The 70,700-nt window shown below is 48.8% G+C and overlaps 5 protein-coding genes and 1 long non-coding RNA gene across 6 annotated transcripts in view; 1 reads left to right on the top strand and 5 right to left on the bottom strand.

The window, feature by feature from the left end:
- LOC136492131 (uncharacterized) overlaps window positions 1-5,686 on the bottom strand; it is a 5,696-nt gene extending 10 nt beyond the window's left edge. Inside the window, exons 1-3 of the mRNA XM_066488253.1 lie at window positions 5,666-5,686; window positions 4,573-4,911; window positions 1-425 (exon numbers count right to left, since the gene is read on the bottom strand). The exon at window positions 1-425 is cut by the window's left edge and continues 10 nt beyond it. Of these exons, the coding sequence (XP_066344350.1) occupies window positions 1-425; window positions 4,573-4,911; window positions 5,666-5,686 (785 nt within the window). The remainder of the gene's footprint in view (window positions 426-4,572; window positions 4,912-5,665) is intronic.
- Window positions 5,687-11,722: 6,036 nt separating this feature from the next.
- Window positions 11,723-13,798, bottom strand: LOC136493334 (protein RGF1 INDUCIBLE TRANSCRIPTION FACTOR 1-like). The gene is made up of 4 exons (XM_066489408.1): window positions 13,566-13,798; window positions 13,256-13,456; window positions 12,705-12,920; window positions 11,723-12,581 (listed from the first exon to the last, which is right to left on the bottom strand). Exons 1-4 carry the CDS (start codon window positions 13,620-13,622, stop codon window positions 12,300-12,302), a joined length of 756 nt encoding a protein of 251 aa, XP_066345505.1. The 5' UTR covers window positions 13,623-13,798; the 3' UTR covers window positions 11,723-12,299.
- Window positions 13,799-34,485: 20,687 nt separating this feature from the next.
- LOC136494395 (uncharacterized) lies at window positions 34,486-35,298 on the bottom strand. The gene is made up of 2 exons (XR_010768591.1): window positions 34,726-35,298; window positions 34,486-34,612 (listed from the first exon to the last, which is right to left on the bottom strand). It is a non-coding gene; the product is annotated as an uncharacterized lncRNA (long non-coding RNA).
- A 1,702-nt stretch (window positions 35,299-37,000) lies between these two features.
- LOC136494415 (uncharacterized) lies at window positions 37,001-37,918 on the top strand. The gene has a single exon (XM_066490580.1). The coding sequence runs from the start codon at window positions 37,171-37,173 to the stop codon at window positions 37,714-37,716; it is 546 nt and encodes a 181-aa protein (XP_066346677.1). The 5' UTR covers window positions 37,001-37,170; the 3' UTR covers window positions 37,717-37,918.
- Window positions 37,919-44,762: 6,844 nt separating this feature from the next.
- Window positions 44,763-45,158, bottom strand: LOC136494662 (uncharacterized). The gene has a single exon (XM_066490832.1). It carries the CDS (start codon window positions 45,156-45,158, stop codon window positions 44,763-44,765), a length of 396 nt encoding a protein of 131 aa, XP_066346929.1.
- Window positions 45,159-60,979: 15,821 nt separating this feature from the next.
- Window positions 60,980-61,375, bottom strand: LOC136494657 (uncharacterized). Its single transcript, XM_066490829.1, has one exon. It carries the CDS (start codon window positions 61,373-61,375, stop codon window positions 60,980-60,982), a length of 396 nt encoding a protein of 131 aa, XP_066346926.1.
- Window positions 61,376-70,700: the final 9,325 nt, after the last annotated feature.

Raw genomic sequence — 70,700 nt, 5'->3', positions numbered from 1 at the left:
TCGAAACCTAGATGGTTAATCAACATGTTGAATAGATCATCTGGTAAATCATTGGTGGGCTGTGGTGGGGGTGTAGCACAGGCCTTCTCTATAGCTTCAGCAAGTCTGTCATCAACACGACTGATTACAGCAATCAGCCCATCCTCTTCATCCCCACCAATCCTAGGTTTCTTTGGCTTGCTTGCTGATGAGGTAGCCCCTTGATTAGAAGGAGAGGGAGTGGCCCCACTCTCACCATTTGCATTCAACTCACTCATAGCATTTGCATTCAGGTCTTCATTTTCAGTGTTAGCTTCTTTAGTACATAATGCAGAATTTGAGTCCTTAGCAAACTTTCCTGTTGCCATACTATTTCCAAAGATTGTTCGTATCTCACCATAGTTTGGAAGGCGCCTGTTCAAGAATTTAGCATCAGCCTTGTGATCCTACAATGGATAAATGGAAGTTTAGTTACACTACTAGAAACACCATTTTTCCTGTGTGCCAAAAAACTGTCAAGAAAGCGGGAAAAACCGTCAGAAAAATTAAGTCTGCCGGGAGCCCGACAGGCATATCCCGTCAAGGATAGGTTGACAGAGAAATAGAATTTACCTATGAGCCTCCCGACAGAAATATTTTCCTGACGGTATTTCTTTGTCGGGTGCATGATAAAAAAAATTAACGTCAGTAGGTCCAGTACGTTGTCAGCAACCGTCAGGTTAATTGATTTTCCTATAGGCTTACTGTCAGGGATATTACTAATTTCTTTGTGGGTTTTAGTAATTTTTCTGTCAGTCAACTCTCAGGGAAATAAAGATAATTCTATGGGATGGGAAGCTATTTTCTGTTGGTTTTCCATCAATGAAATACTAAATTTCTGTCAGTTCAACCTAATTTTCCTGATGGTTTCCTGTCAAAGAAATCACAATTTTTTTTCTCAAATCACCACTAGAGAAATTAGTAGATGACAGAAAAATATCATAATTACATGTTATGTTCCAGATGCACCAAACAACACATTATATGCATAGCACAATAATCAAGCATATATATTAGAAGTTCCATAAAAGCTTACAAAGCATTCAATACACGCCAACATACCAAAGGTTCTACCCTCACAAATTACATCTAAAATCCTACTACTAGCACCATATGCTGCTCCTAATTTATACATGTACAGCCATGTCACCTACCACGACATCCTAGTTTTACCCAAGTCCATCTAACATTCAATTACTACTAAGTTAACCATCCACGGCCATACATGTTCAAAAGACAAAAGACAGCCACCGGCTTATGTTGTTCAATGGACAAAAGTCACTTTGACAACCCATGTGCTATATCTGTCAATAGCAACCTTACCATATATATCCCAAATCACAGAAGTCATCGATGTATGATCCAGCATTGCTGCCCCCATTGTTGTCGTCAATGTCCTCTTCATCCTTATCCTCTTCGTCCTCTTCATACATGTCCTCTTCATGCATGTCCTCCTCCATGTCCTATTCATCCTCTCCATCCATGTCCTCACCAAGTCACCATCCAAGTCCTCACCAACATGGGATGAACTAGTGGGCGGCTACAAAATGATAATACCATGTAAATATCAATTTAATTTTAGGACTGATAAGCATTAATTAATTGTCTTATACATAATTTCCTTTTACACCAGCACCATACATGAAGCATATATAAGTGAATAGTGGCCCTAACGAAATAAAATGAATTGGCATTACATGAAATTCTAGAGCTGAAACAATTATTTAGACATGCACAAGATTTCAAAGTCTATTTCATCATCTACTAGCTATGTCAAACCTTCAGATTCCTGTGGGACTAAATTATAAATTCCTTAGTGGAGGTGGCAAGTTTCAGTACAGCTAGAAGTACAGCTTACCATGAGGTTAAAACTAAGATGGAAAGTTGGAAACTACAGTAACCATCAACATGAGGCCACTCCCTCACTGTTGCGCTGCGTGTTGTCATTCTGACATCAAAACATATCAGTGTCTACTTAAAATGGTTTAGACCAGCTGGTTATTTTGTCATAATTAATACCGATTTCATAGGTACAAGTATCAAGTTAATGTACTTACATTTACTTGTAGAGCTGCAAGGCGCCTTTTATGATTTTCTGGAACCTCTTGATCCAATTTGCGATAAAGATCCTACATCCAAACAAGTATAGTAGTTCAAAAATAAACGACTAGGAGTGTGCTTTCTTTAATCAATATAAAACAGATTTATTGTGTGCATAAAACATCCCTAGTTAATACTGAAACACCAAAGTTACTCCATGAACATTAACCATATAGTAGAAAGAACTGATTTTTTAGGATTTCTATTCATAATGCTTATCATGTTATTGATAAAAAAAATAAAGTAACACTTATCTTAATTAAGACAACAGTGAAGCACCAATTCTAATAACAGCTATTTAGCTGTATGTAAAATTAGTAGTGCATTTATTAGATGCCTTCAATTTACCGCTCAACATACATCCACATAAAACCAACCCAATGTATGAACAAATCAAACTACAAACCCCCTAATCTACCAATGAAACAAGCCCTGAGATGGCACCACTGCTCTCTCTGCCCTTCCAGAACCATTGCTATCCCTTTCCTCCAAGAACCACTAAGTTACTCCCTGCATTAATCATGTGTGCTATGAATGAAACAAAAAAAACAGATCTACCACATCCGATAAAGAGGATGCATGATTCAAGAATTTAGTTTTTTCATCAACCCATTCATTAGAGGGAAGTTTACCATGTTGCCAACCATTATACATCCACGAGCGTGACATTTGAACTATCTCTGTATTGCAAATATAAAATTTTAATTGTTAATTTAGACCATGCATATAGACATACAACATATCTAGGAACGTGGCATATCTATCATTCCATAACAGAAGACGTGTATACCAACCAAATTAACAAATGTACACTGGTGGTAATCACAAGATAGCAGCAGTGTGTAATAAAAGCATACCAATCATATTAACTAGTGATAACCGATGGCAATCACAAGACGATGACAACAATGTGTAATAAAAGAGAATGAGCATCACAACATAGCAGAGCACATTCATAAACACAACAAAAAGTAAGAACTTTACCTTTAACCAGAAAACCAATTCACACCACTTTGTTATGGGTTGTAGTGATGATAAAGTATTTTTTGACTACTACACAAATCACAGAAGCTTATTTTAACCTATGTTAAACAAATAAAAATAGTGCACTATGCATAAGTTGTACTGATGAACAGCATATACAATAGAGCGAAAAGAAATAGTTGTACCTTGAAGCAAAAGGACAACTAAAGATGACTGTGGGTGCTTCTATTGCTGCTGTAGGTTGTAGAAACTGTGAAAGAAACATCGCTTATCAATAAAATTAGCAATAGCAATTATGAAAGGAACATCAGTAAATTTAAGTCTACAAGTGAACCTCAATGGTGCTTCTCAATTTCTGATGTGTGGCGAAGCAAAATGTGGCTGAAGGTAATAGATCTCTCCAATCAAACCAGCGGCAGAGCAGATTCTTGCGGAAGGTGACGGATCCAGTGACCGAAGATGCTACCTACGATGACCACCACACAATCCATCACATTCCACATAAAAAGGGAAAGGGTCCTGGAAAGGGCTCACGCCATGCAATTACTTATAGATTCACATGATATTAGATGGAAGAAAGACCGTAGGATGTTGCGATCGGTGCAGTGGGTCCAAGGCAAACCTTAGATGTGCCTGTACGGAGGCTTGGACTAGGCAAGCGATGACGTCGATGTGGGCGTCGGTGTGGTGGCAACTCGCTATGAGGAGGTGGGCGGCTGGCTCGGGGCGGATGGGCGTCGATCTAGGCGGAGCTGAGGTGGACGGACGGCCGGCCGGCTGAGGATGGGACACCGGCGACCGGAGGCGGAAGGGCCACCAGCCTGCCGGGCGGACGGGCCACCGCCTCCTGGCTAGAGGCGGGCGGACCACCGGCTGAGCTAGGAGAGTGGAGGCGGGCGGGCCACTGGCCGGGGCGGGTGGAGAGGCGGAGGCGGTGACGGCCGGGAGCTGGTCGGGTGGAGAGGCGGAGGCGCGACAGAACGGGAGCTGGGCGGCGGGTGGAGATGCGGATGCGACTCGAGGCTGAGGGTGCTGGGGGATGGATAAGGTCTGACGTTTTTTTCATTCTTTGCCTTTTGGATCCATAGAGTCCACAGGCGCAAAGCCGCGAAATATTGGCCGGCGAAAGCGCGAAGAAGCCCGCGAAGCAAAAACATAGGCGGGAAAATTGGCACGCTTTTGATCCCAAATTACCCTGTGTACATATGTGATAGAGAAATTGCGTAACTCACAGGGAATTGTAGATAATTATCCTATGAGCTAATTTCCTTGTGCGTATGACTTCAACCGACAGGGTTATATGTATTACCCTGTGAGTTTGGAAGACCGACAGGGTAAATTATATTTTTCCTGTGAGTTTTCGTGCAACCGACAAAAAAAATATATAGCACACAGGAAAAATCTAGTTTCCAAGTGTTAGAAGCAAATAATTAGAACTTAACATGCTGGTTAAGTTTTTTGCAATTATACCTTAACATAGTCATTGTAGTGCTCCTCATCAAGAGTGATAATGAAGTTGTCCTCGTCCCAACCAGTAGCACTCACTTTTCTAAGCTTGGTCATCTTTGCAAACTTCCTTTGTTGTGTCTTCAAATGATTTTTAACTTGCTCCCTAGTCTTTATGGTCCTGAACTTTTCATTGACAGTTGTAGCACGAGTGTTCAAATGGACTTTCTTAAAGTCAGAACATGTCTTTGTACCACTAGCCACCAGATTGGCTAGGTGAGTCAGCATAAAAGCGGTCTCTGGTGCTATCCATATAGCATGTCCATTTGTTCCCCCAACTTCCTCGTTCAGGTCTTTCATGACCTATCATATACAAAACCAGGAAACACAAATGCATGGATCAAAAACGAATATGTCCATAAATTTTAGCACGACATATGTCCATAAATTTCAGCAAGGCATATGTCATACAAATTCCAGCAAGTTGTACATACATTTCAGCAAGCCATATGCCCATACAAATTAAATTCAGCACAGCTGATCCATAATTGTTTGTCTAAATACATAAAAATACATAGAGATACTATATATTAATTTGCATAATGGTTTTGAAGGTCTACCCACATCTGATCCGCAATTGTTTGCCTAAATTGAATGGTTGCAGCATGCTCACTTGCTTGTCGAGTATACGATGTAGCATGGGTTTGCATTGGCCAATTCGAATCTTGAATGATGAACTCATCAATCCCATCTGCTATGACAAAATTATGGACTATGCAGCAAGCTACAACAATATCTACTTGAGTTTGGAAAGGGAAGAATGGAGTTGCATTATCAAGAATTTTGAATCTCCTCTTAAGTGAACCAAATGCACGCTCTATAGTCACACGAAGAGACAAGTGCCTAAAGTTGAATAACTCCTCATTTTGGACCGGATTATTCCCCCACTCATTCAAATGGTACCTAACTCCACGGAAAGGAGGCAAGAATCCCGGTTTGGCTCCATAACCGGCATCAACAAAATAGAATTTGCCTAGCATATTGTAGAAAAGGAGATCACATTTCAAGTTATCAAAAATTGGCATAACGAAATTAAGTTAGTGATTTTTTTTGTTACCTTGTGGAACACGAAGGCCATTAAGGCGTTCTAAAGCGGCTTACTGTTTCTCCTGACCTTTGATAATTAGTGCCAACTAATCTATTTCTAAGGTTGTGCCTTACTGTATTTTGAAACATAGCCACCTGTTGCTCAACACACATATGAGTGGTATCCTGAAGCAACCCTCGATCTCTAAAAAGGTTACAAAATCGATAGAAACATGCTCTATTAAGTCTAAGCATGTTTACACAAGTTGTATCATCCTTCCAAATTTTTATGTCTAGGTATTCTTGTCTCATTCTATCCCTTTCCTCAATTGGCGCATAAGTAATACCAACTCTACTGGCACGTCTTTTTCTTTTTCTAGACTGAATAACCATGGCCACCATGAACAAGAACATATATGCAGTAGCTGAACAAATTAGAACCTTGGTTCTCTGATCCATCTACAATGCAACAGTCAAAGAAAGAAAAACAATATTGTCATGTCATGCTCAAACACAGATCAGAAACATGAGGCAACTTACTAGCGCTACAGCATAGGGAAAAATTTTTCCATTAGACTTTGCTGATTTTTTACCATATGCAGAAGCAAACATGTCTCAAGCATAAATCACATCATACTTGTTGAACTACTGGAGGCACATTTAACAAAAAAAACGTAAATCCACTGTGTTAGGGTTTGTATACCTTGGGCAAATCACAAATCTGCTAATGGAGAAGGAGGACGTGCGAGTGAGGATGACGTGCTTCACGTTTCCGGCCTGCTGTTGTTGGGGAAAATGGTGAAGACGTGGCTGCTGCTGTTGTTGGGGAAGAGGGAGAGGTTGATGTTGATGGAGACGACCGGGATGAGGACGAAGCTGCCGGACGTGTGCCGCACCGCCGCCGCCGACCACAGGCCGCGCCGTCGCTGCCGACCACAACCCATGCCGCCGCCGCAAGGGTCCGTGTCGCCCCGCCGCCGTGGGGGCCGGTGCCGTGTCGCCGACGCGACGCCTGGTGCCGCGCCACCGCCAAGCGCTGTGGCCCCGCGTCCCGCGCCGGTGATGGATGCGCCGCCGCCGAGCTCTCGCCCGCTCGCGCCTTTTTTCCGAGAAGAAACGAGTCAGGCTGGCGGTGAGTGGTGAGAAGAAACAAGAAGAAACCAGGGACCGCCCCCGTCCGTGTAAAAAAATGGGATGGAGAGTCAAGGAATCTGAGGGGAATATGCTAGGTGGGATGTCTCTTTCTCTGGGCCGACTCTCATCCAAACAACCCAAATCCCAGGTCCATCCCATCCCGCCCCTACAAATCCCTCCAACCAAACACATGGTAAAATTCGCAAGTGGCATTCAGGTGCGATCTGCTTTTTATCAGCCCTGTTTCTTTGTTCTGCCAGCTAAAAATAACCGGCTTTGGTGTAGAGATGACGCCCAACTACACATTCAAAAACGTTGAATTGGAGTCTGAGTTTTTTTTTTTAAAGGCAGTCTGAGTTTTCCTTGTCATCTTCTTCACTCCTTTCTACCAGAATACAATGCAGGCCCTAAGCTTAAGCTATGGGCAGCTGCAGGTCAGCTGAATTCATGAGTTGGTATACACCTTGAGGGTTCCGCCAAGTTCTTCGGGAGGCAGAACTGGGAGCTGGACATTCCAAGCCTAGTCCTCCGTATTTGTTGGATCTTGTCACGTTGGTCAATCTATTCACGGGCTCTACTATTTGAGACTCAGACAGATCAGAGATGAGTGATTGAATGATTCTTTCTCGGACAGGCGCATTTACTGATATATGAACAAAGATAATCAGTATGTTTGCTTGTTCGTATACGATCGTAGATTATAAATTAGAATAATATTTTTCTCTCACACCAAACCAGTTAGCAATAAATAATCCACAATCGTTTACAGCCAAATAGGTTGAATAAGGTGCGCCAGAACTGATCCCTTGTACTAGTAAATTCTGGTCCTACAAAGGTTAGATTCTCTTGAACAATGCAGCATCTCTGAAAAAGATAAGCGCCATTTTTGTGCGCTGGTAGCAGCTAGGCTAGCACTAGCAGTCTAGCAGCATCTGCTCTCTTCTCTACCACGCTTATTTATGTCAGTTAGTTCTTATGTAACATTGTTTCCATCTACTAGTGCTTAGCGCGTGTTTAGTTCGCGAAAAGTGCGAAATTTGGTTACTGTAGCACTTTCGTTTTTATTTGGTAATTAGTGTTCAATCATGGACTAATTAGGCTCAAAACGTTCGTCTCGCAATATCCAACCAAACTGTGCAATTAGTTTTTATTTTCGTCTACATTTAATGCTCCATGCACGTACCGCAAGATTCGATGTGACGGGTACTGTAGCACTTTTTGGGAAAACTTTTCACGAACTAAACAAGGGCTTAGTAGTATGTACTAGTACTTTCTAATATTAGGATCGAATTGGAGTCTTGTGCAATGTGGCAGGTTTATTCTAGTAGGATGAAGGAACCTGATGGTGAGTTGGGCCCAGAGCTTGACAAGGCCAAGATCCACTGCCTTCTTCAAAGTAGGAACATGGTAAATGCAGAAACTGGAAGCCAACGTGAACTTCTTCATTGACGAGCTAGTGAGCTCGCTCTGTTACTGATGATGTAACCAGAATTGTGCATGCTTGCTGAGCTTTTTCTTTTGTGTGTGTTCTAAAAAAAAACCAATAGCATATGCAAGAGAGTACTAGAGATTATGACGATTGCCATTTGATTCAGGCCTAATTTCGTAGGACCCAGAAATCATTCAACCTTTGCTGCTTTCTTAAGCAAGGAGCTTCCTGGCAAGGCCTGGGACCTAGTCCGGGCCTAGAACCCTTTCAACGTCTCCTTTTGAACGAGACGCGCACGCACTGGATGACCGGACGAAGAAAAATCTGACACCACTTGTTTGTTGGCCTCGCCAAAGTCATACAGCCTTTCAGAATTTTCCTCGTTAAATTTCAGACCGAATCGGGGGCAGAAAAACCGACCTGTGCCCGGTGAACTGTGCTGGGATGATGGGACCAAAGCGATCTCGGTGATGTGCCATAAACACGAGGAAAAGCGGCGATATTGCAGCCCCGCAAATAAAAGTGGTTTGATAGGAGTTTCGTTAGGGTTCCATCTGATCCGCTCGAAAGGGCACTGGATTCGTGTCGTTGTGCATTATACACGTCCTTTTCTTCATGATAGGCCTCACTCGTCGTTGCGGGGATTGCTCAGAAGAATCTCTCCCCACACACACTGAAGCACAGCGTTGTCTTCTGTTTTATTTCGCTCTCTCTTTTAGCGAAATTTTGTTTTATCGCATGATCCTCTCTTTCCTCATGTTGATGTTGTTCCTGCTACAAACTTATCGGATCAAAAGCGGGTGCTCGCACGAGGCGGCGGAGTGGGGGCAGTGGCCGGCTTGTTCGTCTTTTTTTTCCAAGTTGAAACAGTGTTTTCTATCACAACAATTCAGTCGAAATAATGTTTTTTCAGCCAGTTTCAGGCCTTGTTTAGATCCCATCAAAGTTCTAAGTTTTTTCACTCTCTCTCCATCACATCAATTTTTAGCCGCTTGCATGAAGTATTAAATGTAGGTAAAAAAAATAACTAATTACACAGTTTAGTTGAAAATCACGAGATGAATCTTTTGAGCCTAGTTGATCCACAATTGGACAATATTTGTCAAATAAGACGAAAGTGGTACTATTCATCAGGTTGAAAAAAGTTTCAATCTAAACAAGGCCTCAATCAAGTTTCAGACCAGCGAACGGGGCAGTAGTACTCACTGTCTGTCACCATACCACTAGGCAGCTCCATTATCACGGTGAATTGGAGGAGGATAGGAAGCAGTGGTGGTGGGCAATGAAGCCGCCCACTCGCCGATCGATTCCTCTCGCAAAGCAACGGAGAAATGCGCCTCGAAAGCGTGTGCTGGGTGAGCATGAACCGTACGTACACCCTCGTGACAGTGACACCGGCCACCACCACCACTCCACCAGGCAGCAGCGAAGAATTGAAAGGCCCTTTTCTCAAATAAAATGAGGAGCTTTGAAAGCCATTGATTGGCAGGAGGATGGACACGTCGAGGGGCCCGGTTCCCGGCCATTGTTTGGCAAAATTCAGTAGAGAAGGAAGCTCGTACGCCGAGCGTTTCGCGGAAAGGAACCGAGCAAGTACGGTGGTGTGGCCCCTCCCCGTTGCTTTCGCCGTGGAAAACCAGTAGGAACTCCCCAAATATCCCCCGGAATCATGACTCGCCAGCGATTCGATCCAATCCACATCCAAATCTTCTTCGGCCAGTTGATCTACACATCTACGAGTAGTATCGACCTGCCATGACCCATCCGAGGGGCCTGGTGAGTCCCACGGTGATTTGGTGCCGGCCGGCCGCAGATCGTAGCGACGACTGGCAAGGAAGACACAGCCGTCCGATCGCGTCATGGACGGCCGGGTGCGAGGCCGAACCGGGGTCCGTACTCCGTAGCGACGGATGGGTGCAGGAGGCGAGTGACATCACGCGGCGGCAGAAAGTCCTCGGCGTGCGTGCGATGCGGGGGGCGGGCGGCCAGTGGTGCCGTGGTGGGTGGATGGCGGCGTTGCCTACGGCAGCGTCACGAGCGGGGGCAGGGCACGATGGTGGTGGCTCTGGTTGGCGCGGGCGCATTTTCCAGCCACTTCGCCCGCGCGGCGCGCGCGAGTGGCCGGGACGGACGGACGCCGCACAGGGCGCGGCGCAGGCGACACGGCAGCGAAGGCGTCCACAGCAACGCGGGATCCGGTGTCCGCGGGTGCCCGTCGGCCACGGCGAGCGAGCATGGACGTGCTCGCCCCCACACTCTCCTGTCCGCACTCCGCACACACAATGCCAAGCGCAATTGCGCCAGCAAGCAAGCATCCCCTGGGAGGCCGGCCGGCAGGGCCACCCAGGGGTCGCGCTCCACGTTTCGCTTTCTCTCGATGGGGGAGACGGATTCTTTCAATCCCAGCAGAAGCCGCACCTGCCAGTACAGGGATCATTGGGCGCCGTACGACCCATGGATCTGGGCTGCTCGTGTTAGATCGTTCACGTGGCTTATAAGTCGGCGGATGGTGTTTTGGGAGAGAAAAATACTGTATCTAATGCGATGGAATGTGATTCGTCGTCGATGCGGTACGGCGAGCTGAGCCGTGCCCCCTGCCTAACTTTGGTTGACCCGCCGTTTCGGCCCGGACAGCGGCCGGTCGATGCCGACGTTGTCGCCATCGTAGGCCATCGTGGCCGCTGGGCGGGCCGGGCGGCCGGGTGTCTTCCGCCCATACGGAAACGGAAGAGTAGTCACCACCCGCCCAACCGGCGTTCGGGCATTTAAGCTCGCCCACGGTAGGGCCCCTCCCTCTCAGTCAACACAATAAAGACGGATCGATCTCACCCCGTTCGCTTGGGAAATGTCTGAGTCAACAGGTTGTTTTAGTCTCTCTTATTAATCAATTTTTTCTCATACACTCACGGTATCTTATAGCTATATTTACACCACCTTATTATTATATTTACAATAATTTTTTCAGTGTAATTTATTGAAAAGAGTGATGTAATTTGAAAATAACATAAATATATGTCAAATTTTTTTAAAAAAATTACAAATTATTTCTATGAATTCCAGACATCAGAGAAACATATATCAAATTATTAACAAATTCTTCAGAAATAAAAAAACAAAATCTAGGTGAGAGAGAGATTGTCGCAGGGTGTTCCACGCTAGTGTTCGTATGTCAGGCAGGGACATAGGCACCGGCACGAGACATTAAAACCAAGCGGACGCACGCACAGGGATGCATCACACGCACGCACGCGCCAGCATGATCGTAGGTGGGGGGAGGCCGACGCTTTCGCATCGCACGACCCAAAAAAACGGTTGATAACAACTGGCAAATCAAATGGTTCATCGTTAGCCTTTCTGTTCCATTGCTAACACCGTTTCAGGCCCCCTGCATTGCACTTGCACATTTGCACGGTGGATTCTAGCATCTGGCGGTGGATGGTACAGAGAAAAGAAGGGGGGGGGGGGGGGGTGAGGAGAGGAGAAACCACCGTCAAACGAAGCAAAGTAACACAAGTACACAAACCCTTGACATTGAAGGCCATCCAGGAGCAGCATTCTCATCCTTTTATTACAGGCAACAAGGCAAACACGAATATGAACACTCCTACCATTCCCCCATCTGTGACAGTATGTGTATATGTACATTTCTACTGCTATATCAAAGCACCGGTAAAAGTAAAACTAGGAAAAACACCTATACGTAAAACTTGCAAAACTTAGTAGTGACTGGCTGATGACGACAAGAGTAACTGCTACAACCACCTCGTTTCCTTTTAGAGGCACCAAACCCAAACCGTTGTTACTAGCACAGTGAACTTGCATTTTGTAACTGCTATGGAAGTAACCGTACCGTACGTGCCGCATTGCACCGGCCTCCTCGTCTCGTCCAGAAGCGCGGGCGTGCAGTGGGAACTTGGTTATTGCTGCTTGCCTCCTACTACTAGCTCCTTTTGGCTGGCTATGTATGTAGACCGGTCGATCCGGCAAACACCTATAGATGGTATGTAGAAGTGCGTATGCTACAGTGGTGTACCGCTTGTTTTCGGCGGCGGCCGCGCGCGTGGGGCCGGCCGGGCATCGGAATCGGAGCCGCGCCTTTGGTCTAGAACTCCACCATGAGGCTGCCGAACGGCGACCGGTGCGGCACGCCCTTGCGCCGCTTCCCGGTGCGGAAGCTGTTGGCGGTCGCCGGCGGGGTCGACGGGGTGAAGCTCTGCACCACGCTGCTCTTGTCGCTGCCGCCGCTGGTGCTGGTGGACGAGTCGTCCTCCGACTCCGACGCCGGCGCTGCCGCGCCCCTGTGCTGCTGCTGGGCCTGCTTCTTCTTCTTCTTGACGACGGCGTGCTTCTTCCGGATGCGGAAGTCGCCCGAGGTCCCGACGATCTGCGCGGCGCGTCCACGGGACATTAGTGGTGCTGTTTGTTGCAAATCACACGTGCGAAGAGGGGAAGCGGGAATGCTAGCTACAGCACACTGGGAATGGGGCCTTGGATTGGGTTGGCGTACCTTGCAGCCGAGGGAGCAGAAGCGGAAGGTGTCGAGGAGGCTGCGCTCGCAGACCTCACAGGTGTTGGTGACGCCCTTGCCGGGCCTCGGCTGCGGGCGCTCGTTCAGGAACACCACGCGCGCGCTGTTGATGATGTAGGTCTGCACGCCGGTGATGTCCAGTACCTTCTGAATCTCCGACACCCGGATCACGTCGTGGTAGGAGGACCTCCGTATCTGCACCACCAACACCAACCGAACAGAGCATGCATCGCCGTCAGCGAGAAGCCGCAGATGGAACAGCCACATTTGCTGCCACTTCAAGAAAGTCAGTTATCCTCATCTTTGGATTTTTCCCCCTAAAACGTGAAAGGAAAGATTGGCCGTTGCAACCTTAGATGCAACTACCCAGAAGTCTCCGCGACGGAGGAGAGAACGATACCAAGAAGAGTCTTTGGATGGAAGCAGGGGCGCCGGCCGGAGCTGCCGTTTCTTTCAAAGAAAGGGCCCGGCGCCGGCTGCTCCAACCCGACGCCAAGAAATGCCACTTTTTTCCCCCGGGGTGTGCTCACCTGGATGGCGTGGTGGTCGCGGTGGTAGGCGAGGCACTGGGAGCAGAGCGCGCCGTTCATGCAGTCGAGGCAGTACATGTTGCACTCGCTCTTGTGCGCGTCCGCGTGCAGCTTGCATTGACCGAAGAAGCTCGTCCCCAGCAGCGGCTTGAGCCACGGCGGCCACCGCTGGTTCTCCGCCCCGTCGCACTCTCCTCCTCCCTGCCGCATTCGATCCGGCGACGGCATTAGCGCCAGCCCAACAGAGAACAAAGAAACAGCGCACCGAAAGAAAAGGAGTACAAAAGAGGGTGTGTGCTATCCACGATACCATGGCGCCGCCGCCTCTGGTGTTGACTCTGACCGGCGATTCATCGTCGATTGCCATTTCCGGCGATCCACAACCAAAACTGCAAGGTGCAGAGCAGGGAGAATGTGGAGAGAAAGATAGCGACTAGGGTAGGGGGGATTTGGAGTGGGGGAGAGGGGAGGGAAGACGAGAAGAAAAGGCGAAGGCTTTGGAAGAAAGAAGTGGAGGTAGGAAAGCTGAGGTCTTTGTAGACCGGGGAAAGCAGGCAGCAGCGGCTGATGCTCTGTGTTTGTGTCATTGCCCAGTCGAGGTCCGAGCTCGCCCTTATCCGCTCCTCAGCCGGACCCGGTTCCGCCGCCCGCTTGGCCGCAAGACCCGTTCTGCATCGTGCCCTATAAACAAATTTTTTTTTTGCCTTCTCTCGCCTCGCCCATGTCAGCTGTCACGCTTCAGGTTCATGAGATGTAACCTGGTCCATCAGATTGCTGCTGCTTCAACGTGACACCTCGGTCACGGTGCTCGATGCAGATATCACAGTGAAGACCGAAGAAGCTCACTGGCAGTGAAAATGTGAAATCACTGCACGCCAGTCTTCCTGTAGTCAATCGAGGGCACGCAGCCATCAGCAGTGACGTCGAGTCTTGTTCCATCTGGTTGCGGGCACTGGTCACAGCTCGCAAGTCACAACCTGAGACCCGACCCGACCCGGCCCGGCACACATGTCCTCGTTTTCTCACTTTGTTGGTGTTGTTTGTTTATTGGTTAGAATACCTGGTGCTTTGTGCGGTTTCTCGTCACTTGCTCCACCAATGCTGCTGTAGCCTCTAGGAGGCGCCCATCCATTCAGGGCGGCGGCTAGTGCAGATGTGCCAAAGCACCCAGCCACGATTTTCCCGCTGGGAAAAGTTACCACTAGCCAGCCACGCCGTTTCCGAGTCACGCGACCGGCAGGCAGATCACCACGGCCGCACCGAGGGAGCTTCACCTGGCCAGGCGCCCAGGCCAAGGGGAGGGGCAATGGGGTATCCGCCATCCGCGTCACAAGATCACCACCGATGGATGGATGGGCCGGGCAGGAGGGGATCAGATGCTCGCTTTCACATATTCTCCAGTGTGTGCGCGTGTGCGTGCTGTCTCGGATGGAACCCACTGTTTGGAGAACTTGTTCAGTTCTTCTCGAGATGCTTCGTATTGTGCAAGCAAATGAAGATGCATTTTCTAATGTGCTAGCCCCTGCCATATAGAGATGTCAACAGTAACCGATTGGTCTATGTAGATGCTTGCAACTAACCCGATGGTTTGCTGCCATGATCATCACCTGGGTTGGCTGGGCAAGTAATGTAGCAGGTTCAAAGGTCAGGAAAAAGGTCGCATCTTTTTTGTTTTTTATAAAAAAGAAAGTAGACTATCTCTTTTTTCCGGCCAACGTACGGCATTTGGTAGTATTGGTCAACCACCATTGCAACGCCAACGACTTTGGACTAGTCTGGCCGCTCGCAAGCAAACGCTATGCCACCTCTCACGGGTTGCTTCTTCAATTATTTAGCTTTTTTTTTAGACTTCTTCAATTATTTAGCCGAGGCTGTCACATTGGGCCTGTTCGTTTGGAGGAATTCTGGAGGAATTTGGATGGTTGGGAAGAATGCTGGAGGAATTTGTGAGAGAAAAACACTGTTCCGGATGAAAAAAAGAAGCGCATCAAGCCGGGTTTAAGAGCACGCGAACGAGTCCAGTTCGTCTCAGGTTTACTGTGCGGACATCATGATTTCCATGCCACAGAATATACAATTTATTTGGTGTGTTGAATTATGCGCCCTAGTAGCTTGGTGTTAAGGATCGGTTACAACAAAGCCCCTTTCGAGTAATTTAATCGCGCTGCGGTTATGCATCACATCGATCGATCGGCGCCTGGAACCGGTCCTGATAATCCCCTTGCCTGATAACGATGCACTAACCAATTAACAATTATCCCGGCCGGAATGATGATGAGGCGATCGGGCGAGCCGGCCCTAGCCTAGTTGCGTACTTGCGTATAGGAAACAAGCAAGGGAGACATTAAAGTATTTGTTAATTACTGCGCGATAGGAAAATGATTTAGTATTTGTTACATCACCTCCTTCTTTCTTCTTTTAATTATTAAAGGGCCTTTTCAGTTTCGATTGAACAATTTACTCAAAGTCTGCATTGTTCACGCATTATTGGCGACGTCTGATGTATGATCATCATTTATCATTCCCCCCTGCTTCACGGTCTCAAGTTACGGGACGAAGCAACCGTTTGTTATGAAAGCTCAGAAACGGGCAATGCGAGTGTGTGGAAGGCTGGAAGCTACGCGAGCTTACGCTTAGGGTTACCATTGGTTCGTCCGTTCTTTTCCTTGGGTGATGATACAGGAGTGAAAGCATGCATGGGCACTAGTGATCTGGCTGGACAGCATCGCGGTTGCGAGGAAATGCTCCTCGAGAGCTTGACGCCGAGAGGAGCGTTCGAAAAGGCTACGGCGTGTCTGGCTAATCATGCCGTGCATGCATTATTCGGGATCCCGTGGAAGCCCTTCATAATCGTGTGGAAAGATGCATGTTCCTGTTCTTGGTTCAGGCGGGCTGGGATGGGCATGGGACCCGATTTTTTTTTCTCTTTTTTTTTTGAAAGTTTTTCACAAATATGCCTCCGAAGGTATGCTTTTAAAATTTGGACTCTTAACTCGGCGTTATCGTTGGTGGCGCCGAGCTTACACGTCTCGGCGCCAAAGGGTTTGACGCCTAGGTCGGGACTTGTAAACCTTTTGGCGCCGAGACTTGTAAGCTCGGCGCCACCAACGATGACGCCGAGCTAAGGGTCCAATTTTAAAAGTATACCTCCAGAGACATATTTATGAAAAACTATAAAAAAATGCCAAAAAACAAAAAAAAATTAGGCATGGGACGTGGATGGACCCGGATAGATCAGCCCTTTCAGCTGGTATTAAAGCCGGCTGAAGCTGTTTTATTATGAGAAAAAATACTGTAAATTCTAGCTGATAAGCTGGCTAATAGGTTCAAGCCAACAGACAAAGAAGGGCAGCTACAATAAAGGAGGTGAAGTGAAACATGCACCCATGCCGGCAGCATCCCCCGATCATGCTATCATTGCACCCGGTTCGGACCATCATAGTAGCTGCAGTGCGATGCGATGCGATAGAGCTCCGTTTTATGCCAACGTACTGTACTGTGTAGTTGAAAGCAGGCACGGTGCGGACGGTCGGACGGGACACTTGTAAAGGCAGCGGAGCCAAGCTGATAAAAAAACGGATGCTTTGGACTTTTGCTCCAGTAAAAAAACGGATGTGACGACTTCATTTGCCCTGGAAGACTTTTGTTGTGCTTGGGGGGAGGACGAACGAGATCGACGACCCATGTCGTGCTGCTGATTTCATGGCGGCTGCCGGGTAGCTGGTATACGACCAAGCAACAAAATACTCCAGCACTGCAACGAAATTATTCTACCGGCCGCCTGCCTCGCCCTGGCCTTCCTTCCAGGACTTTCGTCGCCAGCGGCCAGCTCCGGAGGTAGCCGTAGCGATTTTTTTTTTAATTTTAATTTCAACATCGTTTGCAAACTAGTTTTAAATCTAACTTTTTTTTCTTCAAAACTAATACTTTTAGCCGCGTCTATTGTTATGGCGCGGCGAAACGCCTGTGCCGCGTCATGTATAGTGGCGCGGCAGGAGGGTGACGTGGCGAAGACCGGGGCCACTAACCGGTGACGTGGCAGGTCTGTCGCGCCGTCGGTCTTGGCGCGGCCCAAACGCGCCATGGCGCATGGCGCGACAGGATCAGATAAATATCGCCCGTGAGCCGCCCGCCCTGCCTCCTGCCTGTCACCCCTGCCCGAAGCGCCGCCACCGCCGCGCCCGCAGCGCCTACCGCCGCCGTGCTTGCACGCCGACCACCGCGCCTGCCCGCCCGCCCGGCCGCCCGCACACCGCGCAGAGCCCCGTCGGCCGCTCGCCCACGCCGCACGCGCCCACACGCCCCCGCCGCGCCACGAACACCAACACGTCACAGCCGCCGGCCGCCCGCTCATATCAAGGTAGGCTCTCTCGATTTCATGTTATTATGGTTGTTATTTTAGTTAGGGTTAGTGATTTAGGATAGTTAGGTTAGTCAATTTGTTAGGATTTGTTAGTGATTTAGGATAGTGATTTAGAATTTGTTAGGATAGTGATTTAGAATTTGTTAGTGATTTAGGATAGTTAAGGTTTAGCTAGGTAGTTAGGGTTTAGGTTACTGTTAGTTAGGATTTTTGGTTTAGAGATTGATTTTGGGTTTATGTTAGGTAGTTTTGGTTAGATAGTTAGGGTTTATGTTACTGTTAGTTAGGATTTTGAGTTTAGGGATTGATTGTCGGTACTTAGTAGTGCGTGATACGGCGATTTGGATGATTTGATGAGGTTTTGTCAAATGCTTATTTTTCTAGTGAAGTTGTTTAATATGTCTGTTAATGTTACTTTGAATATATACATGTGCTTTTATATTGTGTTCGTATTACATAACAAGTAGTTCAAATTTTGCAATGCTATATAATATTAATTTAAATATTGTTAATTTAAATACTCTAACCCTTTGTTTATCAATTTGTAACAGGATGGCCCCTCCCATGCAGCACCCGTTGTATCCTATTCTTGAGGTAGAGTACGACGACCAGCACCGAGCACACATCTTGAGTGACACCGACACATAGGTGGCCTTGCCTACTTTGAGGCCCGGCACACACACTAGGGCGCACCAGTGGGACGAGCGTTACGTGCCGTATATACGGCGTGCCGGCTTCCTCGAGCTTGTCCGTATTGTCAACTACGGTCTTTCGCCCCTTGACACAGCACTACTTACTGCAGCTGTAGATAAGTGCGAGTGCCTTCTTTGTACGTAAACATTATTATAACAAATTTATGTCAACTAATAGTCGTTCTATTCATATAATAGGTGGAGGCCTGAGACCCACACGTTCCACCTACCTTGCGGCGAGATGACCTTGACCATGCAAAACATGAAGGATATCTTTGGCCTTCGATTGGGAGGACTTCAAGTGACGAGTATAGTTGACAACGATTACTAGAGGGAGCTGGTGGCTCAGTTCACTGGCATTCTTCCCTCGAACGACGAGGTTTCAAAGAAAAATAAGTGAGCAATTCAAGCCTATTTAATACTTGCATTACTTTCTTGCAGCCATCGGGTCTCATTTTCTTTGGTGAATTTTAGGAAAAGTTCTAGAATTTCGTCGTCTTGGATCACATAGCGCTTTGATTACTTGGACCCACAGGCTAAGAAGGCTCAGATTGACAAGTTCGCTAGAGTGTGGCTCTGGCACTTCCTTGGTGCGTTCCTCTTCCAAGACGCCTTGGGCAATACCATCAGCTGGATCTTCCTTGACATACTACGCCAGCCGTGGGAGAATATAGCGACGTACAGCTGGGGCAGCGTAGTCCTGACATAGATGTATCGACAGCTGTACGTTGCCTGTCGTCGAACCTCAGGGTATGCGAACCTTGAGGGTTGCTCGTATCTACTCCAGGTTTGGTGTTAGGAACGATGGCCCGTTGGGAGGCCCCTTAATACTGGTTTACCGATACTGTTCGCCTAAACGGTCGTTTAGCCCGTTTACACACCGTGTAAACGCTACACAGTGGTACGCCATTTTCGTTTAATCACCCGTTTACCCCGTTTAATTGGCCGTTTAGCCCGTTTAATGGGACGTTTTGCCCGAATAATGGCTAAACGATAGGTGACCGACTGTTTACCGTTTAGCGTTTAGAAAAACATTGTTACCAATAAGTACTTCGGTTCACTATATTCTTCGAGGCAGTTACATATGATTAAATTATTAATGGCTATTTTATTATCGTGTTCAATGTAGCAATGGAACAGGCAGGATAGACTCCCTACAACTCTGTATATATGGACGGAAGCGGAGTTAGTTAGAGAGAACGCGAGGCGCAAGTACAGGGAGTACACGGATGGTCTCGACGTCCTGACACAGCACCAGGTTATGCTTTCCTTACTATGATGCATGTGTCTTGTTTGTTGTACACTATATCACAACCTAACTCAATTACGAACTGTTCAGGTGCATTGGTGTCCTTGGGATGCTCCGGAGGTCAAGTATTATCTGAGTCCTGTCACTAGGGATGAATCAGACGAGTATTGCTGCAATGTTCCTCTTATTTTCTTTCACGTGGTTGAGATTCACTTGCCCATCAGGGTCTGCAGACAGTTTGAAAGAATGACATGCTGCCCACCACCGCTTTACTCCACCAACCAAGAATTACACGGGTGCGTTATCGATTAATAACAAAGCTATAATTCATCGGTGTGTGTGGTACAACTAACATAGTTTTGTTGCAGGTATGACCGCAGGAAGAGGTACAAGACCAAGGATTGACGCGTGACACACAACGCGCACATCAACTTATGGCAGAACAGGGAACGGCAGTCGGTCCATGTGGGTCCCCCACACGACCAGCATACCTTCGATGAGTACCTACGGTGGCTTCATAGGTCTACGAGGACACATATCAAGCCCCCGTATACTAAGCAGGCGATTGACGAGGACTCGGAGGAAGATGTGATCGAAGATATGTACGATGTTGCCACTAGGGAGGACACACAGCTACAGAGAGCCCCACTTCAAAGATACGCGGTAAGATACTTGAATGGTACAGTTTGTTATCCATTTGGTATTAAGTATGTGTACTAAAACTGTCCAACCACGTTTCTATACCCAGGCGACACAATTGTCAAGGATGTCCAAGGAAGCAGCGTTCCGGCTTCACGAGTCTAGAGGACAGGGGCCAAGCGTTCTCGAGGCTTTTATGGAGATAAACATAAACTTGTTCGTTCCAAAAATATTTCTTTAGTGTATATGCGTTTGGGAAATGCACTAACTTTAATGTCTATTTATGCAGAAGGTGAAGAGAACTGTAGGAAGCTAGCTCAGAAGCTGAGCTGCATGGACACTTGGGTGGAACCGCCACTCCCAGCGCGGTCAGGTGGCACGTCTTCAACCTCTTTGACCACACCAGCCGGCTCTTTTCAGCCGGTGACAGGTGCCACTTCCGCAGTGCGTACAACACCACGTCATAGCGCTAGGAAGGACCCTGCAACAGAGGACGATGAGGACGACGACCCCCTGAGCTTCTGCAGACAGCACGACCAGTGGGACGATTAGCCACAGGACGAGATCGACATGTCTCAGCTAGGTGGTGCCCCGCTTAGTACCTAAGGAGCCTCACAGGTACTAACAAAGGTAGTTTCTTTAAATACGTAGGCTCCTTGAACTAATGATCATAAAGATTATAAGTAATCATGCATATCATATACTTGTAGGGTACGAGTCGTACGCACCGGCAGTGCGACCACACCGACGTTGGCTACACTCCTAATGTGTTGCCTACAAATCTGAAGAGACAGAGGCATCCGAGGGATCCTTATACTCTTGGGTCTTAGCTTGTTAGGTCGAACAAATATTGACGTCCGAAACTTCCAGGCTTAGTTGGTTATGTTATGTTGAACTTATGTCAAACCAATAAAAATGTTATGTGGCAGCTTGTCAACTTGCACACGGACTTCATTTATTTGCTTCATAATCGTTTCAATGCGTCGCGACAGCACTCCCAGCGAGATTAAGTACAACTAGTTCGGGAACCATCAGTCCTGGCATATCTCAACGCCGATGGCCGGCGTCTTGACCCTGATCCTCCCGAGCTTGGTCATAGCCACCACGAAATCGTCGAAGAAGGCACCCTGGTTAGACGCACAGTAGTCGACCATGCTACGTGACCCCACATCAGACTAGAGCACCTAGTCGGAGCCCACCGGCGAGGGATCGAGGAAGCCGGTGTCCATGGTCCATGGTCCATGGTCATGTCGCTGCCGATCCTCACCGATAGCAGCCGATCTTCTATCTACGTCCAGGTCCTACCACGCCATGCTCTGTGGCAGGTTAGTGTCGCGCCAAGATTGGTGGCTCGGCAGACCCTGCCACATCACCGGTCAGCAGCCCCGGTCTTCGTCACGTCACCCTCCTACCGCGCCACCATGCATGGCACGGCACAGGCATTTTGCCACACCATGACAATAGGCGTGGCCAAAAGTATTAGTTTTGAAAAAAATAGTGTTAGATTTAAAATTAGCTTACAAAAAGTGTTAAAATTTGAAAAATTCGCCGTAGCCGTCATGCTTCAGTAAAGCGCATGAACTGAAGCAACCAGAGCGAGCACCTGAGGTCACCACCGGTTCGCTCGCTCTCGGGGGTGCCTAAGACCGACTGCACCCAGCGACGATAGATAATAAATAAACAAAGCATGAGCGAGAGGGCTCTAGCGAGCAATGCCGCGTGACGCTGTGATGGCTCCGTTGCGTGCCGCAGGGAATGGCTATCCTAGCGTCACGCGAGCTATGCGATGGCAGACCTTGCGTGGTGTGGCCCTAGGATCTAGTTAGCCGTGTCTGCGTCTCCTCCGCCGCTCCACGACCGCCTAGCTTCTAGGTGGTGGAATTCTTGGACCATCTAGGTGGTGTTGATCTAGTGGGTAAATATTTAGCTTAGATGAGAAACTTGATTATGTAGCTCGTTAATGGTGCGGTTATGGCCATGGAGTCATCGTGACATGGCCACTAGAGTCATAGTAGGGAAAGCCGTGTAGGCGCCCGCTAGGTCGTCGAATGTAGCAGTAGTGCAGGTGTGGTGCTGTGACGGCGGCGAAGGTGATGGCGCTTTCCGTCGCTCACAGCGCCTCTCTCGACCGGTCTAGGTTTAGAAACTTTGGGGGGGGGGCTAGGGGCTACCGATGACCTCATGTCTTGTGCCCTAGCCCCCACCATCCTTTTGTGGCGTTATGTGATGGGGGCCCATCAGCCAGAAGAACTGGATGAACGCCCCCGATCAGGGCAGGGATCAAGGGCCTAATTGGCCTTTGGGCCAACTGGTGGAGATTATCCTAACATTCTCCTCCTTATCTTATGACTTACACTCAACTTACTTTATCTTTTTCCCATTCCATCACAGATCAGTGCATAGAGCGTGCCTCATCATCACGGTCAGTTGCCACTAGATTAAACAGCTACAATGTACCTCTTTATTTTGAAATAGATTCTCAACTAGGCTCTTAGTATATAGAAATCATAGGCTTTCTCGTAAACCCATGTCGACTGTGTGTTCTCTGAACGCACTAGGTGGTTAGCCTTTGGTAAGCGGATCCGTAAGTACTTACTTGGTACTCATATGCTCAATTCTTTCAAAATGATTCTGAATTTTCTCCTCTCAATGTTAATGTGTTTGGCAGCACAATTGACCTGTTATCTTAGGAGTTAACTACTTTAAATGGTTATTGTTATTGACTACTATTGTTAAATCTAGGTACTAATTCGCTTAACCTCCTTTTGCATGTTTCTAAAGCCTCATGTCAAGACATACTAGGTATGCATCACTGATGATACCACAACTGTTTCTTTAAAGCTTTTCCACAATAATACTTCAACTACGAGTGTTAATAACTATTGTGGATTTCACTATATATCTTGCCAAGACCTAACATTTGTGTCTTCAATTATTTGAGAGTACCTGTTCTTTCTTAATCAGCATGAGGCCTATGATACTTTGTAAAATTGCAAGACATTCTCAACTCTATTCTAGTGATCTATATCTGGACTAGACTTCTGCCAAAATATCTCAGAGACGTAAACTACGTCAGGGTAAGTTCTTATTTGTACTTGTACACTCATCAAGCTTCCAACAGCTGAAGCATATGGAACCTATGTTCATTTGATCGATCTCATATCGGTTCCTAGAATACTTAAAGTTCTCAAATCTATTACCCTTGACTATAGGAGCGGGCGTAGGTTTACTCGCATGAATACTTTATTTCTTTAGAATCATTTCTAAGTATGCCTTTGCAATAGTCCTAATATCCCCGTTTTCTTCTATCTCGGTGAATTTCGATTCCTAGAACCAATGACGCTTCACCAAGATCATTCATATTGAAACTTGAGGACAAAACTTCTTCTCCAATGACAGATTAACATTACTACTGGTGAGTAGAATATTATCTATTCACAGGATGTGGAAAATAAATTTTCCATTCTTGAACTTTGCATAACGCAATTGTCCTTCTCATTTTCTTTAAAACCCAAACTTTCTCATTGTTTCATCAACTTCAAATACTACTATCTTGTGACTTATTTTAACCCATAAATGGATTTCTATAAGCGATATCCTAGACATTCTTTTTCTTCTACGACAAAACTTTTGGGTTGTGCCATTTAAACGTTTTCGTACAAATCCCCATTGAGGAATGTCGTCTTTACATCCATCTGATGTAACTCTAAATTATAATGTGCCAATAAGACTATTTTGATTCTAAAGAATTCTTGCATGATACTGGAGAGAAAACTCTCATCGTAATCTATTCACTCTCTTTGCATAAAGTCTTTTGCTATAAGTCATGCTTTATATCTTTCTACATTTTCTTTAGAGTCATATTTTGTCTTGCAGACCCTATTTATAGTCTACTGTTTTGGCTTCATTAGGAATTTTTTCTAAGTCCCAAACAACATTGGTATTGATTGAATTAATTTTAACTTTCATAGTTTCTTGCCATTTAGACGAGTAAACGCTTCTCATGGTTTTTCAAATAAGGTGGGATCATCTTCTATTTGAATTTCTTCACTAATATAGACTTTGTAGTCATCAGAAAAAACTAGTTTACTAATTCTTTGAGACCTTGTGGGACCTCAGCTACTGGCACTTTCATATGAAGCTGTTGTTGCTCTTTATTACCAAGAGGCAATTGATTCTACAGGCTCCTATATTATAAGATCCTTGTTTGCATAATTTATCTTCTTCAAAGAGCCAACAACCAGTGTTGTATAAGTTATACAACATCAACATATATTGAGAAATTTATTATTTTTGAATCACTGAAGTGGACACGTAGTCCCGCTTCTTTTCAAGTGATAGATCTCTACATACCATGCTACTCTAGATCATCCCATCTTCTAAAAAAGATAGCTGTACCTTCAAATTTCTTATTTGGGTTTAATCTGTTAAAACCTCATATGGAGCTTTAAGCACCGTCCTCGATGGCGACGACGCTATCTTCCTCTCGGAACTTTAAAAATCCAGGAATTTAGCTGTTTCTCTACTTATGGGGTATCATTGTTATGACCGATGGTCCAATTCATCAAAAACTTTATCTCACTCTTAATGAAGAGTACACATTCATCAGGTTTAATCTGTTAAAACCTCATATGGCGCTTTAAACACCACCTTTATATCTTTGACGGTGACTACGCTATCTTCCTCCCGGAACTTAAAAAAATCCAAAAATTAGTTGTTTCCCTGCTTAGGGGTATCATTGTTATGACCAACGGTCACATTCATTAACATCTTTATCTCACTCTTAATGCAGAGTAGTTTCTTAATAGATCTTATTCTTACTCTTAATTCATCTCATAATTCTTCCCCTTGAAATATGGCATGAACTATACTGCCATGATTTCAAAAACTATTTAGAAAAACTATGAACGAGGAGACACTTATGACTTACTTCATTCACATAATTATGTCATGCAAATAAAGTTATTTGTTGATCCATATAGGAGTACACTTTTCCTCATTCCACTTTAAAAACTCGACGAGGTCTTTTATTAACTGTACTTTTGTAAGTCACGTTTGCATCTTTTTCTTATCTTTTGATTAGTATTGACCATGACGGTGCATTTCTATTGTGCCATGGTCAATACTAGGATAACATAAGAGCTACCCAAACTTCTCTCGCTATGCGGGATACAAAAACATATGAGTCATAACAAAACTTCTCCCGCCATACAGGATTGACTAGCATAAGTACTATGCCAAACTTCACCCCATGCTGGATAAATCTATATACAAAATACCGTAATGAAAAATTTAGTCATAATGACTAAAACATTCACTTATACTTTATTTTCTAATTAAATTTTTTTGTTGGTTCTAATTTAATCAGAAAATTAGTAAACTAACACAAAACTGTCCTAAACTGGCTTGACTCAAGCCTTTTCATTCACATACCCCAGCATTACAGCCCATTGGCATGCAACCGAGTGATCTCGTTGGTTAAAAATAAAACTTACAAGATGCTTCTGCATCAATTCTACATCACCATTGGGCAGAAAATAGAATTAATGCATAAAACTCATAAATTAACTTGAAAGACATATAACTACTCTTCAAAATTGAATTCTCCTATTGGTTCGAATTTAATTAGAAGATAATCAACATCATTACAGCGGATACTTGATAATAAAATACATTCTATTAGTTCAGGACCATTTCTTGGTCTTTATCTACTCTCTGAAAAATTAATCATCTTGGTGTAAAATTTATCAGAGATTTAAACTTCAATCTTAAACTTATTATAATATTGTTATCAACGTTGGTCAGAAAACAACCGTAGCGTAATTTAACATAAACAAATCGGACTACTCCTCTAATTTAAATTTTCTCGTTGGTTCCAATTTAAATAGAGGAAAAACATAATCATTGTTTACTAAATAAATATAACTGCTTTTCAAATTAAATTCTTCTGATGGTTCGAATTTAATTAGAAGATAATAAACATTAAACTTTGCAGCGAAAATATGAAAAAAATAATTTATCTACTTTTCAGAAGCATTTCACTGTACTTATCTACTCTCGAAATAATTTATCCCGTTGGTTCAAAATTGAATAGAGATAAAAAAACTAATCAAAATTCATCAAAATTTGCTTATGAAAATAATAAAATAGTTTACTGTTCATTCAGCCAGGCCTGGTGAAACAGTCCGCGGCCCAGTGATGAAATCGCGCCTGCGTTTGGCCTAGCGTGCTGCACCGCTTTCCCACGGCCCAATAGGCGAAATCAACCCGCGGCGGCCGCTCGCGCTGCGCTCCCCCGCGTCCCAGGCCACAACGTGGGCCTAAGCCAAGATTTCCGAATCCCGCCTGGGCCAAAACTAGGTCCAGCTAATCGCAGCAGTTCGCAGTCATCCGACGACCATCTGCACTCTTCGGAGGAATAAAATGCCTCGCCGCGGACGAGCGTCCTAACCCTATTTTCATTCTCTCCTACGTTCTCTCTCTCTCTCTCTCTTCGCCGCAACGCTCAGCACAGCAGAACTGATAGCCGCCCTGCAGCGTCGCCGGAGAAGAGGAGTGCGGAGCGACGCCGCTGCCGATCCCCTCGCCGGCGCGCTCGCTCGCCCTAAGCTGAGCGCGCCGCCGTCGAGCGGATTGGGTGATGGTGCCCTAAACCACCACGCGCGTTGCGGTGGGCTCGCCCTAAACCCTAGATCTGTCCGGCACCGCCGTAGGTCCCCTCGTCGGAGCGTGCGCTCCCCAGTGGGTGAGCACGCCGTCGTCGAGCGGTCGTGTAATGGTGCCCTCAGCCAGGGCTCGTGCTCACGGCGACGAGCGCGGCTCGGCTTCTCCCTGCGTGCCGACTAGGCGACGACGGAGCTCCTTCCCACACGACGACGGTGGTGACGACGGTGAGAAAAGAAATCAGATAGGTCTCTCCCCTGCCGTCCATTCGTTCTAGGGTTAGGGTTAGGGGTTAGGGGTTCAATCCGATTGATAGATCGAGTCCCCTCCTTCTCTTTCTTGTTTTGATCTACTCCAAGAGCTAGATGTAAGCCTAACCTGTCTTTGATACTATTGATGGAATTCTAGGACCATATATGTGTTGATCTACTCCAAGAGCTTAGATGAGAAACTTAATGATGTACCTGCCATGGCGCGGTCACGACCACGGCACCACCGTGACATGGCCACTGGAGTCGTAGTAGGATAAGCCGTGCAGGCGCCCGCTAGGTCGTCGAACACAGCAGTAGTGCAGGCGCGGTGCTGTGGTGGTGGTGAAGGCGATGGCGCTTTCCGTCTCTCACAACGCCCCTCTCGATCGGTCTAGGGTTAGAAACTTCGGGGTGGGGCTGGCAGCTACCGATGACCTTATGTGTTGTGCCTCAGCCCCCACCATCCTTTTATGGCGCTACGCGACGGGGGTCCATCAGCTAGAAGAACCGGCCAAACGCCCCCGATCTAGGCACGAATCAAAGGTCCAATTGACCATTAAACCAACAGGTGGAGATCATCCTACCACCGGAGACTTCCCCGGGGTTGTTTCTTTCTCTTCTCGGCATGGCAATTCCCGATCTGGCTGACACGTGGCCGGCGCTGGCGCTCATTGCTTCGTTCGGGCGGGCGCCGGGTGCTTCACTTTTTCAAGAGAGGACTTGCCAAGTCTGCTGACGTACGGCGACGTGCACGCTCCCAATGGGGACCACCGCTGCACTCCGCTCCGGCCTGCGGCGCAGAATCCAGTCGGACACTGCATTATGGTTCTCCGTTCGCTCTTATGAGCCGTGCTTTTTCAACGAAACAAGTATGTTTTTCTTTCACGATAAATTGGTAAACAGTAGTTTCATCCGTAACTTTTCAGCGAAGCTTTGTCTCGAACTGCGGCTGCGCACGTAGGTATAGTATATGCACCACGTCCTTGTTCGTGTACATGTGCGCGGTCGTAGCTGATTCAATTGTTTCTGCTGATTTGACTTGCATGTAGTAATGCATAACTCCGCGGCTGTTTTAGTCAGGTCTCGTGCGATGCAAAGTCCAAACGGGGACCCTGTTCTTCCGCGCTAGGATACGAACTTTTGTTGACCAAAAGCACAACAGTGTTTTCAGCCAGCTTAAACCAGCTAACAGTGTTTTTCTCTCACGTTAAACCAGCACCAGTCAATTTAAATCAGCACAGAAACCAACCAGCGAACGGGCCGAACAACGACTGAACGAACAGCTAGAAGTTAACTGTGCCCTCGTTTAGTTCACCAAAACTCCCAACTTTAACACTATGAAAAAGAAGATTCCCCGTCACATCAAACTTACGGTACATATGCATGGAGTACTAAATGTTGACGAAATCAAAAACTAATTGTACAGTTTGGTTATACTTTACGAGACGAACGTTTTGAGCCTAATTAGTCAACGATTGGACAATTATTACCAAATAAAAACAAACGCTACAGTGTAACTACAGCGCCATCAAATTCATCCGGCGCCGAATCTGGCCGGAACTAAACGCGGCCTGTGAAGTCGAGGGACTAGTATGCTAGCGCTACAGATTTCTGCTTCAGATAACAAGTTTCTGTTGCTCTGAAGATTACGACGAGTAGTACAATAATAAATAGGGCCAGCATCCGAGTTTGACCCGGCGACGGGTCGACGGCGCTGTGCGCCTGACCGCCTGTGCGGCTGTGGCGGAGCCCGGAGGCGGAGGGGATACGGATGCCTGTTGCCTGTTGGTGAGGTGACTGACGGCCGGGGAGCCGCCACGCGAGGGGCATGAGGGGCCCGTGCGCGGCCTCACGTGTCGCTCGAGCACATGGCAAGGGAATCGGCCGGCACGGGCTCGCGCACCGGGGCGGGCACAGCGCCGTCCGCCCGTTCCGCCACGTTTTATTGGCTGAACCTTCTGGCGCCCTCCGCGTCTGCAGCCTGGGAACAAAATAAAAAGAAACAAATCGTCTTGCCTCGGGACTCCCGCCCACCCCTTGCCGGTGCCGGGCCACCTACCGTGGTCCTCACGCCTTGCCTGAACAGAAGAACAGCGACCGTGTGTTAACTTTCTTTAAAGATCCTGCATTATTTTCAATGGTCAAGTGTCCTAGGCAGACTAGAGCCGCTGTGCTTGCTGCTTGGAGGAGAAGCCGCAGGTAGTCATCATCATCATCATCAGAGCTCTTTGAACTGAAGCATCCGTTCCCACGCAACCGAGGTTTAAGTGTTTAACTGTGCGGTAACGGTACACTACTGCGCTTGAGTGTGAACTTTAAGGATCGTCAAAACTTGGGCCCCGTTCGTTGGTCTGAACTTTGGCTGAAACTGGCTGAAAAACACTGTTCCAGTTGAATTGTTGTAAGAGAAAAACACTGTTCCGGCTGAAAAAATAAGCCGAACAAGCCAAACTTTAAGATAAGCGAACGGGGCTGTGAACGAAATTACGGGGGCAAAGAATGAAGGGGTTCGTTCCGAGGATTGCGCCGGCCGATTCCAAGGAAAAAGCAGGGAAACTCGATGCTGTGGGTCTCCAGTTCACCATGGCGCGCTAGGCGAACCAAAAAAGTTCCCCGGTTCTCCTGTTCCTAGTCCACGCTGAACACGAACAGAGTGGCAGATCGATGCGGGGCACAGGTTCGGTGAGCGAGCGTACGGTGCCGCCGGGCACGGAGCAAAGCGAAGCATCAAGCTCAAGCATGTGGCCTCCGTCGCATCTGCCGGTTCGCAGTTCGGCGATGATGCGGGCCAGCCGGGTCGGCGGGGGGGTGGGTACGAGCGCGTGGTTAGTTTCGTAGGCGACCGGTTGGGAAAGCGACGCCTGCCTCGTTGTTAGGGGGAAGCCTTTCCCCTCCTCCCGCGCCGGCGCTTTGTCACCACTCGCCCTGCAACAGCGGCGGCACAAGAGACCGGAGGAGTGCGGGAGAAGCGAAAATGCGGTTCTGCTCGTGCGTGTCCGCTTGTGCAGTGCAGCCCCAGTTGCCAAGCATTGTTTGGTTCTCTCTTTCCTCGCGGGGGCAGGGGCAACACAGTCCATCTGCTGTTCCAGATCAGCTCCGTTGGTTGGGGAGCGTTGTCCGTCCGATCCGAGTTTCTGTGCTCGCGTTTCATTATTCCATCACCACGGGGTGAAGTGAAACAAAGAGACGAGCGACGTTAGTTGTACGTAAATGATAGAGCCTTCTGTTAAAAACTCAGTAAACTTTGAGAAGCTGGACTTAAAAACAAGCTCGAGTGAACTATAATTATAAATAGAGATAATACAATAAACCAATGTTGCCTACTACTAAATTTCTCGGGCTAAGAACAGAAAAAAAAAACAAAGGAACGATCAGAGTAGAATAGTCTCGTCGGTGGTCTAAAAGTCATTAGTCTCGTACTCGTCGATTGGAACAGATCGATTCGGCCCAAAGACAAAGTGGCGTAGAGATATGGTGGGCCAAATTTTCATATGTTTTTTTTTTTGAGCAGGCCCAAATTTCATATGTGCCACACCGCCGTTGTCAGATGCCTTTTAAGGTGAACTATGTAACCCAAGATGTGACGATGATGGGCTGGGCTTGCATGTCAGGAGCGGACAGAGCCCATTTGCAGAGTTTATAATGCAACACGTGTGAGAATGAGAAAGGAAAAGGTAAAAAACAAACTGCGTTTGTTGTCGTGTCCCCTTCAAGTGAAGCACATTAGTACACCATTTCCTTCGCCTCGCACTAGTCACGACGCACAAATAACATCATGACACGTAAAACTAGATCAGCACCGTCTGGCGTCTGATCAAGTGAAGCACATTAGCACACCATTTCGTATCATGCACCAAATCCCAACCAAAATAAGCATCGCGGCGGCCTGCCTCCTGCACAAGAACCTCGCGGAACAACGTGGCCAGATCTTCGTTACTGTCGTTATGCACAGCACGAATGGTTTCCTGTCTTCCGGATTAGGTTCGTTCTGGAATCTGGATTTGTAGAGGATACGACGTTTGAGCAGACGGCCTGGACCTCCTCTGCGTAACCACTTGAATACAGCTGGGCCGACGCCATGTGCCGGTACCCACCTTGGGCCCGTGAAGCTGCGCCGCCGCCGACCAACTGATGGCGCGTCAGCCAACATGGCAATCGAGTGCGTATATATGGTAGGAACAGCAAATACAGATTGGTTCCATGTAGGGGGTACTGGATCTCTCGGGTGTCTCTAGAACTCGTCACATCTGGTCCAATGATTGGAACTGGACGCGCCAGCTCCGGAAACTCCAAACGCTACGCTCCCTTTTGTTGGATTGGAGAAATACCAAAAGAAGATTATTGCAGGAATAAGAAAACGGAAGAAAGGATCAAATGTATATAAGCGTTTGGAACGGAGGCGTCGATGAACTCTTTCCCGCGGATTACCGTAGCTCGCAAGTGATTTCACAGGAGCCAAAACATCTATTCCGATCCGTTGTTTTTTCCCCTTATCGTAGAAGCCTGAGGTAACGCTACAACGTGCGTGAAGAGGCCGGGGAGAAAAGAACGAGCGGCTCCGACGAGAAGAACCTGGTATCAGTGGTATGCAGTCGCCGTCGCTACATCATGGCCCTCCGTCGACGTGGAACCACGCTCGTCGCCATTCCAAAGCCCCGCTTTTCTGCTTGGAACTTCTCCCTTCGCAGTTCGCACCCTGACCCTGCGCCGTCAGCTGCCTGCTATCCTGCCCTCCACATCGGTGCTTTGGTCGATGTACACTGTACAACGACGGATTTCACTTTGACCAGCATGGCGGCGAAGGGATAACAAGGCCCTGTTTAGTTGGCGAAATTTTTTGAGAAATGGTATTGTAGCACTTTCGTTGTTATTTGACAATTAGTGTCCAATCATAGTTTAATTAGGCTTAAAAGATTCGTCTCGTGAATTTCGTCTAAACTGTGTAATTAGTTTTATTTTTTATTTATATTTAATGCTTCATGCATGCGTCCAAAGGTTCGATGTGACGAGAAATCTTAAAAAAATTTGTAAAATTTTGGGAACTAAACACCACCCAATAGCCAGAGAAAAATCGTTAGCGAGAGAAGGGTGAGATTTTTTTTTCATGAGTAGAGTGAAATAGTACATGATCGGTCCTTAAACTTGTCAAGATGTCCCATGGCAGTTTTTATGTTATTTTGATCCTTAAACTTGTCAAAGTATGTCATGTCATATCAGTACTTGTACTCTCAAATTACATTGATTCAACCCTCAATCTTTGTTTGGGTTTTAATGGTCATCCAAACAAATCTTGATACATGCCTATGCACCAATGTAGCATGTTGGGAGGGTGTTGACATGGACTCGACACAAGGGGCGGAGCCAGGAAGTTGACTTTTTTTAAATGTTAGGAGGGCTAAGAGTGTTAAATTTTCAAAATTTATTTGAATAAAAAAACAATGGGAATTTCACATTCATAGGGGGGCACTCCGCCCTTGCTCGACACACATGTGACCTCCATCTCTTCCCCTCCACCTCACGGCCATCGACGATTGGCCCATGCTCCTCGTCAGCCATTTAGGAAGGGAGAGGGGTGCTACTAAAGATGGCAACGGGGAATTCCCCGTCGGAGGTTGCCTCCCCATCCCCGTCCCCGCGGGGAGAAAAAAATCCCCGTCCCCGTCCCCGCCAAAGCTCACGGGGATGATTTCTCCCCCATCCCCGCCCCCGCGAGGGGAAAAATCCCCGTCGGGGATCCCCGTCCCCGCATTTGTTCATCACCATTCAGGTTAATTCATCATCATTCACATGAGTTCATCGACACAATATTAGAGTACACAACGAATCACAATCCAAAAATAGCTAAATAGTAAGAAGCAGGATATTAATCATCACAAAGGTGTAGAACTAGGGTTATTGCTGTTATATATACTCAGAAGACATTGGGCCTTCGTGGGCTGGTTGGGCCATCAGGAAAGAGAGCAAAGCCTGTATATAAACGGGGCGGGGATGCGGGTATCGGGGACGGGGAATGCTCCCCCAGACCCGTCCCCGCCAAACCCGACGGGGGACGTTTTCTCCCCGTTTAGATCCCCGTGGGGACATATTTGACTCCATCCCCGTCCCCTAATAGGGGAATTCCCCGCGGGGAATCGGGGATCGGGTCCCCGTTGCCATCTTTAGGTGCTACTGCTTGCGGTGCTAGCAGGGGGAGGCGATAGGTGCATGCGTTGGTGGGGGCATGGAGATGACAGTGGAAATGTTTTAATTGTTTTAAATGTTCCATAGGTATATCGTAAGTGGTTCATATAGATATTGCAAAAGTAGATTGTGATGTTGTATATGTTGCAATGATGGTACACGTTTGTTTTAAACTTCTATTTCCAATGTTTTATCTATTTTTCTAAAGTTTCACACGTATGTTGCATGTGTTTTATCTGGATGTTGCGTATGTTTTGCAATGGTTCTTAAGTGTTTTCAGGTGTTTCTATAAGTGTTTCAGACTCATGTATCAAGTGTTTTATCTAACTTCAGACGTATGTTTCAAATATTGTATATTAATATTTTAAAAGTAGATAGGGTGTTGCAACATGACTCACCTACGGTAGCCATGGCAACAGTTGTTGGGGGCGCCGCCGGGCGGACACAGATGACGGAGGGGGCACGAACGGTCCCACTCGGTCTAGCAGCGTGGGCGCGCAAAACGCAGGCGTGGCGAGGGCGTGCTGGCACAAGGGGAGAGTGCAGGCGCACGCGGAAAATGAAAGAGCCTTTTACCTGTATGCCATTATAAAAGTTCAAAATGATCTACGTACCATTGAAATTTTGAAAAGTTCCTCAGTATCCTTGCCCGAAGTTTCTTTTACCTACGTGCCACTTTCGTTAGTTTTCCTTATAACAGCAGTTAACATCCAGCGAAAAAGACGATTTTGCCCTCAGTTATAGAATGCATCAAAATCTTCATTCTTTCCTCAGGTGCCACTGTAACTTCCTGTGATTCAAAAAACTTCACTTTTTTCTCTGTGCCATTATGAAAAAAATCATGGTAACATCTTGTACGTGTGCATGTGAAAAACTTTAATAATTATAATAAATTCGAAATGCATCCAAAATATTCGATAATTGCGACAACCACAATAAGTATTTAAACTAAACACATTCATACATAAACGAGGTCCAAATTTATCATGACTAATCAGGAGATTCATGACAAGCCAAAACCCTCAGTAAATGAAGAAAGTAAGGTACATATAGTTCTGTATAAAAAAAAACTCAATAACCACTAGACATGCTTCTTTAAAAATGAATTAGCAGTTTAGCAACAATATTTATCATTCAGATGTCTCCTAGTTTCAGCTCCTAAAGGAAACACATCCTAAAGGAAACAGGTTAACTGACCAGTAATTAATGCCAAGTAGAGCTAGAATGAGTGAAATCCTGATAAAAGGCTACAGCTACCCTACATAATCCGGTTCACTGATTTGACCAACCAACCATATATTTGAGTATTCCGAAGAACAGCTGGACAGCCAAAAAAAAAGTTCAAAAACAAAAGAAAGTATCTGGCGCGCCGCGGCAGAATTTAATCGAAGCAAACATGGGAGATGGAACAAAGACAAGAGAATCTTCATCACCTCCACGGTCAACGAGGACGAAGTTGGGGCGTCCGCCGGCTTTCTTAGGCTTGAAGGAGATGTCGAACTGGTCGAAGCTCTGGCACCCCTTACGGTTGGACTTGGGGTACTCGACCCAGCCATGCAGCGTGCCCCGTACTGCAGCACCCAAAGTTCCTGATGGCGCACTCGTACTTGCCCTTGAGCTCGTCGGGGGGGGGGGGCGTCACCTGGATGCTGTTCTTCTCCACCAAGAACATAAATGTATAATATCCAATTATTAGCAGATGCCTAATCATATTGTAGATAAATAATACATTGAACCCAAACTCATCACTCTAGTTCTCCTAGACTAACACTTTGACGGCCAAATCGACCAAAACGAAACGTATGTTTGCTGATGTGAGATAGGAACAAACATCAGACATGGTATTAAATATATCTCAAACATCAAACTACACCTGAATGTCAGTCTACATGATTAATTGTCATATTTTGATAAGGTGACCTAAGCTAGGAGAGAATGTGTTAACGAAATGAGTCGTAAGCATTCTCACTGTTATCTTATATTCAATTCCCCTGGCACCCTAAATTGGACCAAGACAGAAGACAGATTCACTATATCTGAAATGGAAGTTCAACTACAAACACCTGGCAGAGCACATCATATATCAAATTTCTGGGGAAAAGAACATGGATTTGTGACCTTCGCCGGATTAGAAGCAAGCAGAAGCGTAAGGTCCTCCAGGGATCAGCGTTTTGCAGTTCCAACCAATGTGCACCGGTTTTCCCATTGTCTGGTCATGCAGACCTCAAGTACTACAAAAGCATGCTACAGAGATGCAAACTCATTCAAGGGGAAGCTTTTTCTTGCTTCTAGTCCCCATGGCAAAGGGGAAAACATCTATCTCTGCTTTTAGTCAAGAGCAGTCAAATGGGTGATTAACAAACTCATGCATTGTAACTGGCTATGATTACAAATCCTGGCCACAGCCTACCAGTGATGACTGGTTAACTGAATAGAAATACATGTGCCCTGAAAATCTATGGCCTAAGTGCCTAACTATTGAATATTGGCAAAAATGATTTGCTCCATCCACCAACGCTTTGCTCTGATAAAACTGCGAAGGTAGAACACATGACAAAAGAGACAACTGTGGAATTTAAAAAAGGAGACAAGTGTGTGTTACTAGTTAATTCAGGAATAGTAGTAGTTGGCAAGTGGAACATTGTGTCAGACATGCAATTTCTCAATAGCTGTTTCGCGGAGCATTCGTGGTCGGACCAGATCGTCGGCCGCGAAAACCGGTCGAGGATGTAAGGGGAATAATTAAGCCTAACATTACCGTGGCCTCCCCGCGCGAAGTAGAAGCCAAGCAGCGCCCGACGGCCCACCTCCTCGAGTGCCGCGTTGGCTGTTTCCTCCGTCGCCAGGTCGACGCCCCGGCCGGCGAGCGCCCCTGCGCGAGCTCCAATCCGGCGCGGGCCGTCCTGCTTCCTCCACCGCCAAGCCGCCGCCCCGGCCGGCGAGCGCCCCCCGCGTGAAATCCGGCCCGGGGCGCCCTGCTTCCTTCGCCGCCAGGCCGACGCCCCGGCCGGCGAGCGCCCCCGCGCGAGATCCAATCTGGCGCGGGCCGCCCTGCTTCCTCCGCCGCCCCGGCCGGCGAGCGCCCCCGCGCGGCCGCCAATCCGGCGCGGGCCGTCCCACCCCTGCCCTCTGCTGCACCCGACGGCCTGCCGACGAGCGCCCCCCGCGTGCTTGCTCCACCTGGTTGCTCCCTAGGGTTTGCGCGTGTGCGTGCGCACGAACGGGGGAAGCAGAGAACGAATGGAACGAGTGGCTGGCTGTTGACTAGAAAGAGTGATGGGCAAAAGAGTAATTTTAAGGAGCCAACTCCGTTAGAATTAACTACGAAATTGACGGAAGAGAAACTTAGAATCAGGGTACCGAGCAACTTTTTCAAATTTTAATGGCACGTCATTTCAATCTTTTTTTAATGGCACGTACTTCCTCCGTCCCAATTTAATTATCGTTTTCGGTGTCCATGTCACGACTTTGACTCAATTTATATAAAATATGTGCAACATTTGTGTCCCCAAATAAATTTGTTAAAAAACTAGATTCAAATATCTTTTCAATAATACTAATTATGTATCATAAATAATAATATTTTTTAATATATATTTTGTTAAAGTTGTTTCTCGGGAAACGAAAACGATATATATTCTGGGATGGAGGGAGCAGTTAAAAGCCTCGAAACGAAACGCGGACCGAGGCGGAGTGCAGGGACGGGCGTGTTCATCCGGACGTCACGTCAAGGCGCTAGCCTTCCGCTTCACCAATCCTCTTGGCGAATATAAGAGCGACAGAGTCGGGCTCCGCGCGTCTCTCTACCTCCCTCCCCGCGATCGCGAGCGGACGCACTGCCCTCCAAACCCGCACGGAAAACGGATCGAGCCAGCGCGATGGACGAGTGGCGCTGCCGGGGGCACCCGCCGCTGGCAGGCGGCGGTGTGTGCCCGCACTGCCTCCGCGACCGCCTCCTCCGCCTGTGCCCCGACTGCGCCTGCCCGCGGCCGTGCGCCTGCTCCCCTTCCTGCGCGTCGTCCCCTTCGTCCTCGTCCTCCGGCGCCAGCGCGCTCGCCCGGGTCCACAGCCTCATCGAGCGGGAGCACCGGGTCGCGCGCTCGCGCTCCGTCGCCGCGCACGGAGCCGTCGGCGTCGACCAGCGGCGGCCCAAGTCCGGGGTGTGGGGCTGGGTGTCGTTCCGGAAGCCGCCGCCACAGCCGCCGGCCGCGGCCGCGGGGTGCAGGGACGTGGAGCAGGAGTACGACGACGCGGTGGCATTGGCGAGGTCGAGGTCGGTGTCAACGACGGCGGCGGCGGCCTCGGAGGCCAAGGGCGCGCCTAATAAGGCGGCACGGTGGGGGAGGCTCATCCCAGGGAAGATCAAGGCGCTGCGGAGCCGGAAGCCCCGCCCCGCCGGCGATTGGCGAGACAGCATGAGATGAAACCGATCGCGTTGTAGCTCGGGTCAGTTTGTTGTTCATTCCTGGATTTAGTAGGTGGTGTTGGCTGATCTATCGAACGTGTGTGCAGCCGCTTGCTCTAATTTGCCGATTCAGTCTGTTGTTTTGTATTCTTGTATTCTCAGTTTTTTTTGGTACTGCTAATTGCGATCACAGAAACTGTAAATATGTTAGTGGTTCCCAATTGTGCATTCCTCTGCTTATCACAACGAATTTTGATTTTTCGACCTTTTCGTTGGAGATATGATATGATCATATGAATGAATATATTATTATGAATCCTAAACGCACACACGGGACGCAAACCTATCTGACGCTTCAGTGGTTTGCGCCCGTGTCTCTTGGGCAGGGCAGATGCTTGTTGTCTTCCACCCCTAATCATGGATCCTGGCGCAGATGCTTGGTTCCCATCGTCCGCGGCTTCGATCCACGACCACGGTCCGTCGATGCGTTCGATGGTGCTGCTGTGCGTCCCGTGCGGTGGTGGGAAAAATGTTCCGGTCTCAGAGAGCGAAAGCGTTGGCATGCACGTCAGTCCGTTCGGACTTCGCAGGGCTTCGCGAGCCTTCCGTTTCGTATGTTTCTGCATGTCACATCCGCTGCCTCGGCAGGACAGGACGGCACGTCGTACTTGTGGGTGGTCGGCCGTTCGTGTCGAGTGTCGACGATTTGTACGGGGGAACGGGAAAGAAGGCTTTGACTCTGCAGCACCCGCGCACGAGTGGTACGGTGACCGGTCGTGTGTGACTCGGTCTCAGCGCGTCAGCAGTGACCGCAATCAGATCGGCGTCGGCACCACTGCGTGAGTTCTTCGTACCAGTACTACTAGGACTGTAGTATACACATTCGGCCGGATCGTTGGTGGGTTTCTGGGCTGATTTGAATTGGCTGATATTGATTTGGTGTGAGAGGAAAATACTATTGACTGGCTGGTTTGAGCTGGCCGAACAGGCTGATTTGTTGCGTGCTGTGCTCATATCCAATCACGTACTACCCAGGAATGAAGGAATCGTTGGGCCTGATTAGTTGGCAACCACTTTTTGCCTAACTAAAATTACTACAAGTCAAAACTTAGGCTTACTAAAATTAGGGATGAAAACGGATCGGATACGAACGGATATCACTCATATTATATTTGTTTTCATATTTCTGTTCGGATTCGGATTCGGACACGGATAACGTTCGGATACATATATGAATACGGATTGACTCGGTTACGGATACGAATAATGAGTATCGAATACGGTATGAATCGGATTCGAAGAAGGTCGGATACAAATATCTATTCGGATATTGAGTAAAAGCAGCATATATATATATATCATACGTGCGCAAACCATTACACCACTCTATGAGTCCATAATCCATCTAGATTAAGCCGAAAGACTAAAGAGTAAAGCAACAAATAAGATAAAGATACAGATACATCATACATCAAACATCATACAAGCACCAATCTTCGCGGCATGAGTAGAAATAGCCAAGCTCATGGCTTCATGGGTCTCATGGAGTCATGGTCATGGATTCAAGATCTACAATCCTTATATAGGCCATTTTTTCATTTGAGAAAGTTTGAACAAAATGTAGTTCAAATTTCACAAGTGTGTGACATAGTTTTAGAAACTCTGTATGAGATTCAAGAATTTGTGACTAGTGTTTCATAAAACTTTCTCAAATGGAAAAATGAGCTATGTAACAATTGTAGATCTTGCTGAGATGATCAAACTTAGTATTCAGAGTTTTTTCATCTGAGGTCATTTAGTGTCTCATTTGAGCAAGTTTGCCCAAGTCAAATTTGGTCAAATGAAAAAACAACACTTTGACTCTAGTATTATGAACTCTAAATGACTTCAAATTGAAAAGTTTTGAATACCAAGTTTGTTCAACTCATCAAGATATACAATTGTTGTTTTGGTCAACTTTCCATTTGAGATAGTTTGGACGGTTCAAATTTGTGATTTTTAAATTTCGATGCTTACAAACTAGTTTTCGGAACCCTAGATTGTCTCAAATTGAAAAGTTTTGAATACCAAGTTTGTTCAGCTCATCAAGATCTACAATACTTATATTGGCTATTTTTTCAGTTGAGAAAGTTTGAATAAAATGTAGTTTAAATTTTACAAGTGTGTGACATAGTTTCAGAAAATCTATGAGATTCAAGAATTCGTGACTAGTGTTTGATAAAACTTTCTCAAATGGGAAAATGAGCTATGTAACAATTGTATATCTTGCTGAGACGATAAAACTTGGTATTCAGAGTTTTTTTCATCTGAGGTCATTTAGTGTCTCATTTGAGCAAGTTTGACCAAGTCAAATTTGGTCAAATGAAAAAACAACACTTTGACTCTAGTATTATGAACTCTAAATGACTTCAAATTGAAAAGTTTTGAATACCAAGTTTGTTCAACTCATCAAGATCTACAATTGTTGTTTTGGTCAACTTTCCATTTGAGATAGTTTGAATGGTTCAAATTTATGATTTTTAAATTTCGACGTTTATAAACTAGTTTTCGGAACCCTAGATTGTCTCAAATTGAAAAGTTTTGAATACCAAGTTTGTTCAGCTCATCAAGATATACAATCCTTATATAGGCTATTTTTCATTTGAGAAAGTTTGAATAAAATGTAGTTCAAATTTTACAAGTGTGTGACATAGTTTCAGAAAGTCTATATGAGATTCAAGAATTTGTGACTAGTGTTTGATAAAACTTTCTCAAATGGGAAAATGAGCTATGTAACAATTGTATATCTTGCTGAGACGATCAAACTTGGTATTCAGAGTTTTTTCATCTGAGGTCATTTAGTGTCTCATTTGAGCAAGTTTGCCCAAGTCAAATTTGGTCAAATGAAAAACAACACTTTGACTCTAGTATTATGAACTCTAAATGACTTCAAATTGAAAAGTTTTGAATACCAAGTTTGTTCAACTCATCAAGATCTACAATTGTTGTTTTGGTCAACTTTCCATTTGAGATAGTTTGGATGGTTCAAATTTGTGATTTTTAAATTTCAACATTTACAAACTAGTTTTCGGAACCCTAGATTGTCTCAAATTGAAAAGTTTTGAATACCAAATTTGTTCATCTCATCAAGATCTACAATCCTTATATAGGCCATTTTTTCATTTGAGAAAGTTTGAATAAAATATAGTTCAAATTTCACAAGTGTGTGACATAGTTTCAGAAAGTCTATGAGATTCAAGAATTTGTGACTAGTGTTTGATAAAACTTTCTCAAATAGGAAAATGAGCTATATAACAATTGTAGATCTTGCTGAGATGATCAAACTTGGTATTCAAAGTTTTTTCATCTGAGGTCATTTAGTGTCTCATTTGAGCAAGTTTGACCAAGTCAAATTTGGTCAAATGAAAAAATAACACTTTGACTCTAGTATTATGAACTCTAAATGACTTCAAATTGAAAAGTTTTGAATACCAAGTTTGTTCAACTCATCAAGATCTACAATTGTTGTTTTGGTCAACTTTCCATTTGAGATAGTTTGGATGGTTCAAATTTGTGATTTTTAAATTTTGACGCCTATAAACTAGTTTTCCATTTGAGAAAGTTTGGACGGTTTAAATTTTGAAGCACTAAATGATTTCAAACGAAAAAGTTGTAAACAAAAAAGTTTCATAACTTTTTGAGATCTACAATTTTTATTTTGATCATTTCTCCCTCCAAGGTCGTTTGAATAATATCCGGATAATATCCGTTTTTAAATATCCGGATATATCCGATACTTAACCGGATTATCCGATATCCGCCGGATATCGATGATATTACATCCGTATTTGATATCCGCCTAAGATATCCGTTTTAGTATCCGTATCCGAAAAAAATTACGGATATCCGAGTAACTATCCAGATAGGTGTTCATATTTGTTTGGTCGAACGGACGGTCGAATAAATATCCGTACCGTTTTCATCCATGACTAAAATCAAGGCGGACAAAGTTAAGGTAAAAAATATAGACGTGCATTTGGTTGGCTGCTAAAATCAAGGCTCGCCAATTTTCTCTTTTGTGAACTTTCTAGAGGCTTGTCAGAACTTTGGCTATGAATTGCCCTGTTCGTTTGGGCTAGTTTAGCTTATAAGTCATGGCTGAAAGTACTGTTGGCTGGTTTGATGTGAGAGAAAAATACTGTTCGTTGGCTGATAAATCATGGCTTATAAACCAAATACGATCAAGCGAACAAGCTGAATATTGGTGTGCCAATTCTTTGGTAATGAATCAATTCATAACTATAAATTTTGGCATGCCATAATTTTAGCTGGGCAAAAGAATTTGAATCCAGCCAACCAGACCCATTCAGCCGGTTCGGTTGGATGATTCATATCGTTGCTGGTTTGTGAAGAAGTACTGCTGGCTAATTTATATGAGAGAAAAGTACTATTTCGATTAAAAATTTACGATCGTGTACGATAAGCCAAAGCCAAACCAAGAGGCTGATTATCTCCGGTTGCAGGACGTGGATTGGATAGCCTTGACAGTGCAGGAACAGCGCCAAGCGTAGACTGACGAAAGCCAATTCCAATGGTGCGGTGGCGCCAGGGCGAGTATTCTTCAGGTCGTGTCCATTCGATGGCTGCTGGACAGCTGGAGTCCCTGAGTCTCCGGTAGGGCAGGCACGCACGTTCGCGAAAACAAACTGTCTCTTCGCTAGCTCATATATAATCATAGATTATAAACTAAAATAATATTTTTTTCTTACACCTAACCGACCAACAATAAATAATCTACTATCATTTTGCGATTCTTTGGCATGGCATGTGCCAGCATGCGACGCTATATATAAATACGGGAGTACAAGAGAAAATGAGGAAATAGGACCCCAAAAGATGGCCGTCACCAATGTGACCCCACACGTGCTCTTTCTGTGCTCGTTACGCGAGACACCAAAAAACTAATTCGAGTAATTGACGAAATCAACAAAAAAAAAAAACGAAGCGTGCTGTAGTATAGTACTCAAAGATCAAAGATCGTGCACCTCGCGACAACGAAGGAGCTGCGGCATTGGCAGCGCCCAGACGTCCGGAAGCCCACGGTTGCAGTTTATTTTCAAGCCCGTTTTATGCATCTACGTGGGGCCCGCACTGATCGGACATCGTCCGTCCGTGTCTGTGTTTCGCACGTCCACGTGGGGGCTAGCTCCGCTCGAACGTCATCCACGCGGTTATCGCTCGAGCGTAGAGGACACACGAAACACTTGCAAAAACAACATAAAACATAAACATACACAACATCTAAATAAAACACTTACATATGTCTGAAAAACAGATGAAACATTAAGAACAAACGTTTCCAACATATGTAACACCCCGATATACTTTTGCAATGTCCGGATAAAACACTTGGAACATACCTCTGAAACATCTGAAATACTTGAAACATACGCTTGCAACATGTGCTTTCAGCACATCTCGCTGTTAGGGAGAATAGAGGCTCGTCGACGCGGAGCTCGACGCCACGCCAGCACGAAGCTTGATGCCGCGGAGTGGCGCACAACTCCAGTGGAGAAGGCGACCGGTGCGGTGGAGAACACAGCGCCGGATGGATGGCCCATGGAGAGGAAGGATGGTGAGGCGGGCGGCGACGTTGGAGTGCAGTTGAGAGAGAGGACGGCAGACGACGACGCTGGAGCGCAGATGAGGGAGAGGATGGCGGCTGGTCGGGCATGGTGGAGAGCGTTGCGACAGCGACGTTGCGCTGGAGCACGCCGCGGCGGTGCAGACGCAACGATGCGGTGAATGGAGAGAAAAGGTCGACATGGCTCACGAGCGGATATGTTTAGGGCGATTAGATAAGCAAAGGATCTGTTTGCTGGGCGGTCGAGTATTTTTGGGAGAGCAGACACACGGTGCTGAAGGCCACCTGCACACTCGGTTGGCAACACAAATTAGAATCGTGTTTCTCAATCAACCATCACTCGATCCCATGACCATGGGATCTAGATCTAATGACCCAAAAAAAATCTAAGTAATACAAAAATATTACACAAACAAAAAAAAAATTAGCCAGACTATTTCTATGGAAGCCAAATTAGAAGATTTCAAAGGGAACCAAATAAAACATACAGAAAATAAAAGACAAAAAATGATCAGATAATTATTCGAATAATTCTAACCATTCTCACTTACGAATAATCAATTTACATTAATTGAACATAAAACTTACATCAAACAGAAGTTGTAAAATATGGTCTAATGAGATGGGCTAGCCGGCTAGGTGATGGGACGGGGACCACAGCAGGCTGACCTGACTGCAACAGCTTGCATATAGTCCTACGCATGAGATCGCCTCCGTTCAGAGTGACATCCGACGGCCACGCGATTCGAGCGAGCCGAGCCCAAAAATCACCCGGGTGAAGTATAGATTTGCGTAAGCAAATACGCATGTGATGAGTGTTGTTGTCGTGGCAAGCGTTCGTCCGTCCAGATGGTTTTTTTTAGCACTGCATTACCGAAGGAGCTGTGGACGGCTGGACAGGGACGAGCGATACGCCAACGTTTTGCTTGGGCAGAGAGGAAAGAAATCTGGCCCTTCAATGACGAGAGCTGATAGCTGCTCATGTGCTAAGACAGCAATCTCGGCTAATTTAGATTGTGGGCTACCTAAATTTAGATGGGCCAAGTGGACCACATCTTCCACCTCACTGGGCGGAATAGTAATAGGGCCTGCAGCAGTACGTCCCCCCGAAACTGCCCCGTCTCGGCCAATTTGGATCGTGGGCTCGTGGCCATAATTAAAATGGGCCTTATCGTAGACGTTGCCAATCAAACACAACAGCGCCTCCTGGCCTGATTTCTTCTCCAATCCAAAAAGAATAAAACCTCCTGGCCTGATGAAATTCAGTGTTGGCATGCATCTCAGATTCTCAGATCTCAGTACAGTGAATTCAATTTAGTAAACCCCTTGGCCATTTTCGAAGCAAACCTTATATTTGTACTCAAAATCTATAGCAAGGAAGCAACGAAAGGTGCATTCATCGAACTGACGACAAAGCCAAGCCAAGCGCACAGGCACAGCAGCTACTTGAGCACGGCGAAACCACCCAATCCGGCAACGACGACCAGGGCAACGACGGACACCCACAGGACCCGCCGGCCCCAGCCGCGGCGGCGGTCCGGGTCCCCCGCGACCCAGAACCCCACGGCCACCTCGAGGCCCCCGAAGAGCGCGACGGCCGCGAGCACCCCGTAGTAGGCGCAGAGCAGCGCGGTGCCGCCGCGGAGGAACACGCCGGCGGCCGGCGGGGACCTGGAGGAGAGCGCGAGGAGGAGCGCGGCCGCGGCCTTGGCGGCGCCGCCGCCGACCAGGGCACGCCGGAGCTTCTCGTCGTCGTGCCCAGCCGCCGCGGCGTCCGCCATCTGCGCCGCGACCTCCGCCGGCGCCGTGGCGGGCATGTGGACGCAGAACGAGTCCATGGGTCCTCGGGTGCCGGTGCCGGTGCCGGGAAGCTGAACTTCGGAGTGTCTCTGATCGCTCGCTCACTGGCACGTACGGTTCGTGCTCTCAGGTTGCTCTGATCGCTGTGGCGGTGTGGAAGACGACGTGCTTGAGTGCTTCCACTTATATATAGGAGGGAGCACCACCAGCCCGAGGCCCGAGCCGACGGGCACGAGCAAGGCAGAGGCAAGCAGGAAGGCGTAGGCGTAGCCGGGCCGCCCGCCCGACGGCCCGAGGCCCGAGCGTGTGGCAGAGGACGACTTTCTGTTTCGGGGCCCGGGGGCGTGATGTGACAGCGAGGGGCCCGAAACAGAGCGGGCGAGCCCGAGCCCGCTGGCAGTAACAAAGGCGGGCGGTGGGTGTTGACGAAGAAAACAATATTTAGCAATTAGCAGTTAATAATTAACGACGGGAGGGAGGAACATAAATTTGAGCGGAAAGCGACGGCCCGGGCGCTCAGCATAGTTTCTTTTGGTGTAGTTTATTCATCGGGCTCGCCGGGCTCAAGATTAACCTTTTCTTTTGGTGTAGTTTAGGACAATCTCTCGAAGTAAAAACTGACAGAGCCACAGTATACCGAGGGAAAAATCATACTAGCTGCATGCAGTGGCATTTTTCTTCCACAGAAAATGTCACGGCAGTTTACGTGCACCTACGTCAATTTACACTTCGGCATTTATTGGTTGCAGTGGTATTTTTATTCACAATAGGTTGCCCAGCTTTCGTGAAAAGAGATAACAAAGTTCAGTAAAAAAGCTGGGATACCGGCTTAGAACAGAGCAATACTCCAGTCCAACAAAGCATTAAGCATCAGCTGCGCCACGGCAAAGCTCAAAGCTGTAGAGACAAAAGACTGCTACTCGCTCTCTTCCAAATTATAAGTCGCTTTGACTTTTTTTTTTCATTCATTCATTTTGCTGTGTATCTAGACGTAATATTATATCTAGATGTATTATAAAATAGATGTATCAAAAAAGTCAAAACGACTTTTAATTTGGAACGGAGGGAGTACCAAATATGTAGAGTGGCATTCACTAAAATGAAGGGCTTTTGCTTCGTATGTATTACAGGGGTAGCCAGTAAATTGGGTTTGTGCCGATGCAGATCCATGACACTCGATAGTCTAGGGCGCGTTTAGTTCCGGCGGATTCGGCATTTGCATAGTGTTTGATGTGACGGCAAACATGGTAGCAATTTCGTTGGTATTTATGAATTATTGTTCAAACATTGACTAATTATGCTTAAAAAATTCGTCTCGCAAAGTTCAACAAAACTGTACAATTAGTTTTTAATTTCATCTACATTTAGTACTACATACATGTACCGTAAGTTTAATGTGACGGAAAATCTTTTTTTTATATAGTGCCAAAGTTGGGAGTTTGGGGAACAAACAAGGGCCTAGTGGGGAAATCTTATGCCGGGCCGCTCTGTCTGCACCGGCACCAGAGCGCCATCTCATCGGTCAGTTGATCCCCTCCAAAGCCCGTTCGTTCCCTTCCCTCTCGAACTTCAGAATTCATATACCAATATCACGGAACAAACGCATGCAAGTAAGAGACCAAATTTATTTGAAATTGCCAAAATGTTTGTACGCTCGCTATATATAATCAGAACATGTAAATAAAACACATTTCTCGCAATTCACGATTCGGCGAATACATGGTGCTCCGTACGTATTATTCAGTAACATATCGACATATATCGGACAGCATGGAACTATGCCATTGCCATTCAAACAAACCCAAGAGGCCAAGACAGTGTACGTTGCAAACTTGCAAATTGCAATATTGTCACTTCAAGACCGCGAACCCTCCGACTGCAGCCAGTAGGAGCAGCGGCAGGAGCGACGCCCAGAGCACCGCCACGCCCACCGCGCGCCGGCGTGGCGGAGGAGGAGCAGGGTCGTCGTCGTCGTGGGAGAGCCAGAGCCCCGTCCACGCCTCCGCCACCCCGGCGAGGACAATGGCAGCCAGGACGAAGTAGTAGGCGCGGAACAACGGCCCGGACAGGAGGAACAGCCCCGCCGGCGCCCTGAACAGCATCATGTACAGCGCCGCCGCGGCCTTGCCGACGCCGCCGCCCACCAGGACCCGCCGCAGCTTCGCCTCGTCGTGCGTTGCCTCCACCATGTTGCCTGCGGCGGCGACCGCGTCGGCGCTGATGGTGTTGCCGCCGGACTCGACGTCGAGGGGACCCATCTTTCAGGCGATCTTGGCTTCTGAAGTGAACCGCAGGAGCTGGATGCGGCGGGAGAGAAGTGCAGCGGATGCTGGCTGGTGAACTGGAGGGCGATGGTGGTGGTCTGTGTGGGATTTATAAGCTGGCCTTTGGCCCGTAAACGTTCGCCGACGTGGATGGAGACATGGCCGGGCGGGCCTCTAGCCCGAGGGTGCAGTTGAAGCAAAGCCCGAACGAAAAACAGAGCAGACAGAAGAAGCGCGGGCTACCATTTCTTATGTTTGATTCTCGCTGATGTGGTGTCCCGGACGCTGGAAGCCCGGCGGAAATTTCCACGCGGAGGCCCGGAGGCAAAGGGGAATAGACTACGAGGGAAAGGAAAATGAGCTGGCATGCCAGTAAGAGGGAAAGATGTAAACCAAAATTCCACTTTGATCAAGGTTTATATTTCTATTTTTCAACAGATTTTTTATATATGCAAGAAGAATAAACATCATTTTTTTACGAAAGGAAGATTTTTTATATATGCAAGAAGAATCACCATCATTTTTCAGCAGCTGCGGTGCCCGCCCAACCTTTGGCGTACTGCAGCGTGGGAGTTTGGCACTTGTGGCGAAGCGACCTGTGGCGCGCATCGGGCACGAGTCAAACAGGCCCTTAATCTTTTGGTTTGCATAGCATGTTCATAATTATAGCTCGCCGGAAGTGGTGATGAAGTCAAGTTGAGAATGGAAAGAAACATGTTTTTGCCACGTGATCGCGTAGGTCCATGGATGTGACATGGCGGGCGTCAATGCCTACCGTGCATGCTCCGAAGCCATGGGCGATCCACATGTCATGTAGTAGAGGGTGCATGAACACATTGAGCAAAGGGAAAGGTGCAGTGTGAAGATGGTGTTAGCCATGTTTAAACCAGGCATCAAGTTTAAGTTAAGAGGTGGCCTAGTGGCGGGAGTGCGAAGCACTTCAAAGCGTCTTCTTTGATCAATAACCATGCATCAAGCCTGAGGATGAGCCAGGACACTGCAATCATGGGTCACGACTACACCTATACTATTTTCATCGATGTAACTCTTATTAAGAAGATCCTATTTGCTTCTTCTTTGATCAATAACCAGTGAATTTTCCACCATGTTCGTAATTCATAGTAGTATATGCTGAAGCAGCCCAAGTGAAAGCTTTGTTTAACCATGTTCAGATTTCAATAGACTAATAACTTGGACACGGGATTAGAAAATTCCACCATTTTCCCACCCGCTGCTTGTAAATTCACTGTTTGATCAGTCTCATCCGTCTAAGATAATCCGGTGCAATGAGTGCTTTCCATTTTGGAATTCCCTTTCCAATCCATCCCAAACTAAAGAGTTGGACTAGAAAACATACTGTCGGTGCGTAAAGTGACCAACACGTAAATATTTATATTTTTGCCGTACGTTGTGATCGGATGTGGCCTAGCACTCAATGACACATGATTTATACTGGTTCAGGCAACGTGCCCTACGTCCAGTTTGAGTCGGTCGGTGACTTTATTCCTAAGCCCAGGTGCTCGAAGTTTGCTATAGGGTTACAAACGAGAGGGAGTAAGATGGGGGGTATCAGAGGTTCGGTCGGACTTCGGACCGAAGGGCCGAGAGTGACGGGAGCTCCAACATGCGCTAAGTGTTTCTCCGTTCAGCTTTAGAGTTCTAGAGCCAAGCAGAGAGAATCGGAATAATCCGTATGTTGTTCGTTGGAGTTGTCTGTGTGAATCGATCCTATGTCAATCGATCCTACGTGTCTCCATCCTCCTTTTTAGAGAGAGCGCATCCCCTTTTATAGATGAAGGGGATGGCTTTACAAGGGAGAGTGTGTGAGAGTTAAGAGAGTGTGTGTGCTACCCAGTCTTGTTGCCCACGCCGTCGGGTACAAGATGGGTTGTCGGCGCTCACAACATTGTTGTCGCTCAGATGCATGTGGTAGGCTCTATCGTCCTCTTTCGGTATGACAGAATGTCGGCTCCTACCATACTGTAGGATAAATATCGGCGCCCACAACACTGTTGGTGTTCTGACATGTCTGGAAGGTTATAAAGTACCCTTCTGATATGACCTGATGGTACTGTCCTACAGGTGTGCATGGTACGGTCCTTGATATTGCGGTTGACTTGAGAGGCTTGCTTCACTTGCTTCGCCTGATTCTTTTTGTTCTTACCGGGCGGGCGTCCCCGTTCGATCGTTTCCTAGTCGGCTCCGACCACGCTGGTCGGAGAAGAGCTGTAAGCAGAGGTTCCTCCTCGGCCAGGCCTTCAGGTCGGAGAGGCGGGCTGGAGTCGGAAGCAAGCGTCGTTCCTCCTTGGCCAGGCCTTTCGGTCGGAGAGGCGGTCGGAGTCGGAAGCGAGCGTCATTCTTCTTTGGCCAGGCCTTCCGGTCGGAGACTGGATCGCCCTTCTGACCTGTCGTTAGGTTTTTTGGTCGGCCCAGGAGTTGCGCGTCATTCGCAACGTCATCTGCTGGGCCGAGCTTTTACTAGGAAGCAGGTCCATGAGGGACCCTGGGTTTTATGAACCCGATAGGAGCCCCCAAGCCCCTAGGCGATTCGGATAGAATCGTCTGCGGGATTTTTTTTATCTTGACAGCGGATGTAGCCCTCGAGCCCCCGAGCGATTCGGATAGAATCGTCTGGGGGGTTTTCGTTTGACGGCAGGTGCGCGTGAGTGCACCCGCGCGTGGGGGAATTTTGGTTTTGACAGTGGGTGCGCGCGAGCACACCCGCGGGTGTAGCCCTCAAGCTTGCGTCCGACTGATGAGTCGGTTGGAGGCTGAGCATCCTGGTACTCTTTCCTGGGGCTGCAGACTGTCGTTCAGGGTGTTTGCCCGTGCTTGTTCCGCTCACGACCTGCATGGTCGGTTGATTTCCCGAGTCAGTGTCGGGCGACCTGAGCCCTTGAGCCCCGTTGGGCTTGGTAGGGGTTGGTCTAGTTCCGTGCGTTACCCCGTCCGTGGTTTTCGCAATCGGAGGGGATGAGCTAACGTTTCTTGCCTCGATGGCTCGAGCGACACGCTCGGTGAGCTCGCTAACGGACACGTTTGAGTGAAATCCGGGTCTATCGTTCGTGATGGGGTCGACATAGCTCTCATGTGGCATTCCACTGCTCCTTAACCCATGTCTCGGTAGATGACCGGGTCGTTCCAGAGTCCGGCCCAGGTGACCCGCTGGCCTCCCCTCGATGGAGATTTTGTGGGCATGGCTCGAGGTTAGGATCGAACGAGAAGGTTGAGATGACCCTGTCTGCTTCGGAGCAGATTGGGCGAGCGCCGCTGGGGCTCATCTACGTTTTCTTCCCTAGCTCTATTTGACGCGAGGTGGCCTCTAGCCCTTCATGGGTCGGCCTTCGAACCCCGGTCGATCGTTGCTCATGTTGAATGAGGCAACTTCTGCTTCGTGACGCAACATGGAGCGTTGTGATGCATTTAATTGCACATGCGATGCCTCGACGGGGTGCGGGTGTTCCACACCTTCTTCCACCATTGGGTTGCCCCGTTGGTAGAAAGGACGTGGTCGATGTGGCTGTATAGAAAGGACATGGCTGATGTGGTCGTCGGGTCGCCCCGCTGGTAGAAAGGACGTGGCCACTGGCCATCCTACCGTCGTAGGAGCTGGCGGTGGTCTAGTCGACCGTCGGGCCTTCCAGCAGGTTAGGGGCGACCACCGACCTAGTGTGGCCCTGCCCCGGTGACTCGTGGAAGGTTCAGTTCATCCTTTGGGATGAGGAGGAGGTGCATCTCTGGGACATGCTTGGGGGGAGAGGGCTCGCGATGGAGGCCGATCTCGCCCAAACTAGGGCGAGGCTAGAGGAGGCCTTGAAGCGGGTCAAGGTCGTCCATCAGGCGGTCATGGTCGACCTGCCCCATGTCATAGAGGTAAGTTTTCTACGTTCGTTCTTGACTCTTTGGTCTTTTGCTGGTTGTCTCAGCATGCTTGCTTCTTGTTTTGCTAGGTCTAGAGGAGATGTCGAGCTGCAAGTCTCGTTGCCTCTGGGAGGAGCATGCCCGGGAGGTCATGGTGTCATGATGGGTTGCTGAGCTTGAGCGCCAGCTAGAGTCTACCCACCGTGAGTCTCAAGATCGGGCGGCCGAGGCGGTGTAGGTGCGGGCGACAGAACTGCTCGTGGTGGAGCAGGCGACCACCGCTGAGCGAGGACTTGATGCAGTGAAGGTCCACCAGGTAGAGACCAAGGTGGCACTCTAGAAGTCCCTGGCGAAGACCGAGGTGGCACTCTAGAGTTCCCTGGAGGCCCTAAAGTTAGAGCGGAATGCCCGATCGGAGGTCGACAAGGAAATGCTCGCGCTCCGAGGGTAGGTGCTGGGGATGGAGGAGTCGAATGCTCGGCTGCGCGAGCAGGTCACTCGACAGGAGGAAGGACTCTCTATCCTTAAGAACACCCACCTTGTAAGTACCTATTCCGCTTCTATTTGATGTCTTGGCTTTTCCTTTCCCTCATTTCTGAGCCCGTCCTCCTTCTTCCAGAGTTGGGCGGAAGAGTTGGGTCGCTGGAGCGAGGCCTGGAGATAGCCAAGGTGATGATTTGTCAGAATGCGGAGGCACTGGCCAAGTCCCTTGAAGAGCGACGTGCTCTCAAGGCAAAGCTCGACCAGATCCACAATGTCGCCTAGGTCGTCGTCGCGGAGATGTTCGGGTCGGCGCCGAGCACCAACACGCCCGCCATCCCACTGGCGGAGGTCCCAGATGAGGTTCTAGCCCTCATCTCCAATGGGATGTTCTACGGGATGTCTGGGGTGCTGACTTCGGTGGCGACGCACCACCTAGACCTTGACTTCGCCGCCATCTACAGTGGGTATGCCGACGGCTGGAGCCCGAACGCCATCCATGTGCTCAGGGAGAGCTTGCTACCACATGCACAGTTGGTGGCAAACCAAGTCTTCACGCAATGGGTGATGGAGGCTTGCCATGCAAGCATAGCTGAAGGCGCGAGCCAGAAGGATGTCGCCCAGTTGATGGATGGAGTGGAGCCTAGGTCGGAAGTGAACGTCGTCCCGCCTCTGACCGAACCGAACGTCACCCCGTCGGAGGGCGAGCAACCTTTATCTTCGCCGATCGCGTCGTCAGCCGATGCCGTCGGGCGGCCACAATAGGAATTAGAGTAAAAGTACTTAGCATATGTAAAGGATAAGTTCATGGGGAGGTTCCCGTGTGAACAGTTATATTGATGAATACATCAATTTTTGTTTTGTGATGAATCACTTCATTCGAGGAAACTTGTCCCATCCATTCCTTATTTTTACCCTAGCATAGCTTTGTTTCTTATTCTTCATTTTTCGCACCTGCCCATTTGGACCGTAGGCTGTAACCTTAAGAACCCGGGCGTGGCCCGCGAGGCTCAGATGCTCGTAACCGTATGTCGTGGCGGGGTGTGATCGGTCAGAATGTTTAAAGCAAAGTTAGTATGGTAATTAAAGGAACAAACTATACTTTCATTAGGGTAAAAAGGTATTTATCATATAATAGTAAAAAAGAGAGGTGATATCGCACCCCCGTGGAGCCCTCAAGCGACCTAGGCCGAAAGTGTTTGGGTTGAGGTGCTTTGTAGGAGCGAACGCTAAAGAAAGAAAACGGTAAGACCAAATTTTTAAGGGAAGAAACAACATAACTATTCGACGTTCCAAGTGTTGGTGAGAACATTACCGTTATCGTCCTTTAGGCGGTAGGTGCCCAGTCAGATAACTTCGGTCACCGTATAGGGTCCTTCCCAAGGCAGAGAGAGTTTGTGCTTCTCCTTAGTCATTTGGATCCTTCAAAGCATGAGGTCTCCGACCTCGAGGATTCTTCCTCTGATTTTCCTCTTATGGTACCTACGGAGAGTCTGCTAGTAGCGAGCGGAGTGGATGATGGTCGTCTCGTGGGCCTCCTCGAGCAGGTCGACTGTGTCTTGCTAAGCCTCCGTGGCTCGATCGCGGTCGAAGGCCTTCACTCTTGGGCACCGTGGTCGAGGTCGGAGGGCAGCACTGCTTCAGCTCCGTAGGCCAGGAAGAAGGGTGTAAAGCCTGTGGATCAGTTTGGGGTCGTCCTTAGGATCTAGAGGATCGTTGGGACCTCTACAATCCATCGCCTAGCGAACTTGTTGAGTCAGTCGAAGATGCGTGGCTTAAGTCCTTGGAGGACCATGCCATTGGCATGCTCGACCTGACCGTTAGTACGTGGATGTTCGACCGAGGCCCAGTCGATCCTAATGTCGTATCCATCACTGAAGTCCAGGAACTTCTTCCCGATGAAGTTAGTTCTGTGGTCAGTGATGATACAGTTAGGAACGCTAAACCGGTAGACGATGTCGAGGAAGAACTTGACTGCCTCTTTCGAGCGAATGTTGGTGATGGGTTTGGCCTCTATCCACTTGGTGAATTTGTCGACCACTACAAGTAGGTGAGTGAAGTTGCCCGGGCCCTTTTTGAGGGGTCCTACCATGTCGAGGCCTCAGACCACGAATGGCCAGGTGATGAGGATGGTTTGAAGCTCCTGTGCTGGCAAGTGCGTTTGCCGAGCATAGAACTGGCATCCCTCACACCCGTGGACAACTTCCTCTACATCTCATAGCGCGGTGGGCTAGTAAAAACCTTAGTAAAAGGCTTTTCTGACCAGCGACCTTGGGGCCACGTGATGTCCATAGATTTCGGCATGGACCTCAAGGAGGAGCTATTTCCCTTGGTTGCCAGGGACGCACTTCATGAGTACTCCCGACGGACTTTGTTTATAGAGTTTGTTACCGATCGTGATGAATGTCTTGGCGCGTTGAGTGATCCATCATGCTTCAGTCCTTTTGGGTGGGAGAACCTCCTCAAGGAGGTAGGCGAGTAGTGGTGCTCGCCAGTCGGCTTGATCGAGTGCCACCATGGCAACGTCGGCGGGTGACGTCGCTATGGAGGTACTAGGGTCGGAGCCCCCAAGCGCCGGGTCGGCATCAGGGTATGTCTAGATCGGACCTTCCAAGACGCGGGCAGACGGTTCATGAAGGTCATTGATGAAGACCCCGTCAGGAGACGAAACCTGCCTGACAGCCAATTTTGTGAGAAAATCGACGGCATCGTTGTCCTTTCGGGGGACATGGTGTTGTTTGATCCCCTAGAATTTTTCCTCAAGCTTGCGCACCTCCTGGCAGTATGTTGCCATGAGGGGGCTTTTACAAGAGAACTCCTTCATGACCGGGTTGATGACCAGCTCCTAGTCGCCATGGACGTAGAGCCACATAGCGCTGAGCTCGATGGCCATGCATAGTCCGTTGATGAGGGCCTTGTATTCCATGGTGTTGTTTGAGGCCGAAAAGTGGAGGTGGATTATGTAGCAGAGCCTACTCCCATCCGAGGAGATTAGAACCACTCCAGCCCCTGAGCCGGGCGCCATTACAAACCCGTCGAAGTACAGCATCCAGTACTCATGGGTGACGTCTGGGGTCGGGAGCTGGACCTCCATCCATTCAATGACAAAGTCCATGAGAGTCTGAGACTTAATAGCAGTATGGGGGATATACTTGATGTTGTGGCCCATTAGCTCGAGTGCCCACTTGGAGATTCGTCTCGCGTCGTCATGGTTGCGGATGATGTCTCCGAGCGGGTATGAAGTGACGACCGAGACTTCGTGGTTGATGAAGTAGTGCAGGAGCTTCCGGGTTGCCATGAGCATAGCGTGTAGGAGTTTTTGCACCTAGGGGTACCAGACCTTGGGGTCGATGAGTACCTTCCCGATGAAGTATACGGGTTGTTGGACCTTAAGGTGGTGTCCCGGCTCCTCCCTTTCGACGACTAGGGCGGCGCTCACCACATAGTTGCTTGCCGTGATGTCGAGGAGGAGGGGTTCTCCCTGTTCAGGAGCAACGAGGATTGGGGCCGACGTGAGTGACGCTTTGAGGCTCTCCAAAGCCTACTGTGCTTCCTTAGTCTAGACGAAAGCATTCATCTTTTTGAGAAGCTTGTAGAGAGGCATCCCTCGGCCTGAGCTGGGAGATGAATTGGCTTAGGGTGGCCAAACAGCCGGTGAGCCTCTATATGCCCTTGACATTGCGTATAGGGCCCATGTTGGAGATGGCTGTGATTTTTTTGGGGTTGGCCTCAATGCCACGTTTGGACACAATATATCCAAGTAGCTTCCCCTTCGAAACCCCGAAAACACATTTTTGGGGATTCAATTTGAACCTTCAGAGGTTCGTGAACATTGCGGCCAAGTTTGCGATTAGGTCGCAAGCTTGAGCCATTTTGACCACTATGTCATCAACATAGACGGCGATTATTGGTTTTGGCCGCTTGACTTGGTTAGGCTGGTCGAGCGGGTCGATTTGATCGGTGAAGCATTGCTGCATGCACCATTGATAGGTGGCATCAACATTCTTTAGACCAAAAGGCATTGTTACGTAACAGTATGAACCATACGAAGTGATGAACGAAGTCGCAAGCTGGTCGGACTCTTTCATCATGATCTAGTGATGGCCTGAGTAGGCATCCAAAAAGGAGAGGATTTCACATCCTGAGGTGGAGTTGACTATCTGGTCTATGCGTGATAAAGGAAAATGGTCCTTTAGACATGCCTTGTTGAGGCTAGTATAATCAATGCATATTCTCCATTTCTCATTCTTCTTTTTAACAAGAACAGGATTGGCGATCCAGTCATAGTGGTATACGTCTTTGATGAATCCAGCTGCCAGGAGTTTGGCGACCTCCTCGCCTATGGCCCTGCGCCTCTCATCGTCGAAGCGACACAGGCATTGCTTGGCGGGCTTTAAGCCTAGGACGAGGCATAGTGCATGCTTGGTGACCTCCCATGGTATGCCTCGCATGTCGGAAGGTTTCCATGCGAATACATCATGATTGGAGTGTAGAAATTCGGCGAGCTCGCATTCCTATTTGGCCAGGAGCTAGGTCTCGATCCATACCATCTTGGTGGGGTCAGTGGGGTCGATCCCTACCACCTTAGTTTCCTCGAGTGGGCGGAAGGTAGTCGAGGAGGTTGGCTTGTTATAGTCCAGAAGTGCTGGGGTCAACAACTCCCCAAGCTATAGGAGCTCAGAAGAGTTGATGACGGAAGTGGCGAGCTCGTAATGCTCGCGGTCGCACGTGTAGGCGTGCGAAAAGGTGCTACCCACAGTGATGATGCCGTTCAGTCCTAGCATCTTCAACTTTAGGTAGATGTAGTTGGGGACCGCCATGAACTTGGCGTAGCATGGCCGCCCCAAGATTGCATGGTAAGACCCCCAGAAGTCCACCACCTCGAAGGTAAGCACCTCCGAGCGGAAGTTGGCTCGGTTGCCAAACGTGATGGGTAGGTCGATCTGCCCGGGCGAGTATGCCTGCGCTCCTGGGATCATGCCATGGAAGGGAGAGCTTGCTGGGCGAAGCTCCGACCGAGGGACGCGCATGGCATCGAGGGTGTCGACGTAGAGGTTGTTGAGGCCGCTACCTCTGTCCATCAGCACCTTGGTGAGGCGCTTCTTGTAGACGATGGGGTCGACGACGAGCGGGTAGCGACCTGGTCTAGCAACGTGGGAAGGATGGTTCCTCTGATCAAAAGTGATAAGAGATTCTAACCAACGAAGGAAGGAGGGGATGGCCGTCTCGGCGACACATGCCTCTCTATAACGCACTTTGTGCTGGCACTTAGAGTAGATGGCATTGGATCCCCTAAAGATCATGATGCATTCCTCAGGGTTGAGAAAGCTATCCCTATCCTTGCTCGCTGTGCCTCCTTTCTTGGTCACTGCCTCCTTGCCCTTTCCTTCTTTTGGCCCACCATCCTATCGTAGGAAGCACTTGAGGAGCTGGTAGTCCTTGTAGAGGTGCTTGACGGGGTAAGCATGGTTGGTGCATGGGCTATCCATGAGCTTGTTGAAGTGGTTAGGCAGGCCCTGCTGGGCTACTTGCCCACGCGATCAGCTACGGTGACTAACACAGAGTTGGCCGATCAACGCCGATCCTTCTTATTCTTTTTGCCCCTTTGCGTGGAGGGGCTCTCATCTTGGTCCTCGCGCTTGGCCTTGCCCTTATCCCAGCCTCAGTTATAGACCCCTCTGACCGCCTCCTCGCTGGAGGCATGGTTCATAGCGACGTCGAGCAGGTCGCGGGTGGTCTGAGGCTTCAGACAGCCAAGCTTGTGAATCAAAGACTCACATGTTGTTCCAGTGAGGAACGCGCTGATAATGTCTACGTCGATGACATCAGGAAGGGAGTTACACCGCTTCGAGAACCTATGGATGTAATCTCGTAGGGACTTGTTGGGCTCTTGTTGGCAGCTCTTGAGGTCCTAGGAATTCCCAGAGCGAACAAACGTGCCCTGGAAGTTTCTGATGAAGACTCTCTTAAGGTCCACCCAGTCGCGGATGCTATCATGCGGGAGAAATTTGAGCCATGCTCAAACATGCTCCCCACGCAGATGGGGAGGTACTGAATGATGAAGTGGTCATCATGCACTCCTTTGGCTCGGTAGGTGAGCCAAAAGTCTTTGAGCCATATATTGGGATTCGTCTCCCCGGTATACTTGGCGATGTTGGTAGGCGATCGAAAGCACTGTGGGAACGATGCTCTTTGGATGCGCAGGCCAAAGGCCCATGGTCCTGGGCCATCTGGGCTGGGACTCCAGCCGTTGGGTCAGCGACTATGCCTGGGGTGCGTTTCACCGCTCCCCTCGATGGTCCGGCCGAGACCCATGCCGCTCGCTTTCACTGCCACCCGATGGACGTCATCATCATGCTGGGCCTGACGCCGGTTGCTGATGATGTTGCGAGCGTCTTGGTTCGGCCCGAGGCGTTCGCGCATAGGTGGCCGGTGTGTATCGGGTGCCGGGTCAGGCCGTGGCGTAGCTATGCCATCCTGCTCCACGCCTGGTGACTGTAGTGGCAAGCGGATGGAGCAATTTGTCTAGTGCGTCCCCGCTCCCCTGGTGGGGAGAGAGGCCACAAGTCAGTGTCGTGACGCAGAGATCTCCGCTTGTTGAACGGCGGCGGTCTCCACCAGCGCCCGGAGGTTCCGGTGGACCGCCTGCTCTTGTGGGTCGACAGGCTCGGGAAGGCCACATAGAAACATCACCGCTGTGGCGATGTTCTGGCCAGCCCGAGCGAACTGATTGTTCCCCCCATCGATGATGTTGCGCTGGACCTAGCGGGCGCGACCCTGGGTGTCGCTCGCCGGGTTACGCGCGTGGGGCGCAGCGTGCTGCACCGAGCGCGCCGACACAGGTGGCGGCTGGTTCTGCCGCCTTTGTCGTAGCTCCTCACCGTGCTCCTATGCACACGTGAGGGACTTCGTGTGAGGATCCGGAGGGGTGTGGGACTATAGAGACTCCGCCACTATCGGTGGCTGTCTCGGAGCATCCGCCATAGCGCACTCCTAGGACAGAGGGTGGCTAGGTGCCATGACATCGTCGATGCTGGAGCCATCGCTCTCAACATCATCATCCATGAGGTCGTGATAAGATGTGGGAGCGTAGCTCGCCATCCCGACGAATTTGGATGTGAGAGGGGGCGGCGCCAGCATCTTTTGGAGCCCCCGTGCGTACGCGTCCACGGGGGACGTGGGGCCATAGGGGAACCGGTTGCATGGTGGTCGCGGCAAGGATAGCGGGGTCCTTCCAGAAAGTCAGCGGAAAATTTAAAAAAGCAAGTAAATAATAGTATGTACGCTACTCACAGCGAGGTTTGAGCCCAGCGTAGGTTTGGAGCGAAGCACGGGCGCCTTGTCATTGAAGTCGCCCAGAGCCCCGGAGCCGACGGAGGGCGCCCCTCCGACGGGCGCCGGAACAAGTGCCTTCTCGCGAAGGCAAAGCACGCTGAGCTGGTCGGCGACAAAGTCCAGGCTTCCGAAGAGGAAGGTCTAGGACGGCTCGAAGATGGGTGAAACCCACATCCCAAGAGCTGGAAGTGCAGGAAACTCCAGCGAGCCGAAGCGAGTCGTATCACTTGAGCCTGCCATGCTGAAGATGGCGGAAAAATGGGCCATCCGATGACCAAAGGCATGAACGTATGGCGTCTTCCCCATGGACGGCGCCAACTGTCGGTGCGTAAAGTGACCAACATGTAAATATTTGTAGTTTTGCCGTACGTTGTGATCGGATGTGGCCTAGCACTCAATGACACAGGGTTTATACTGGTTCAGGCAACGTGCCCTACGTCCAGTTTGAGTCGGTCGGTGACTTTATTCCTGAGCCCAGGTGCTCGAAGTTTGTTGTGGGGTTACAAACGAGAGAGAATAAGATGGGTGTATCAGAGGTCCGGTCAGACTCCGGACCGAAGGGCCGAGGGTGATGGGAGCTCTGACGTGCGCTAAGTGTTGCTCCGTTCGGCTTTAGAGTTCTAGAGCCGAGCAGAGAGAATCAGAATGATCCGTATGTTGTTCGTTGGAATCGTCTTTGTGAATCGATCCTATGTCAATCGATACTATGTGTCTCCATCCTTCTTTTTAGAGAGAGCGCATCCCCTTTTATAGATGAAGGGGATGGCTTTACAAGGGAGAGTGTGTGAGAGAAAGAGTGTGTGTGTGCTACCTAGTCTTGTTGCCCATGTCGTTGGGTACAAGATGGTTTGTCGACGCCCACAACACTGTTGTCGCTCAGGATGCATGTGGTAGGCTCTATCGTCCTCTTTTGGTATGGTAGAATGTCGGCGCCTACCGTATTGTAGGATAAATGTCGGCACCCACAACACTGTTGGTGTTCTGACATGTCTGGAAGGTTATAAAGTACCCTTCTGACATGACCTGATAGTACTGTCCTGCAGGTATCCAGGGTACGGTCCTTGATATTGCGGTTGACTTGAGAGGCCTGCTTCACCTGCTCCACCTGATTCTTTGGGTTCTAACCGAGCGGGCGTCCCCGTTTAGTCGTTTCCCAGTCGGCTCCGACCGCGCTGGTCGGAGAAGAGCTGTAAGCAGAGGTTCCTCCTCGGCCAGGCCTTCCGGTCGAAGAGGCGGGCCGGAGTCGGAAGCGAGCGTCGTTCCTCCTCGGCCAGGCCTTCCGGTCGAAGAGGCGGGCCGGAGTCGGAAGCGAGCATTCCGGTAGAAGAGGCGGGCCGGAGTTGGAAGCGAGCGTTCCGGTCGAAAAGGTGGGCCAGAGTCGGAAGCGAGCGCCTGGGCAGAGAGAAAAGAAATCTGGCCCTTCAATGTGGGCCGTGGGCGCGAGAGCTGATAGCTGCTTATGTGCTAAGACAGCAATCTCGGCCAATTTAGATTGTGGGCTACCTAAATTTAGATGGGCCAAGTGGACCACATCTTCCACCTCACTGGGCGGAATAGTAATAGGGCCTGCAGCAGTACGTCCCCCCGAAACTGCCCCGTCTCGGCCAATTTGGATCGTGGGCTCGTGGCCATAATTAAAATGGGCCTTATCGTAGACGTTGCCAATCAAACACAACAGCGCCTCCTGGCCTGATTTCTTCTCCAATCCAAAAACATAAAACCTCCTGGCCTGATGAAATTCAGTGTTGGCATGCATCTCAGATTCTCAGTTCTCAGTACAGTGAATTCAATTTAGTAAACCCCTTGGCCATTTTCGAAGCAAACCTTATATTTGTACTCAAAATCTATAGCAAGGAAGCAACGAAAGGTGCATTCATCAAACTGACGACAAAGCCAAGCCAAGCGCACAGGCACAGCAGCTACTTGAGCACGGCGAAACCACCCAATCCGGCAACGACGACCAGGGCAACGACGGACACCCACAGGACCCGCCGGCCCCAGCCGCGGCGGCGGTCCGGGTCCCCCGCGACCCAGAACCCCACGGCCACCTCGAGGCCCCCGAAGAGCGCGACGGCCGCGAGCACCCCGTAGTAGGCGCAGAGCAGCGCGGTGCCACCGCGGAGGAACACGCCGGCGGCCGGCGGGGACCTGGAAAAGAGCGCGAGGAGGAGCGCGGCCGCGGCCTTGGCGGCGCCGCCGCCGACCAGGGCACGCCGGAGCTTCTCGTCGTCGTGCCCAGCCGCCGCGGCGTCCGCCATCTGCGCCGCGACCTCCGCCGGCGCCGTGGCGGGCATGTGGACGCAGAACGAGTCCATGGGTCCTCGGGTGCCGGTGCCGGTGCCGGGAAGCTGAACTTCGGAGTGTCTCTGATCGCTCGCTCACTGGCACGTACGGTTCGTGCTCTCAGGCTGCTCTGATCGCTGTGGCGGTGTGTAAGACGACGTGCTTGAGTGCTTCCACTTATATATATAGGAGGGAGCACCACCCGCCCGAGCAAGGCAGAGGCAGGCAGGAAGGCGTAGGCGTAGCCGGGCCGCCCGCCCGACGGCCCGAGGCCCGAGCGTGTGGCAGAGGACGACTTTCTGCTTCGGGGCCCGGGGCGTGATGTGACAGCGAGGGGCCCGAAACAGAGCGGGCGAGCCCAAGCCCGCTGGCAGTAACAAAGGCGGGCGGTGGGTGTTGACGAAGAAAACAATATTTAGCAATTAGCAGTTAATAATTAACGACGGGAGGGAGGAACATAAATTTGAGCGGAAAGCGACGGCCCGGGCGCTCAGCATAGTTACTCTGCTTTTCTGCGTGGGTTGATTCATCGGGCTCGCCGGGCTCAAGATTAACCTTTTCTTTTGGTGTAGTTTAGGACAATCTCTCGAAGTAAAAACTGACAGAGCCACAGTATACCGAGGGAAAAATCATACTAGTTGCATGCAGTGGCATTTTTCTTCCACAAAAAATGTCACGGCAGTTTACGTACACCTACGTCAATTTACACTTCGGCATTTATTGGTTGCAGTGGTATTTTTATTCACAATAGGTTGCCCAGCTTTCATGAAAAGAGATAACAAAGTTCAGTAAAAAAGCTGGGATACCGGCTTAGACTAAAAAAGCTGGGATACCGGCTTAGAACAGAGCAATACTCCTAGTCCTACAAAGCATTAAGCATCAGCTGCGCCACGGCAAAGCTCAAGCTGTAGAGACAAAAGAAGCGCGGGCTACCATGTCGCCTGCTGCGGCGACCGCGTCGGCGCTGATGGTGTTGCCGCCGTACTCGACGTCGAGGGGACCCATCTTTCAGGCGATCTTGGCTTCTGAAGTGAACTGCAGGAGCTGGATGCGGCGGGAGAGAAGTGCAGCGGATGCTGGCTGGTGAACTGGAGGGCGATGGTGGTGGTCTGTGTGGGATTTATAAGCTGGCCTTTGGCCCGTAAACGTTCGCCGACGTGGATGGAGACATGGCCGGGCGGGCCTCTAGCTAGCCCGGGGGTGCAGTTGAAGCAAAGCCCGAACGAAAAACAGAGCAGGCAGAAGAAGCGCGGGCTACCATTTCTTATTGAAAGGAAACGATCCCAGCGGTCAGTGGAGCTCTGGTTGATTCTCGCTGATGTGGTGTCCCGGACGCTGGAAGCCCGGTGGAAATTTCCACGCGGAGGCCCGGAGGCAAAGGGGAATAGACTACGAGGGAAAGGAAAATGAGCTGGCATGCCGGTAAGAGGGAAACATGTAAACCAAATTCCACTTTGATCAAGGTTTATATTTCTATTTTTCAACAGATTTTTTATATATTCAAGAAGAATCACCATCATTTTTTTTACAAAAGGAAGATTTTTTATATATGCAAGAAGAATCACCATCATTTTTCAGCAGCTGAGGTGCCCGCCCAACCTTTGGCGTACTGCAGCGTGGGTGTTTGGCACTTGTGGCGAAGCGACCTATGGCGCGCATCGGGCACGAGTCAAACAGGCCCTTAATCTTTTGGTTTGCATAGCATGTTCGTAATTATAGCTCGCTCGACGTGGTGATGAAGTCAAGTTGAGAATGGAAAGAAACATGTTTTTGCCACGTGATCGCATAGGTCCATGGATGCGACATGGCGGGCGTCAATGCCTTGGATCAATGGACCGTGCATGCTCCGAAGCCATGGGCGATCCACATGTCATGTAGTAGAGGGTGCATTAACACATTGAGCAAAGGGAAAGGTGCAGTGTGAAGATGGTGTTAGCCATGTTTAAACCAGGCATCAAGTTTAAGTTAAGAGGTGGCCTAGTGGCGGGAGTGCGAAGCACTTCAAAGCGTCTTCTTTGATCAGTAACCAGGCATCAAGGCTGAGGATGAACCAGGACACTGCAATATTGGGTCACAACTACACCTATACTATTTTCATCGATGTAACTCTTATTAAGAAGATCCTATTTGCTTCTTCTTTGATCCATAACCAGTGAATTTTCCACCATGTTCATAATTCATAGTAGTATATGCTGAAGCAGCCCAAGTGAGAGCTTTGTTTAACCATGTTCAGATTTCAATAGACTAATAACTTGGACACGGGATTAGAAAATTCCACCATTTTCGCACCCGCTGCTTGTAAATTCACCGTATGATCAGTCTCATCCGTCTAAGATAATCCGGTGCAATGAGTGCTTTCCATTTTGGAATTCCCTTTCCAATCCATCCTAAACTAAAGAGTTGGACTAGAAAGCATACTTCATGCGATTTCTCTAAAGAAGCTAGTGAAGGGGCAGTTCCGAGTCATGCAATTCTTTCTTAGTTATTACCTTGAAAAGAAAGCGATAGCGATAGGAGAAGAGCATGCAATTATATAAATTGCAGAATAATGATAAACACGTCGTCAAAATTGTGCTTGCTCAAGGGCTAAGTGACCAGCGCCAAGTCATGCTTGGAGAAATGCACGGGTTGGTTTCTCAGGTCACATTTGGTACAACTCTACCTTAGTCGTGGAGTTTTTTTTTTCCTTTTGCTCCACGGGTGAAACTGAAACTATTTTGGTAAAATGTTTGATAAAACAACTCCCCATGGTAGATAAAAATAGTGAAATATCCATAATGTCCTTATACTTTTCTTTTCTCTTCCTCTTTTTTCTTCTCTGCTTTCATACCTTTTATCCAATTATCCACCTGTGAGGCCTCCTTGTCTCCGGCTTCCTACATACCAAAGCCTCGATGCCCCCGCGCACCCACGACTTGGTGGCCCCACACCTCAGTGGCTCCGTGGCTCTCCTCCGGCATCCAACGCCCCAGTGACTCGCCCACACAGAGGGGCGTTTTGAGGAAGTTCCACGTGCACGGGAGGAGTTGGGTGAAGCTGTTTTTTAGGGCTTCCTGGATCTCATCTTGCTTTAGAGAGTGGAAATCGCGGGAGCGGAGTGGCGGCCTTCGGTCTCATTTGGTATGCGACGGGGCGGAGATGCTCCTAGAACGATTCCAGGAGCGCTACCAAATGGCGCCCTTAGTTTCGCCTCTCAAAATGGAATGGAAGTTTTGACGGACATGTGACACCATCACAAGACTTGCATATAGGCAAAGTGGTGAATGTGTTGGGTTTAGATAAAATCTAAGAGTATCTTCAATAGATTATCTATCCCTTCTCTCTTAGAAGAATGTATAAGAGACCTCCTATTATTGGTTCTCTATGTTTTTCCCTCTCATCTAATAGATTATTTAGAACCAGGCCTCAATATCCACCTAAACATGTGGCTCCTGCATGTCAGTGTCAAGTTTGTTTTACTCTCCTTGTCCTCCCCAAATGTGGGGTGTACGACCCCGGATACCCACGGCAGACCACATGGGCTGCGCCCCTAGGGGTGGCCCAGCCCACAAGAAGAAGCCTTGCGAGGCACGACTCTGGTCGGCGCCTCCCGCAAGACATTGGGAAGATATCCTAAAGATATTACGAGTTTTGTTAGGATATGTATGATCCCAAGATTCCTGTAATCAGTTATTACTTTCCGGTTATCTCTTAGATCTAACCGACTTGTAACCCTGCCTCCCGGACTATATAAGGCAGGCAGGGACCCCCTCTAAAATCACGGCATATCATACGATAGCTAATACAAACCAACAGACCACAGGAGTAGGGTATTACGTCATACTGGCGGCCTAAACATGTCTAACTCGTGTGTCTCTGTTGCCTTCTTGTTCTTGATCTCACGCTCCTCTGCCGATCAATCTACCTTCGTGGGATACTCCTTGGAGGACTGCCGACGATATTCTATCGATAGTTGGCGCGCCAGGTAGGGGTGTGCGTGCTGTTTCCTTGTTAAACAAGATGGCTTTTTCCGCAGGCTCTTCGTCCCTTCCGCAGCCCGGCCAGATCTTCACGGTCGGATCCATCTCCTTGGTCATCAACGCTGATGGAGTCGGAGAGCTCCTCGAGCCGGGGCAGATCGGTTCTACGCCGGTTACCACCACTCCTGTGACTGTAGATCCGATCTCAAAGCCTATTCTGAGGCCTCCCTCGGCGACGACTCGCCGTCCGCTTCCTTGCTACCAGAGGAGGCCGATCAACAACGACGATCTGATCGAATCTATCGATCGGGTCGGACTAAAGCTCGCCGATTGTCTCTCCGTCGTCGAATCAGCACTGGACACTTTGGTTTAGCGCCGACCACCCTCCGATCTAGATCTATCGGATGGTGCTCATGAAACTGCAGGGGCTATGGCCCTACCCTTTGGATTCTCCAATGCCGCCGCCGCTTACCAGCACGCCCTAAGGGGCAAACTCGCTGACCAGGTTGCCGTCCAGCTCCCGCCGACCGTCAACACGCTACACTTAGGCCGGAGCCCCGGGGCGCACCTCCAGACCATCCCGGAAGAAACTCTGAGCTCCGAGTCTCAGGGCTCTATGGAGACCCTCATTGAAACCTTCTCCGATCAATTTCTCCTTCCACCCTTCCGGGGTGGTGCGATCTTCAACATCAGCATCGACAGCCCTCCTCGGAACGGCGAAACCAAGGAGGAGCGCGTTGATCGGGAGAACCGAAACGTCAACCGCGCACAACGGCGAGAAAACAAGGCAGCCATCGCGAGGGCCAAGGCTGCTCGGAATAATTGGCTTGACTCTCTGGGAAGACCGCTCCTGCTCTACCGTGACCTTGACGAAGAATTCCCCCGTGTCGATGGCCACGACGTCTTCAAGACTCCAAGCGCCAATTTGGCAGTAGCTGCCAACGAGCTCGCTCGTTTCCCTCAAATGCTCGAGCTCACCAAGATTGCTGCCATGCTTAAAGCGGCTCACTGTCAGGTCAATGAGATCCGTGAGGATCAGAGACCTTCGTGCTCTACGAGCACGATTCACCAATCAGCTACGCCAATGTCCAATCGCCGCCCAAGTCAAAGTCGTTTTGCTAACCAATCGCTACCTCTCTAGGGGGGACCCGAGGGGCATCGCGACGAACACCATCGCCAACATGACCAGGAGGTCGAGCAGGATGCTAGAGTACATCTTAGCAACCTCCGGGATGCGCGGCGGCGTATCGAGCAACGTCGCTTTGGTCGCCATGCAGACGAAGTACGTCGCCGCTAGGATTACGAAAGGGAGTACGACAACCCGGACTCAGCCCTCGAGCCTATCCCCGACCACAACGCCATAGACTACGGTGTCGACAACCCTGAGGGGCCTCCGTCTTTCACAAGGGCACTCCGAACGCTTCGATGGCCCCATGGTTTTATGATCACCAGAGTCGAGCCCTATGAAGAAAGAATGAACCCAACTCAGTGGCTGTAGGCTTACGCCACTACCGTCTGTGCCGTGGGAGGAGACACCAGCGTCATGGCAAATTATCTCTCCGTCATGCTCATGCCACCCGCCATGTGCTGGTTCACCAGCCTTGCGCCGAACTCCATCGGCTCATGGGAAGAGTTGAAGAAAGTCTTCACCGACAACTATATGGCCACGTGTACTCAACCCGGCACGAAGCATGATCTCAGCCGCATCAACCAAAAGCCATCCGAGCTCCTCTGTAGCTACATCCGGCATTTCTCCGAGATGAGGAACTCTATCCCCAACATCACGGAAGCTGAAGTCATCACCGCCTTTATCCGAGGACTCCACCATCGCAAGCTTCGCTCCAAATTCAACCGTAAGCCGCCGTCCGATATCGACAAAATGATAACTACCGCGAACTAGTACACCGATGCAGAGGAAGCCGAGGTGTGCTTCAACGAGGATGCAGGCACTCAACGACCACCTCACCGATACGACGATCGCCCCGACGACCGACGTCACAATGACCGCCGTCCCGACAATCATAGCTATCATCGCGATAGCGGGTGTGATCGAACAGGAGGACACAGGCCTGGCCAAAATCACCGCCGTCGGCCAGAACACATCTTCGCCGCCGCTAATCAACCTCGTGCTAAGTGTAACTACGACGAGCAGTACCAAAAGATCCTCGACAGTCTATGCCCTCTTCACAAGAACGGCAAACATAAGATGAATGACTGCATTGGTCTAGCCAGGGAGTTCCAGGACAAGAGGCTCGATGACGATGCCAACGACAGAGCCAGAGGTCGCCGACCGCCTGGGAACAACAACAACGCCTTTTAGGACCACAATAAGGTGGTCGCCACCATCTTTGGGGGCCTTGCCTCCACTGAGAGTCAAAGGGAACGGAAGCTTGCCGCTCGACGAGTGCTCGCCGTCACTTTAGAAGAAACTACCGCCGACCCCAGCTATCACCCATGGTCCGAGGTCCCCATCACCTTTAGTAGGGCCGACCAGTGGGCAGACATACCATATATAGGGCGTTTCCCCCTCGTCCTTGACGCAACCATCAAGAAGGTGCTCTTCAGGAAAGTCCTTGTTGATGGTGGCAGTGCTTTGAACCTACTCTTCGCCGGAGCCCTAAGGGAGTTGGGCCTCGCGATATTAGATCTCACACCCTCGGACTCCTCCTTCTAGGGTGTGGTACCTGGAAGGGCATCCAGACCACTTGGAGAGATCGCCCTACCAGTACAGTTCGGCACGACAAGCAACTACCGCGTCGAGCACGTTAACTTCTACATCACCGACTTCGACACCGCCTACCATGCCATACTTGGCTGACCAGCTCTGGCCAAATTCATGGCTGTACCACACTACACGTATCTAGTGTTGAAGATGCCTTCGCCTGCAGGAGTCCTGGCTCTGCGGGCCAACCTTTCCGTTGCCTACGCCTACGAGATAGAGAGTCTCGCTCTTGCCGAAGCCACTGACCTCTCCATCCAGATGGCTAGCATGGTTGCCGAAGCAAAGACAGTACCCACTGATGACATGGAAATTCCAGAGCTAGAGCTTCCCCGCGCCTCCACCAAATCCAAGAAAATCAAGGAGGTCGGCCTTGACCTCGATGATGTCTCCAAGACTGTGAAGATTGGGGCTCACCTTGACCCCAAATAGGAAGGCGCGCTCATCTCCTTCCTACGTGCCAACTCTGATGTGTTTGCTTGGAAACCTATAGACATGCCGGGGGTACCACGGAAGAAGATCGAGCACTCCTTGAATGTCTCACCGACCGCCAAACCGATCAAACAGAAACTCCACCAATTCGGGCCAGACAAGGAGGCTATTAGGGTAGAAATAAAATGGCTCTTAGCTGTCGGGTTTATCAAAGAAGTGTATCATCCAGATTGGTTAGCAAACCCTATTCTCATTCAAAAAAAGAATAAAGAATGGAGAATGTGCGTTGATTATACTGATCTTAACAAACACTACCCTAAAGACCCCTTCGGCTTGCCTTAGATAGACGAGGTTGTAGACTCTACCGCCGGCTGCGAACTACTCTCTTTCCTTGATTGTTACTCCGGCTATCATCATATCTCCCTCAAGGAAGAAGACTAGATAAAAACATCGTTCATTACACCTTTCGATGCATATTGCTACAAAACTATGTCCTTCAGACTCAAGAACACCGGGGCTACCTATCATCGATGACGTGGTCATCAAAACCAAGATAGCCGACAACCTTATCGCCGACCTCGAAGAAACCTTCACCAATTTGAACAAGTACCGATGGAAGCTAAACCCTTCAAAGTGCATCTTTGGAGTTCCATCCGGTATACTGCTGGGCTACATCGTCAGTGCTCGAGGCATTGAGCCTAATCCAGACAAGGTCTCTGCCATCACCAATATGAAACGGCCAACATGTGTCAAGGATATACAAAAGCTTACAGGTTGTATGGCTGCTTTAAGCCGCTTCATATCACGCCTTGGCAAAAAAGGGCTACCTTTCTTCAAGCTCCTCAAGGCCTCTGAGCACTTTTCCTGGTCGGAGGAGGCAGACTTAGCTTTCGAGCAGCTCAAGTTGTTCTTGACAAAGCCGTCGATCATGATAGCACCAAGGCCAGATGAGACTCTGCTCATATACATCGCCATCACTTCTCGCGTCGTGAGCACAACCATCGTCGTCGAACGCGAGGAAGCCGGGCACGCTTACAAGGTGCAACGTCTAGTCTATTTTATTAGTGAAGTACTTAATGAGCCAAAAACTCGTTATCCTCAGGTACAAAAGTTGTTATACGCAATTTTGATTACGTCGCACAAGCTTCGACATTACTTCGAATACTACAAGATCGTCGTGGTCACTGAGTTCCCCTTAGGGGACATTCTTCACAATAAAGAAGCCTATTCCATTGAATTCAGAAGCAAACCTACCATTAAGTCACAGGCGCTCGCTGACTTCGTCGTTGAATGGACCGAGATCTAAGAGCCCATCGCCGTTGCTTGCCCCAAACACTAGGTAATGTACTTTGACGGCGCCCTTAATATCAATGGTGCTGGTGCGGGTATTCTGTTCATTACACCGACCAAGGATAAGCTACATTATGTTCTTCGGATACACTTCTCGGCCTCCAACAACGCCATGGAATACGAAGCATGCCTCTATGGTCTTTGTATAGCCATCACGCTCGGCGTCAAACGCCTCATGGTGTACGGGGACTCCACACTGGTTATCAACCAGCTCAACAAAGACTGGTCCTGTTCTAGCGAGAAGATGGATGCTTACTGTGCTGAAATTAGGAAGCTTGAAGGAAAATTATATGGCATCGAGTATCACCACGTGGTACGTGACCAAAATCAACTCGCTGACCAACTACCTAAGCTTGGTTCATGATTTCGCCGGGGGTATTCGTTCAAGATCTCCTGGCGCCATCCATCAAAGAAGATAAGGAAGTTGAAGAAGTTCCCCCTGCCGAGCAGTTGGTACTTGCGGTACCTTCGCCAATCGCCGATTAGAGGGATCAATTCATCAAGTACCTCACCAGCACCGAGGTACCCGAGGACAAAACTAAAACTAAATGCCTTGTTCGTTGGAGCAAGCTTTCTGTGTTGGTGGACGACAGCTTGATGAGGAAAAGTGCCAAGGAAGGGATACTGCATAAATGCATCACCCAAGAGGAGGGGGTGAAGTTGCTTCTTGAAATTCACTCTGGTTCCTGCAGCAACCATGCGGCCTCGAGAACATTGGTCGGCAAGGCCTTTCGAGCTAGTTTTTATTGGCCCACAGCCATCACTAATGTAGAAGATCTCTTCCGACGTTGTGAAGGATGCTAATTCTTCGCTAAGCAAATACACGTGCCGGCACAAGAGCTGCAAACCATCCCAACTTCCTGGCCCTTTGCATGCTGGGGACTGGACATGATCGGG

Source organism: Miscanthus floridulus, chromosome 11 (assembly GCF_019320115.1).
Source record: "Miscanthus floridulus cultivar M001 chromosome 11, ASM1932011v1, whole genome shotgun sequence".
In the NCBI taxonomy this organism is placed as follows: Eukaryota; Viridiplantae; Streptophyta; class Magnoliopsida; order Poales; family Poaceae; genus Miscanthus; species Miscanthus floridulus.
This window is presented reverse-complemented; position numbering and strand designations above follow the sequence as displayed.

Coding starts and splice junctions, on each gene's coding strand:
- LOC136493334 (XM_066489408.1), bottom strand. CDS start 13,622: ATGGCAATCGACGATGAATCGCCGGTCAGAGTCAACACCAGAGGCGGC. Junction 12,921..13,255: donor GCGACCACCACGCCATCCAG/GTGAGCACACCC, acceptor TTGGTGGTGCAG/ATACGGAGGTCCTCCTACCA. Junction 12,582..12,704: donor TCTGCTCCCTCGGCTGCAAG/GTACGCCAACCC, acceptor CGCGCCGCGCAG/ATCGTCGGGACCTCGGGCGA.
- LOC136494415 (XM_066490580.1), top strand. CDS start 37,171: ATGGACGAGTGGCGCTGCCGGGGGCACCCGCCGCTGGCAGGCGGCGGT.
- LOC136494662 (XM_066490832.1), bottom strand. CDS start 45,158: ATGGACTCGTTCTGCGTCCACATGCCCGCCACGGCGCCGGCGGAGGTC.
- LOC136494657 (XM_066490829.1), bottom strand. CDS start 61,375: ATGGACTCGTTCTGCGTCCACATGCCCGCCACGGCGCCGGCGGAGGTC.